This window comes from Catharus ustulatus, chromosome 1 (assembly GCF_009819885.2).
Source record: "Catharus ustulatus isolate bCatUst1 chromosome 1, bCatUst1.pri.v2, whole genome shotgun sequence".
Lineage (NCBI taxonomy): Eukaryota > Metazoa > Chordata > Aves > Passeriformes > Turdidae > Catharus > Catharus ustulatus.
The window spans coordinates 151,281,478-151,332,241 of NC_046221.1; the positions used below are offsets into that span (position 1 = coordinate 151,281,478).

Below are 50,764 nucleotides of genomic sequence, written 5' to 3' on the forward strand. Positions count from 1 at the left end.
ACACCTGGATTTTAACTGGGGCCTTCTCTAAACACTACACTTTGAAATTACTCCTGTCCCTATTGTTCTGTGATAAACAGCCAAATTTGAAAGTGTTGGCCTTTGAGACAGTAAGTTTTTCATATATCTTTAGGGAATTATTTTAGTGTTCAGAATGTTCCAACACAAATTTGCTAAACTAACTAAAATTAGTTTTTCCAGGACATCCTGGGCATCGTTTTCTCAAAATGAAAGTGCTGCCCTGTTTAAGCCACAAGGAGCTTTGAAGCACTCAGGACTTATTCATGTACAGCAATGAAGCAATGCTACCAGCTGCATAAAAGTTTCCCCCACAAAGTAGATTTTGATTTTAAATCTTTACTTGCAGTTGTATTAATGCCATATAAAATGAAAATCGACAAACATAAAACCAGGAAATTATTGCATTCTTGACAATCCAAATTAAGTAACTACTTACATGTGAACTGCCCATTTTTGCTTAGCCTGAATGTGGAAGGTGCAACTCTTCTACTCTTCAATAAAACAAGGATGCAGTTGGAATCGCTAAATACTACCTAACCCTGGGTTAATCAATAACTTCTGACATTATTTAAATTCTAGTCATTGCAAGGTGGGGTGTATCCATTATTACATGGTGGCTTTATTATCCCTACTATCTAATATCACATCCTGTTGTGTCATGGAGCTGACTGGTTTCTCCACGGAAAATCAAGATTTCGCAATGTAAGCCCCAATATTATACATACCAATTTATCTAATTGTTATTACAATGGTGAAAAACATAAAAATGTTGCAGCACCTAACACAAACTTTCCAAACATATTAGAAAGAAAGATGCCTCCTTTGAAGGGTTTCTATCAAACCTTGTGGAATTTAATAGAATTTAATGTGCCACTGAGGACCCTCAGCTCTACAAAACATTTGAACAGAATCTCAGAGCTTTAATTTGGTTTATGTGATCAGGTTTAGATAGTCAGGGGATTTCAGGGGTGCCCTTTCTGAAAAGAGACCAGGGGGTGCCCTCATGCTGGGGCCAGGGCCAGCTGACTCTAAAATCAACACTACCCAGACCAATGTTGAGCCCCATCAATGATGCTGGTGGTGCCTCTGTGATAATATATTTAACAAATGGCAAAAATTACTGGCCAGCAGCTGTGAGAGAGGAATGCGAAAAGTGTGAAGGAAACAGCCCTACAGACACCTAGGTCAGTGGAGAAGGAGAGACAGGAGGTGCTTCAGGTGCTGTAGCAGAAATTCCCCTGCAGCCCATGGTGCAGCCCATGGTGAGGCAGCTGCCCCTGAGACCATGGAGGTCCACGGGGGAGCAGAGATGCTCCTGCAGCCCATGGAGGTCCATGGGGGAGCAGAGATGATCCTGCAGCCCATGGAGGTCCAAGGGGGAGCAGAGATGCTCCTGCAGCCTGTGGGGGATCCCACATGGGAGCAGGTGGATGTGCCCTGAGGGAAACTGCAGTCATGGAGAGCTGATGCTGGAGCAGGCTCCTGGCAGGAATGATAACCTGTGGAGTGGAGCCCATGCAGACACAAGTTTTCTGCAGGACCTGAGATCCTGAGGAGAAAGGAGTAACAGAGACAAAGTATTATGGACTGACTGAAACCACCACTGGCCATTCCCTGCACCACTCAGGGAAAGGAGTTGACCAGTTGGGAATGAAGGAGTGAGGTTGAGCCTAAGAAGAAGGGTGGGGTAGAGAAAATGTTTTTAATTTTCTCTTTGCTTCTTGCTATCCTACTCTATTTTCAATTGGCAATAAAGTAAACTGATTTCCCAAAGTCAAGCCTGTTTTGCCCATGAACAGGAATTGGTGAATATCGTCACTGTCTTTATCTCAGCCTATGAGCTTCCTTGCCTTATTCTTTCTCCTTGTTCTTTAGAGGATGGGGAGTGGGAGGGTAGCTTGGTAGACCCCTGACAGCTAGCCAAGGTTCTCCTTTAGACCTTAGGCAAGATACTCAGATAAAAATAAGAAACCAAAACAAATACATTTTAATTTATAGTAGCTCAGGGGATATAAAATCTAAGTGACTATGTAAAAAGCAGTAATGAGTACTGAAAATGCAGTAATGAGTCTCAATTTTAAGTAGATTGATAGGTGCAAAGACCTTACTGCCTTTCAAACACACTGAAAAAACAAATCAGCATTGCTCATCGTGTTCAAACACAAGTAATGCAAAAATATAAACGTGAGCATGGAGAAATTGATCCAGAATTGTGGTAACATAGTATCTCAAATGCATCATCAAGGCCTTTAATGATCTGGGTACTATCCACTTCTTTCAGAATATTTTTGGAATAAAGACATTCCAACTAATATTAAAGAAAATACTATAGTTAGAGGGAAAGCAACTCTGGGGTTTGTCTGGAAACTGAGCCTGAGGTCAGGGAACACTCATAAGCTCACAGACTGGCATTCCTACTGCTTTCACCGACTGTGAGTAAAATACAGAAGTCCAGAAGGTGCAACTAGTGAAAGATTTAGAACAAGCAGCTGATTGAGCCCTACTGTACCATGCTGTGCATGCAAATGGTCTATCTAAACATGCAAATAGGCTATCAGTAGCAAAACTATGTGTTACTCTCACTGATCAATTTGGTTGACTTAGCTTATGTTCTCAAACTCATTAATAAACAGAGAAAAAATTGTTGTATGGTATTCTTTCTTGTACTAAATTAAAATCCTGTTAAAAGTCAAGTACTTTCACTGTTCACTTCTAATCACAGATCTGCTAAGTTACACTGCCTTTTTGAAGATCTATTCTGTGTTAATAGTTTCTTTGTAATTGTCTTGCTTTTTCTTATCTTTTGCCAGTCTTATAACTGAAAAGTCTGAGGCAGGTGATAGCAATATTATTATATAATATTAATTATATTACTAGAAGAGGAATACTTCCTAAATTAGTGTTACTCTGAGCATCTGAATCTTTAGCTTGTGGATTCTCACATCTATGTCTTACTGAAAATACTATTCAGATGCTGGTATCTCTAACAAGAACATTTACCTGAGAACCATCCACAAAAAAAAAAAAAAATTGTCCTGCCCTATTTAGAGGTGTAGCTTAACTGCTGGTATCAAAAGCAAACAGACAGTACCTGCCAACGACCTGTACCATCTGGTTTATGTGGCAAGGGGCAAGGTAAACCACGTTTTTTATTAATGTCTTTTCACAGCTCATTTATAAACCATTGTGGGGTGTGGCAGAGAAGGGTTCTTAAGAAACCCAACAAATGGTGTTAAAAAGAATTGAGGGATGAAGGGAGATTTGCAGGCTATGACTGTTCCTGGACTGAATCCCACCGGTGATAAGAACAGGGAGGCTGTACAGACTCTGGAGGTTGTGCGAGCTGCTCCTCACTGCAGGGAACTCTGTGTTGGCACTGTGGGGCACGTCCCACAAAACAGTGGGCTTTGTGTTTCTGCAGTTACATGTCAGTGGGATCCTGAAGATGCCAGTGATGCTGATGAAGAACTGGGTCCGTAGTTCTCTAGGGATTTACTCAAACATAACAGAGCACTGAGTTTCCTTCTGCTGCTACTGGTGCCCTTCCAGCTGTCACCACTGCTCCAAGGTTATTACTGAGAATGCAGCAAAGAGCCTTGAAAAATGGCACTAGGGATCAGAGCCTCACATGCTTGTTTGGTTTTTTTTTTTTTTTTTAACATAAAATTATTCACTAAAATGTTGCATAGTGTTAAAAACAGAGAGCCCTCCCCACATCAGTAATTCCCCACCAGTAAGAAAATGCTTGGCACTGACTTGGACACAGGTAAAATTTTAAACAACTCAGAAGCAGCTAGATCCTAAGATCAGGAGGGGCTGAAACACCTGCTGTGTTTTATTTGAAGCAGTGTCTCTGGATGGGATGATGCTCCCGGCACTCAGGGCTGCGAGCTCTGAGTCCTCGCCGTGCAGAGCGGGGCATGCTCAGCTGCGGCAGCCCCCATTCCATTCCCATTCCATTCCATTCCATTCCATTCCATTCCATTCCCACTCCACTCCACTCCCATTCCATTCCATTCCATTCCATTCCCTTCCATTTCATTCCCACTCCACTTCCATTCCATTCCATTCCATTCCATTCCATTCCATTCCATTCCATTCCATTCCATTCCCACTCCACTTCATTCCATTCCATTCCATTCCATTCCATTCCATTCCATTCCATTCCATTCCCACTCCACTTCATTCCATTCCATTCCATTCCATTCCATTCCATTCCATTCCATTCCATTCCATTCCCACTCCACTTCATTCCATTCCATTCCATTCCATTCCATTCCATTCCATTCCATTCCATTCCATTCCACTTCCATTCCATTCCATTCCCACTCCACTTCCATTCCATTCCATTCCCACTCCACTTCCATTCCATTCCATTCCATTCCATTCCATTCCATTCCACTTCCATTCCATTCCATTCCATTCCCACTCCACTTCCATTCCATTCCATTCCCACTCCACTTCCATTCCATTCCATTCCCATTCCATTCCATTCCCACTCCACTTCCATTCCATTCCATTCCATTCCATTCCATTCCATTCCATTCCATTCCATTCCATTCCCACTCCACTTCCATTCCATTCCATTCAATTCCCACTCCATTCCATTCCATTCCATTCCATTCCATTCCATTCCATTCCCACTCCACTTCCATTCCATTCCATTCCATTCCATTCCATTCCATTCCATTCCATTCCATTCCCACTCCACTCCACTCCATTCCCATTCCATTCCATTCCATTCCCATTCCATTCCATTCCATTCCATTCCCACTCCACTCCACTCCATTCCCATTCCATTCCATTCCATTCCATTCCATTCCATTCCATTCCCACTCCACTCCATTCCCATTCCATTCCATTCCATTCCATTCCATTCCATTCCATTCCCACTCCACTTCCATTCCATTCCATTCCCACTCCACTTCCATTCCATTCCATTCCATTCCATTCCATTCCATTCCATTCCATTCCATTCCATTCCATTCCACTTCCATTCCATTCCCACTCCACTTCCATTCCATTCCATTCCCACTCCACTTCCATTCCATTCCATTCCCATTCCATTCCATTCCATTCCCACTCCACTTCCATTCCATTCCATTCCATTCCATTCCATTCCATTCCATTCCCACTCCACTTCCATTCCATTCCATTCAATTCCCACTCCATTCCATTCCATTCCATTCCATTCCATTCCATTCCATTCCATTCCATTCCATTCCATTCCCACTCCACTTCCATTCCATTCCATTCCATTCCATTCCATTCCATTCCATTCCATTCCCACTCCACTTCCATTCCATTCCATTCCCACTCCACTTCCATTCCATTCCATTCCCACTCCACTTCCATTCCATTCCATTCCATTCCATTCCATTCCATTCCATTCCATTCCATTCCATTCCATTCCCACTCCACTCCACTCCATTCCCATTCCATTCCATTCCATTCCATTCCATTCCCACTCCACTCCATTCCCATTCCATTCCATTCCCATTCCATTCCATTCCATTCCATTCCATTCCCACTCCACTCCACTCCATTCCCATTCCATTCCATTCCATTCCATTCCATTCCATTCCATTCCATTCCATTCCCACTCCACTCCATTCCCATTCCCATTCCATTCCATTCCATTCCATTCCATTCCATTCCATTCCATTCCATTCCATTCCATTCCACTTCCATTCCATTCAATTCCATTCCACTTCCATTCCATTCCACTCTGGGACAGTCTGCCCAGGGAGGTGGTTTAGTCACCGTCCCTGGAGGTGTTTAAATTAAAACTGGATGTGGCACTCATTGCCATGACCTATTTGACATCGTGGCGTTCGGCCACAGGTTGTACTTGACGATATTGGCGTTTTTTTCCCAACCTAATTAATTCTGTGATTCCCTGCCGTGGAATTTTCGTTTGCGCCCCTTGCTCTGAGCAGCACTCGCGGCTGCCCGGGGGTGTCCCGAGCGGCACTAGGAGGACACTGTTGTTAAACCGAACTAGGCAGCAGCACAGGCATTTCAGGCTCGGCTCTGCTCCCGGTCAGTGTCAGCCCGCGGTCGGGGGTCGCAGAAAGGCGAGCGATCGCCGCCCCGAGAGACCCGTGCCGTGTCCCAAAGCTCCCGGCCCGGCCCGGCCCGGCGCGCCCGCCCCGCCCGCGGAACTGCGTGCGCGGCGCTTCCGGGGCGGTTCGGGGCGGTCCGGGGCAGCGGCGCCGGCGGGAGGCGGCGGCCAGGGCAGGGCAGGGCAGCGCAGGGCGGCCCCGGGCCGCAGCGCCTCCTCCCCGGGGCTGCAGCGGCTCCTTCCCGGGCCGGAGCGCCTCCCGGCGGCGGGGCCCGCGGCCCGGCCTGCTCGCCATGAACATCGACGTGGAGTTCCACATTCGCCACAACTACCCCTGGGCCCGGCTGCCCGCCAGCGTCAGGCAGGTGCGGGTTGCCGGCCCGGGGAGCGGCAGGGGGACACGGGGCACTCGGCCCTGCCTGCCCCCGGGCAAGGCGGGCGGGCCCGCGGGGGCTGTGGGGCTCTGTGGGACAGGGGGATATGGGGTGTGCACGGCCCCTGTGAGGGGAAAGGGGGCTCTGTGTGTGTGCCTGCTGTCTCTGGGGAGAAGCGGATAAGAAAACGCTGCGTGCTGTGTATGTGAGAAGAGGGGAGTGTACATGTGTGTGTGGCCTCAGTGAGGAGAGGGGTGGCTCGGGGTGCCTTGGGGCCCCAGTGGCCGCAGGGACGGGTGGGATCCCCACCTTGTGCAGGTGTGAAACAGCTCAGCCGGGTGTCCCTTACCAGTCCGAGTGGTGGGAGCCGGAGCGGGACAGGTGCCTTCGGAGGCTTGTGCAGCCCCGTGTTTCAGTAGGCAGAGAATTGTTTGCTGCAAGTGGCTCATGGAAAAGAAAACCTCATGAAATTTTGATTGCCTGGACTTAATAGGCCTCTGATAGCAAAGGGGAGGGTATTGAGTTAAGTTGAGAGGAGGTTGTTGTTCCAAAGTCTTACACTGCTTTAAGGCAGGTGGTGTTAAACAATTCCTGCTCTTGCACAGAGGAAGGGTGGAGAGGATGAGTAGTTGCTGCAGGCCATGAGTAGTGCAATTTCTTGAGTTTTTGATTCCAGGAGCTGTAGGAGGAGAATAAATGATGATTTTTCTTTATCTGTCCATCTGAGTGATTCAGGATAGAAAATATGCCAGTGTTTATTGTGTTATTTACTTTAATGTAATTTCTGGAATGCTGTTTTGTCTACTTTATACTGTTAGTATTATCCTCAATATTTTTGTCCTTTAGCAAACACTTAGCTTCCTCTTTGGATATTTAATAAATTCCAGACCCTGTCTCTGACATCAGGTGTTGCTTTTCTAACACCTGATTCTGCAGTTTGTGTGCAACTTTATTGTTTATCCCATATGTGCAGTAAAGTATCTTTTTGTCAAAGTATCTCTTTTAGTATAAGCATCAATGAGAGAACGAGGAGTGGGAAGAGAAAAAAACCAAACAGCCCAGAACACTTGTTGCAGATGAAGAGTAGAAGAGTAATATGGGGACTATTGAGGGGAGTTCTTGAAATAAGGCATCTGGAGTATGAACCAAAGTTCTCTTTTTATCTTCTTTCATGGTAGTCAACCAATGTGCTGTCCTTGTTCCTTAATCTTGTGACCTGGGATCACTTGATAGTTTTACTTCCGTCAAGCTGCAACTTGGGCTGTTTCCTGGTTTGTTTTTTGTTTTTTTTTTTTTTCTCTTGGTTGGTTTTTCGTTTTTTTTGGTGTTAAAAGTTTCCTAGCTGCATCAAATAAAGCTTCACATCATTCACCATGGCTTGTTTGTGCTACAGTGATTCTGGGTAATTCCTCAAGGCTGAATGGCACTGAATGTTTGGTAAATGTTTGATGCATCATGTCTTTCATTTGAAAATCAGATGCTCCCTTTTTATCAGAGTGGTATTATAAAATAATCTAAAAATTATTGCTTAAATATGAATCTAAGTAGAGGCCTATTTAAAGGCATTTTTGGACTCAGAGAGAGACTAAAGATACTGTCACGTTGAACTGGGGGACTTCCTGAGCAATGACAGCTGCCTGCATATGTTTGTTTATAAGACACTTGGCAGTGGTTTAACTCTAAGGTGAGGGGTTGTGCAAGTCAGTTAAAAAGCCTTTATGTTTTCAAGGGTCTTGGAAACTCCCAGAGGGAATATGAAAGGCAAGTTGTACTCTACAGCATCCGCAATCAGTTGCGGTACCGGAATAACTTAGGTGAGTAAAGAAGCAAAGTAACTTCTGCTTCCTGCCCCGTTCTTCTGTGTGGAGGCTTGTCTTTACTGTAAAACTGCAAGAACATGTCCAGTTCAAAGGTCCTTCCTTCCTTGAAAATAAATGCTTCTAAATAAGAAAAGCATGAAAAATCCTGACTTTTGAGTCCATTTGACAACTTTTCTAGCAAAGCACTCCTGAAGGTTACTGAGTTGGCAGGTGGAACTGAATTCCTACTGTAGTTCTGCTGCCATTTTCCAAGAAATTTAAGAGCTGTTAAGAGATGGTTTGGCTAGTTAGGCCTGTCACTAGGTGAGATGCAGACAGGTACCCTGACTCACAGGAGCTTTTGGCTATGACTTGTTTGTAGACTTTCAATTTAGTTTACATTGACTGAATCCATTTGTCTTCACAAAGCAGATAATAATTTCACTAAGTAAAAGATAATTTTCTACTGCATGAGTTCTGTCTCAATGGGCCACTTCCTGGTAACCTTTTAGATAAATCTGTTCCTTAAAGTCTCTGAGGCTACTTGTATCATGTGTAGAAATCCTTGGATGCTGAATTCCTTGCTCCACTACTTTATTTTGCTTGTAGTTTTCTATCATTTGCCATTATGCTATTTTTAATCCTTTGTTGTAACATTTTTTTAAAAAGTTGAACATCATAGAACATTGTAACTTTTTCCCCCCTTGTAGTTAAGCATGTCAAGAAAGATGAGCGTAAATACTATGAAGATCTGTTAAAATACAGTCGAGATCATCTCATGTTGTACCCGTATCATTTGTCTGACATCATGGTAAAAGGTCTGAGGGTAACACCATTTTCCTATTACACAGGCATAATGGAGGTGAGTGCAGAACTGTGGTGGGAGGGTGTTGTTCTCTCTCTGCAGGTGGTGGTAATGGCCCAGTAATGCATACAAAGCAGTGTCAGGTAGTTTTTTTGATTTTGTGTAGGCCTGCCAAGAAGTAAAGAAACAGTAAGGAAAGTTAGTAATGAACTGCTTTTACCTGCAGTGTTTTCCCTTCTGCCCCATTAGCCTTTCAAGAGCTGGACTTTTGTCGTATGGAGGTGGGGTGGGTCTTGTTCTGAGACCAGACTTTCTCCTTTGATGTTTGAGGTTTGTGAGTCTTCACTTAAAAAAAAAATCTGTAAAAGAGTTACCTCATTTTAACCATAAAACTTTATAAGAAGCCTGAAGCAGATATTTTTTTTTGGGAACAAGGATGGTTCTGTTTTCTGTCAGCAATCTGGCAGCCTTCTTCTATTTTTCTTGGATATTTGAAGTGCTTCTCTTTTATTTTTGTATATAGTGATTGCAGACATAATGGATTAGTTGTTTGTTTATTCTGTTATTAGTTAACAATTCTGTGTACTGGTTTATTTTTGTGAAGAGAAATACAGGACTTTATGCATTAATCTTTCAGCCGTTTTTCTTCGCAAAGCTTACATTAAACAGAAGTCTCACATTTTATGTAATTATCTTACTGTGTAATGATTAATCCAATAATTGTCAAGTTTGATAAGGTAACTGACTTTAATAAATTTATTTAAATTTCATTTCACTCTTAAAGCAAAAAGAACAGGCAGAATTTTGGACCTTTGTCTCTGAAACGATTACTGTCTTCTTGCAACTTTAAAGTGTTATTTTCTTTTTAAGGATATAATGAACAGTGAAAAAAGCTATGATTCTTTACCCAACTTCACTGCTGCTGACTGTAAGTATTACCTAGATGAATTACTGCTTTCAGTGAGTTAGAAATGAAGAGCTTCTGAAAATGGATTTGCAGGCATCTGCTAGCTTGAATATGAGCATGTGAATGAAGGTGTAAAAACTTTTAAATAGTGATATTAAGGCTTGTGTGCTCTTCATACAGAGTTCTGTCTGTACAGGCAGGACTGGAATTGGGCTGATTTGAGGCATGGTACAAAACCTTACCTGTGTCCTTGCTTGTTGTGCATTCCTGTTTGCCTGCACTTCCCGTTGATGCACATCAGCAAACTGAGCTCCTGGTCCTTTCCTAGTGTGCTTTTTGTGGCATGTGTTGGGCAGAAGACTTTAGCAGGACACTGAGAGGCTGCTGACACTCCTGTGATCTGGCATCAATGTGGATTGAGGGATGATGTACCAGAAAAGAGAGACAAGAGGATCTGGTATTTTATGACACTCTGGATGTTCCAGATGTTTTATCTATTACACCTGGTTATGGGATGGGAAGCTTAGGAAAGCAAAAACCTTGAACCTGGTGGAGGAGAACAGAGTAAGATCTATAGCCTACTGAGACCTCTTATAGAGCAAAATGTAAACTGATAGCACAGGGAGGTAATTAACCTGCCACTGAAACGTTGTCTGTAATTAACACACAATTCCTTGCCTTTGGTATGCATTCATAAAGTTCTTTTTAAGGATAGTATGTAATCAGGTGAGGAGTAGCCTGCAGCTATTGAAGACAGTTGGTTTTGGTTTTAGAAGGATATTCTTAGTTAACTACTGGATAGCCTCTGTGTAATGTTTACAGCAGGGAAACAGATGAGGAGGAACTTTCCTCAGCACCATTTTGCTTGTTGGAAATGTAGTGTTAGTGAGGAGTTTGAAGAAAGAAAAGGCTTTCCTGTTTTTATTTGATTTCTGTTGCCCTCAACAATTCTGTTGTCTTAGCACAGCTGCAGATTAGTGACTACAGTGTAATTGACTTAAATTTCCCTAATTACATTTTAACAGAAATACTAGTGTTGAGCTAGAAATTGGAGCTAAAGCTGAGACAGAATATGGCTTAAAACTAATGAATAGTTTTCTAGTTTCTGTTTGTGGTTCCTTAATGGTTGAAAGTTAGAGACTATGGAATTAAATATTGATTCAGTTTAACTCAACTATATCTTAATCATATTCCTTAGAAGATTGTGGCCTTTTGTGTCTAATTCTGAGAGTTCTAATCCAATGCATGGCATGGGCTATGTTAAGGGAAAGAAACACTGTCAGTATTAATTGATGGGAGTATAGGAGGAGAGGAGTTGGATTACTACCTGTTACCCTGTGACATGTGTGATAGGGGATTTCTTTTTTTTTTTTTTTTTTCCTTAGCCATTGCACAGTGGAAGAGTGGGACTATGGAATGAATTTAGCTCCTATAACTGTCCTTTTATTTTGGATAAGAGTAAATAAAAAGGTTATTTAAGAAGAAGGTCTGATTCTTTGAAGAATGTTTAATATATCTTAATACCTTAATGTTTAATATTAATCTTAAACCCTTCTTAAGACAGATAAAACCTTACTTATTTTTCAGGTCTAAGACTTCTTGGCATAGGAAGAAACCAGTATATTGATCTAATGAATCAATGTAGGTCTTCAAAAGTAAGTTGGTCTTTAATTTTCCCTCCCTTGACTTTACCTTTCTGTCCCTCTCCCCCATATTATTTCATAGGAAATGACAAATGGAATAATTTTCTGAACCTGGTCAGTTTAATAGTGTGGCTAATTGAGTGTGATGTAGTGTTAATATTGTTAATTATATTATGTTTATTATGTATATATTATTAATTATGTTTCCTCAAGTTAATAAAGAGCTTTTTGGTTTAAAATTAAAGTATAATAAAGGAAAATATATTAATTATTATTTTTTCAATTTTTGTTAATCTTATGCTTTTGGAGCTGTGCTTTGATACCAGATAATTAATGTCTCCTGGTCACTATAAGCAGGGAACAATGATACTGGTTCTGAAAGAATTATTCCATGTTTCTGTGTGTGCCATTGAGATCCCAGTTTATTCAGTGATCCATCTAGGTGTAAATTCTTGCAGTGTTTAAGTTTTTCTGTAAGACAATGCTAATGAGTGCATAGACATCCTTGGATATGGAAAGCACTGTGATGGTTGACAGAAGTAGAGCCTTTAGTTTGCAACAGTTCTTTCTTCAGGCAACTCAGAAGTGCTCTTGCAGTACCTTCATAGTCCTTTAACTGAAAGGTTAAAGTCCTGTAACTGAAAGGTTGAACTTGCCAAAATATGCAGCTGATAGTGAACCAAAAAGTAATGATTGTGCAATGAAAGAGAAGCTGTTTAGTTCTATAAATAGACAGTGTCCTCCAGTTTTTCTTTCATGAATTGACATTCACTGTACTTTTTTTAACACTGTGCTTATTGAGAATGTCGTACTTTGTTCCCTAAAGTAAATAAAATATGTTTCTAAAATGTGTTTTTTGAAATCACTGAATTTCTTTAAAATACCATACTTCTATACTGCTCAAATTAGAAAATGTCACAAATAGTTAAAATTTGGGCTAGATCCTAATATGATGGAATAGTGTGGATTTTAATTAGCAACATAATATGGATGAGCTTATGGGAAGATTTAACAATATCAGATGGAAATTTTTTTCCCCTTTCTATTTCTGTGATCTGAGAGAGGAGAGAAACTTTTGCTAAATTGCAACACTCATAGCATGTGTGTCTCCAGTCTGTAAATATATTGTACTTAAAAATGGATGTTTATACAGATCAGTTTCTATAAAGGTAAATGAATGTCTGTGCATGTGAAGTGCTCTTTATTACTATCTCAAATGGACTGTACCACTGCAGAAATTTTTCAGAAGGAAAAGTGCCCATGATCTGTTACCTGTGAAGCCTGTGGAGATCGCTATAGAAGCGTGGTGGGTCGTGCAGGCTGGTTACATCACTGAGGATGACATCAAGGTACTGTAGTATGGATTGCATCTCTGAATCTGGATAATACTGATAGTCCCTGAAGGCAGGGGCTTTCTTTCATGTGAAATACACAAAGATTGTGTTCCAAATTTGCAGCAACTTTCTTATGAGTATCTTAGAGATTGGAACTAATGCAAATGGTGATGTTTTCTTTGACATGTTCTGCCCTCTCCCTTTTGTACTTTCTGCATTAGGTACAGTGTAGAGGTTGTTTTTCATCAGCCAGTCTGTGGTAACTTATGTGCATGATCCTATGATTTGTAGGGAACAAGCAACAAAGTATGTTTTCTTAAATTTCATATTTAAGCCCTGAGAGGTTGATTTTGACTGAAACTTCAACTTCACTGTAATTAGTATCAGAATGGCAGTGGATTTGATTTATATTTTCTTTACTTCTATTCTTTGTGTCTGCTTACAGTAAATTCACGAATACAAGCCGCACTGAATATAAGCTGCATCACTGGGTGTTGGCAAACATTTTGGTTTTTGTCCATAGATAAGCCGCACCCGAATATAAGCCGCTTTGTTGTTCGCAGCAAGGACCCGCGTGCAATTAGTAACAGAACCGCGGGAGGGCGGGGTTTACTGGCTGAGCTAAGGCTGTGCAGGCTTGGCCCGCTAGGGGCCGCTGACGGGGCCAGGTGGCCCAGCCCGGTGCTGCCGCTCGGGGCCGGCCGCCGCTGCCCCTGGGCTCGGTCACCCCGGGTCGGCGCTGCCCCGCGGTGGCAGGCAGGGACGGAGCTTCCCCCGCTCCTACGGCAGCGGCGGCGGGCGGGGACGGAGCTTTCCCGCGCCCGTGGCGCCGGCGGCGGGCAGGGACGGAGTTTCCCCGCTCCTGCCGCGGCGGCGGCGGGCGGGGACAAAGCACCCCGTCGGCTCCCCGAGCCGCAGCAATGGCGGCGCGCGCTTCCCCCCCCCTCCCCGGGCCGCAGCAATGGCGGCGCGCGCTTCCCCCCCCCTCCCCGGGCCGCGGTAGGGGCGGCCCGGGTCCCCCCTCTCCTCCCCGGGCCGCAGCAATGGCGGCGCCGGGCCCCCCCCCCCCCGTCTCTCCCCTGGGCTGTGGCAGAGGAGGAAAGAGAGCTCTCCCGCCTCTCTCCCCGCCCCCCGTGCTGCCTACAGGGAGCCAGGCTCCACCTGCGGTGCAACAGAGTAGCGATTTGTAACAATCGCAAAATGCCGACTTTGCAGCTGCTCGGCTCAGCACTCTGGCTGGCACTTCTGAGGTTGTATTAGCCGCTCCTGATTATTAGCCGCATTTCCGGTTTAGGAGCAAAATCTTAGTCAAATTGGTGCGGCTTGTATTCGTGAAATTACTGTAGTTTTTGATTGTTTGCATATAAAAAGCTTGTGAGATGACTTACTATTTCATCCTCATTCTGCTTTCATTTATCACAGATTTTTTTAACTATCATTTGATCTGGATTTATTGTTTTCTCTAGAAGTTTTTTGTTTAGATTAGAACATATTTAAAGCAGTGATGGAATCTCTTTTTTGAAATATCTTAGACTAGTCACATTCGGACATCCAGCAACCCAGGGTAGTTGATTTGAAACCAGTTACTTTGATATTGTAATAGGCCTCTTTCTAAAATTATTCCAATTGTGTGGCTGAACACTCAGTTTGGAGCTTTTAAAGAGCAAATCTGTTATACTGTGGACTTCACCTGCCAAATTCTTGTGCAATTAATTTCCTTTTGGAGCATGCATAATTTTGTATGGGGACGAGCTAAAAAATTTAGAGACTTTTATCAGGAATTGCAGTAAATACTTCAGTGCAAATATTTTGGTTAGGAATGTGGGTTACTCCCTATACTCTTATATTACTTATGGCTGATTTGAGGCTTTAGTGTTTGGGAGTTTTTTGAGTGGTATTAAGTTGCATAGGCTCATTTCTACAAGGAACTAATAAGATTTTTTTTTAACCTAGATTTGTACTACATCAGAGAAGTCTGCTATTGATAAGATAATTGATTCAGGTCCTCAACTTGCTGGTTCATTAGACTTCAATGTAGTTCACAGTAAGTTTTAATGAATATTTCTGTTTAGACTTTGCTTAGTGAATTCTAGTAGTGTCTGGAAACTAGGAATAAAGGTGATGTAAACAGCTGAGGTATAAAGGGAGAATTGGAGGGAAATATTCAAAAACTTGTACAGACTGCAGTCTAGATCTTGTAAATGGTTTAATGGTGAACAGTTAGAAGCTCTGTGATTGTTTGAGTCAACAAATTCTTTCATTAGAAGCTGTCAGTATAAGGTTGTGGGGGAAGAGAATGTAGATGAGAACAAGAGAAACTAAAATTAAAAATGTCAGAATTGATAATCCAGAGTAATTAAGCTGCACTCCTTGCTTTTCAGTGGCGAGTTTTTTTGATTTTTCTACTGTTTTAATATCATAAAATGAGGCTGTCTTGTTTCACGGTAATCTGCAGCTGTTACTGGCCTCCCATTTCAGAGTAACAAGTAATAGGTATAGACAAATCATATTAGGGAGTAAAAATTCGCTGATAAAATCCTCCTTGAAAAGTCTTGTCTGCAGGGGCTTGGCTTACTACAAGCACTCAAACCTGCACACTACAGTTTTTAATGAGAAATTGAGGCAGAATTTCATTGCATGTTTCTGAACGGAGCAAAACAGTTACAAAAGTCAAGTAGGTGAAATTCATACTCTTGAGGGGATCTGAAACAATGTAAAGCTTAATAAAACTTGAATTCCAAAACCGCTTCATAATCTTTTTTTATAAGTGGTTTGGTGTTTTTCAGAGTGTTACAGCTCAGATTTAGTAGGTTTAGAAGGATCTAATGTATGGAAAAAGAATGTACATACAATTAATGTAATGGGACTGTGAGAAGAATCATGTTTTCTTGGCAAAGAGGACTGCTGAGTCCAAACTACGATGCCACCGATACATTTCTGGTTTATAAATAGAGATATATCAATCATAAGAGCTGAATCTAGAGGAGAGACAGTGTAAAACACTGAGCATGCTGATGACTTGTAATTTCATCCTGACCCATTAAAGCGTTTTGTAAAGCTGAGTATGTTACTGCAAGAGCTGAACAGTGAATCAGCGTGAATCCAAGTGAGTTGATGGGTCAATGCAGGCATTTTATTTAAGATCTGATTGAGGATGGTAATTTATCTAGATAGACTATAGTTGTACAGGCCCACACTGTAGTTGAGCTCTCTGTGTGTATGGAATATCCTGATAGTTTCACTTCAGGTGTTCAGTAGCACTTCACCTGAGGGCTCTTGGTAACTTCACTGCCACTGTAATGAATACTGTGTAGATGCACTGATCTTGGATAACACCAAAGAACCCACAGACAATAAATTTGGCTTATATTTGCTATGCAAATGCTTTATGCCTTGCCATTAAAGTATAGTTAATGTTCAAGAATGTTTCAGGCATATAGTGTGATTCTTGGGGTGTACTGTGCAGGGCCAGGTGCTGGACTCCATGATCATGATGAGTCCTTTCCAGTTCAGCACATTCTGTAATTCTGTGATAGCTGTTACAAAACTTAGACTCTAAAGATAATCATACCGTAATTTTTTCCCTTTCTTAAGAACTTCTTTCTGGCTTCTCTGCAGAAGTCTGTTGAGATGCTTAGTGCTCAAATCAGTTTCAAGCTGGGAAAATGCAATTTAAATGTTTACCATATTGTTGTCCTTGCATGCAGTGTCTGTCTATATCTGCTGCAGCTTTGCTGATTCTTTGTGCTGAAAATGCACCAGATTTTCCTTTTGCAGTTGTGTAAACAACAATTGTGTGGCAAGGACTAGTAAGGACCACCAGAACTGATGTATTTTAGTTTGTATCCTTGCTACCAGATGTGACTTCTGGTCTGAGTAGCCAAATGTAGCCAGCATCCTCATCTGACAAAGCCAATTGAAGATAAAAACCCAGCTTCTTGACAGTACAGTGATGATGCTGAACATGAAGTTAACATTTAGGTAGAGATTTGCTCATGCTTTTTTAATGGAGCTGTTTTAATCTGTTTTTTTTGCTGTGCTGTCATGGAAGTACTTGCAGAGTTCCAAGTGTGCTGCATCAGGCTACAAGTGAGGAACTCTAGGGTGGCACCTGATAGATATTAGGTGTGGTTTATTGATCTGTGCATTATGAAGAAATATTTTAATGGGGAGGCTATTAGGAAAAATTACTCAAAATCTGAATATGCTGATGTGGGAAGTCTGCTTTATATTTTCAGTATTTTGAAAAATACTTTTTTTCTAAAATGTTTTCCTTTTTTTTTAAAAAGGTTTGTATAACAAAGGATTTATTTACCTTGATGTACCAATATCTGATGATAGCTGTATTGCAGGTAAGTAAATATTTCATGTTCCTATACCTGTGTTTTCTCAGTTTCCTTTCAATTGCCCTGTAATTCTCTGTCTTGGAAACTGCTTGTCTGCATATATGTGTGTGCCCAAACAAAACATTTGAGATATGGAACTCTTTACTGACTAAATGTTTTCAATCCTATTAAAACATCTTTTTTATTGTATATAGGATTTATTACAGCTTGAATTCTTAGATTATATTGAATATTTTGGGTAAGATGAGATTCTTTTTTGGGAGTCATGTCATGAATTAGTAAGTATCTTCCTATAAGTTTGTAATGATAAAGAAGAATAGCGTAGAGAATTGTAGTTACTTACCAAACATACATAGGTTTTTGACTTCTTTCCAGACAGATGTAAGGTTGTAATAGGTACCAGTTCTATTTTCTATTCTTCATGGGTATTGTCACCTCAGTTAGTCACAGACTGTGCCTGGAGACTGTGTAGGAGCATAAACTAGCACAGCATGTGGGCTGGCCTTTGTGCAGCTTGTTATGCTGTGAGAGGTCTCAGCGGTTTCTGAATTCACTATAGTCTGCAAGGGCGTAAGTTGTTTGGAACTTGGTCATGCAAAAGTACCTGGCTTTGCTTATAGAGATCATTTAAGTGAAGTCCTCTAAATACAAGAGACTTACTGTTACATAATTGCTCTGGAAGTCTCAGTTCTGGAGTATGTGGGTGTTGTGGGTTTTTTCATGTCTTACTCCAATCACAGTCGTGATTTAATCTCCATCCACATTACAAAATCATTTTATGGGCTGGACACTGGAAATTATGTGTAGTTGATGAGCTGGGAAGTGCAAGGCTGTGATGAAATGTAGCATGGCTTTAGTTTCTGTAAGAAAACATGTTGACAAGCATTACTTAAGGAGTGGGGGAGTTTTAAATACCTCATATGCTATCTTCAGGTTTTTATTCTTTGTGCCTGGGAAATCCTCAAAGTTGCAGGTACAATGAAAACTAAAGTGTAAACTAATTTTTCTGTTTTAGTACAGTTTCAGTTCAATAAACTAAGTTACCAGATTGTAACTTTGAAAGTAATTCTTATTTCAGTGCCACCACTCGAAGGTTTTGTGATGAACAGAGTGCAAGGTGATTACTTTGAAACACTACTGTACAAGATATTTGTTTCAATAGATGAACATACTAATGTGGCAGAGGTAAGTAAAACTTAACCTGTGTCAGGGAGATAGGAGTACTTGAAAGTGGCCTAAAGCACACTGGTAAAAATACTTAGAGATGCTGATTGATATTCAGTGATTTTGTTTAGACCTACTGCCAGGCTTAAGATTCAGCCTGTAGCTTTTATAGTGCTTCTGTCTTGAAGGAGTACCTTCAGTTCAGTGAAACAATTACTTTATCTGTGATGAATTTATACAGAGTTGACTGAAGTAGGCTTTTATATAAGTTAGAACTAGAACAAAGTCTGTTTTGCTAATGTGAAAAAAGTTCAAGTAATTTTTTCTTTGGCAGTGAAAGTACACAGGGTGTTGGCTTAAAATTGGAATGTAGCTTTTGCATAAGCATAGTTTGAGTATGAGAAATATGTTTTCATAAGATCTTCTCAAAACTTGCTGAATAAATACCTGAGAAGTACCCATTAAATATATCCATGATTTGTTTTCCTCTTTGTGCGTCTTCTGACAAACATGACTAACTTAAAATGATACATGCATGGTTAGCCTAGAAATTACAAAGTGGAAGATAGCCTCATATTTCTTCTGCATGCTTTCAAGTGGGACAATTACGAGGTTTCATGCTCTTGTTTCATCATCTTTGATGCAGACAAAATTACTTCTACCGGTACAGGCAGTACTGGGTTTAGAAATAAGACCAATAAAAAGATGCCAAATCTCACAAATAGTGATTGCTTGCCCTGTTAATACTGTATTGCTGACTCGTCTTCTTGTCTTTTTTTATTTTTAAGCTGGCGAATGTGTTAGAGATTGACTTATCTTTAGTAAAGGTATGTGTGTACAATACATTTGTTTAACTGGATACAGAAAGTTCACTGTCTTGCAACCTTGGTTTCATGCAGCAGTTCCTTACTCTGTGTGTGTGTGTGTTCTGCAGAATGCTGTGTCCATGTACTGTCGGTTAGGCTTCGCTCATAAAAAAGGCCAAGTAATAAACCTGGATAATCTCCATCCATCATGGAAGAATGTTCCTTCAGTAAACAGACTGAAGTAAGTGTCTTTACTCTTTCTTAGGCTTATTTTGCTCATTGAAGGGAAAACTTAGAATATCTGATTTTAAAGCTATTTGTTGCCTTTTTTGATTTCTGCTATAACAAATCTCACTTGGCTTTCTAATGTGTATAATGACAAGACTACGTGATCCTCATGTTAATCTGAGCATGAGGAATGGTAATTCAGCCTGTAGGTTCTGAGTACTCCATTTGGTGCTCTTATTTAATACTGACTTTTTGATCTCTAGGTACCTAGTTGCTCACTTTTCCAGCAGATGAACGTGCATTTGTTTTAGACTCCTGGGCCAGAAATAACAGTGTCAGTGTGCTGTTACAGAGGCTGAGGCTCTTGGCACTGCTGGCAGTGAATACAGAGTTTGCTGTCAGGACCAATTGCAGTTCTATCAGTGACACTCTCATGCAAGTGTGCTTCTATATCACTTCCCAGGAAAGTGCTGTTAGTACCAGTCAACAGAGTTCTGCTAGTTGAAAGCCAAGTTGCATTAGTTAGGAATTGTTAGGTGCTTTCAGGTCAGTGTCTGCTAAGCCATTTTAAATTACTGCTATGCCTATTTTCTTTAATGCTTTTTCAAACTGTGATAACAAAGTGGATTAGATTTTTTCCATTGGATTCTTCAATGATGAGGGTTTGATTTTTTTTTTTAAGATCTTTTCACAATCTAGTGTTTTCAGCCCACCCAGTAAGCCTTTCTGCTGAAGCTAAAGCAGGACCCTGAGGGATATTAAACTTGACTGACTCAAAGGCTTGTGTTGGGTCTGCCTGTGCATGGAATACTAGCACTGGAAGGCAGAGATGCTTCTCTGGTGCTACAGTGACTGATGTGGATTTTAATTCACATTAATAGGAGTACTTTGGATCCTCAAAAGATGCTGCTTTCATGGGACAGTGGGGAAAACAGAAGTCCTATACAGGAAGCTGGGTCATCAGCAACAGATACTGATACCAACAGTCAAGATGATCCAGGTTAGCACTAACAGTAAATTTTAATTCATTAGGATTGATTATTTATATATTTATAGAGTGGTGTAGCCTGTAAAGAGATCTAGAAACAAGTGAAACACAGATTATGTAGATCCCTTTGTCATATGGACAAAAGTGGGGGAGGTGGTGTCTACTTCTTGGTTTAAGAGTCTTCAGCTAAATAACTTCTTTCTGAAGATGAGACTGATCTGTATTGTGGATATAAACTTAACACAAAGATAGCAACTTCTGAATTAAGTTAATCATTAGTTTAGCAGTAATAAGGGAATTTTGTTTTACTTGGTAAGGCAATAACTAACTTTTTCCTTTTGTTTTTTCTTTGTTATTAGATTTGATTAAGCTTGATAATAATATTTTTAAATAGAGCAAATGTGATCATCTACTTCCTTTTTGTTTTCTATTAGCTGAAACAGCCAGTGTGAGCAGCCTGAACCTGTCCAGTGGACACACGAAGCGCATTGCCTTCCTGTTTGATTCTACTCTCACTGCCTTTTTAATGATGGGAAATCTCTCACCAGTATGTCCAAATTGTTTGATGTATTATGCCAAGAATAAATATGTAGAGCTTTAAATTACTTTGACATCAATATAATACAGCTTTATTTGAAAAATAAATACTGAAAGAGTCTTCTGTATTATTTGTTAAGTAGTAGTTTTGCTTAATACAACTTCTACTTGCCCATTCTGTTCTCAAACGTTCTCAATTCTGTTTTGTTGTTCCAGAACTTGAAAAGTCATGCGGTCACTATGTTTGAAGTTGGGAAACTATCAGATGAGAGTCTTGACAGCTTCTTGGTGGAGCTAGAAAAGGTAAATTGTTACATGCTTGACAAAATGCTTTTCAGCACTTGAAGTGTTTAAGGGATGAACTTCACCTTCTAAAGATAATTCTAGAAGCACAACTGTAGAATAATGTAGGAGAAGTGCTGTTAATTGCTATATCATTTCATACCAGTCAGGATGACTGGACACTTCTATCCTTTTACCTAAAGAATGAGTCATGGTTCTGATTGATAAATATTGTCTTTGTGTACTTTTTGACCATTCCACTAGCATGGCCAGGACCTGCTTTTCATTTAATAGTTGCTGTAGATCACCTTTGCGTATATGGTGCAGGGTTATGACTCAGTTACAAAGCTTTAGAATGCTAATTTGTTCATCTTTCCTGTTTTATAATTGATTTGTTTTGTTTCTTGTTTAGGTTCAAAGCACAGGGGAAGGGGAAGCACAGCGATACTTCGATCATGCCCTTACGCTGAGGAACACGATACTGTTTTTGCGGCACAATAAAGACCTGGGGGCGCAGGCTGTGCAACCTGATCAACCAAATAATGGTACTGTGAGCACGTCTGGAAATCCTTCTAACTTGCTTTGCTTGTCTGCCATGGACTCAGCTTTCTGCCCTTGCTGCTCTTGTAGCAACCAGTATCCTACTTGTTTAAAAATATTTTGAAATATTTTTCATGATTCTTTGAGCCTGTGTTGAATTTGTTTGCTTGCTGAATGGCAGGTTTGGTTGCCGAAGCTTGCACTCAAGATCCAGAGCAACAGATTAAAGTGTAATAAAGGCAAGAAAAGCTGAACTTGAGAAAGAGATTGTTTCAAATCACATGCTTCTGAAAGCCACATAGAAGAGTCAGCTGTCAGCTGCTCTTTCAAAGAAACTTTTTTCAAACCATGAAAAGGAATGTATTCTTCTAATGGGGATAATTTTTTAGGTTTTGCTTTTATAACTTAGTTAACGTTCTCAGCATCTCTGTGCTTATTTCCTGTGTTCATTTAGTTGGTGAGGAAGCAGTTTGGTGTCAGACAGACATGTATGCCTAGAATTGCTAAAATTTTGTACAGATTTATTTAAATTCACCCTAATTGTTTAAAACTTCATCATGGAAAATACTGTATTCATGACTTAGCTGAGAATGGAAAATCTGAAATCATAGTTTGTGTTTGTATGTTCCATTTTAAGTGATTAATTTAAGAATCTTCTATTTTGAACATAGGCTTCCCCTTGGACCTGTTACGATGTGAGAGTTTGCTTGGTTTGGATCCAGCTACCTGCAGCAGAGTTCTCAACAAAAATTACACCCTGCTGGTTTCCATGGCACCACTCACCAATGAAATTCGACCTATTAGCAGCTGTACACCCCAGGTGAAAATATCTGTCAGATGTCCCTTTTAAAGTGACAAAACTATTAGCATGTAGAATATCACTGTAATTAATTTAATAAAAATGTTAAGTTGAGGAAAAATGTGAATATTTAGTACATTAAATTTGTTTAACTTATTAATAGTTTTTCTGTTCAAGTTAGAGTCAATGACAGATATTTTGTTCTTGAATTTAGAGTCATAGAAAATGTATTACTGTCATCTTTCTGTGAAGACTTTTGTGTCACTGGACTAAGTACCTAAAATATAATTAGTGGAGGGTAATACATTTGTACTTCAGTGCTCAAAAACTGGACTTACATTTCTTTAAAACTGTTGCTTCTTAAATTAAATCTGTATGAATGATGGTTGCAATCTGAAGTGATTTGTAATTTCTTGAATAATCTCTCTTCAGCATATTGGGCCTGCAATACCAGAAGTCAGTTCAGTTTGGTTCAAACTGTACATATACCATATAACTGGACAAGGGCCACCCTCCCTGTTGCTCTCTAAAGGAACACGTCTTCGAAAACTCCCAGACGTTTTTCAGGTAGTCTGTGTATGGATTCCTTCTCCCTTCCTTCTCCAAGTGTTTCAAAGATATAGCTGTATGCTATTTAGAGATAAAAGTTGAAGTCAGAGGTACAATTCATTGTAAATGATGTTCCTTTTGCTAGAAACAAGTTTTATGTAGCACCTTAATTTGTTTTCTTTCAAAGTTCTGAAAAAGGAATGCTACTTATATCTCTCCCTTTGTCAGAATGTGACTCCAGTATATGTAATGCCAGCCCTTTCAAGTTTAGTGTAAAACGTGGTGCTGTATTCTTAAAACTGGTTTCTTAACCCATCCACAGAGAGCGCTAGAAAAACGTAGAAGAGGTGTGTGAAAAGATGGAGACCTAGTGTATTGTGCTTTTTTAGCACTGTGCAAGAGACATCACTTCTACATATAATTCTACCTGGTTTAGAATATGGCTAACATGACCTCTTCCAGTTTGTCCCAATCTATGCTGGAGACTTTGGAGTTACTGGCTGCAATCCTCCCAAAAATTTAAATGACAGAATAATTTAATAAAGGTTGCATTAGGTTGGAAAAAAGGTGTTTGTATCCCTGTAGCCTGACTTGTAGCAGTGTCTGGAAGCAGGAAGAAGCAGCACATTATGTAATACTTCTTTGTGAGACCTTTCCACTCCCCTGCATGTTCTGGGCTGGAACTCCTGGCTGCATGTGATTCTCTATACACAGAGAGTGTGACTTGAATCTTGGCTCTGCACTGATGACTTGATTTCCTCAATTCCTTCCAGCCTGGAATCCACCTAAGTTTTTAGCATCCATACAGTGCTTTGGCAAGGAGTCCCACAACTTCTGCCTGAAAGATTTCAGATGCTGCCTTCTCCCTTTCTGTCCCTGAGATACTAATAAAGAAAAATGTACCACAAAGGAGCACTGCTGGGTATTCTGTATATTAGACAAATGTAGGTGGAAGTGGCCATGACAACTTCTAAACTTGCCTGAACCAAAAAAAATCTTTGTATCTGTTGACTTAGATTTGAAATGCTGTGAGCATTTAGCATTGTTTGGGTCTTGCTGCTCACAATGGAATTTGTAAAATACTATTGTTCAATTTTATAGTTGCCGAGAGGCATCTAAAGTTTTTGTCTCATTTTTTTCATTCTGTAGATACATGAGGAACTAAATATATTAGAAAGGTTTGGAGACATTCAGAGAGGGAGTGCATTCTTTGGTGTACCTGTGTCAACAGTCCTCTCTAGCACTAGAATTTGTTGATTCCATTCCTCAAACCTTGCATGTGTTCCTTCCCTTTATGATTTCAAAAATTTTGTAGATACCCGTGTTTCTAAGATTCGCTGTAAGATAACAAAGGATTAAGTGAATCAAGTCTTCTAAAACAGAAGGCATTTTGTAAGGCCATTGGTAATGACCTTGATTCAAACCCTAGTTTGTCATTATTTAAGCCACCTATTCATGTACAGATTGTGCACTTTTGTTAGTAAAGAAGCATTCAGTGTGGTAGCCTTGGAAAACTTTAGAATATTGCATGAATTTCAGCTTGCTGACAGGAAAGATTTTATTGAACTAAATAATCTACCAGTCTGGATTTTTTTTTCCTTTATGGGAATATGAGTGCTTCTCTCCTGCTGCTGTTCTGTAATGTTATTTTCTTAGGGAACTGTCAAGATATTTCTAGAAATCCTATAGAGATGCAGTGGAATTCAATCTTGAAAACTGAGAATGTAGGAAGTTATTTAGTGGTTTTGTCTTCCTGTTCCCTATACTGGCCTTGGTAGATTTTTTGGGGATTGATTTATCTTTGTTCTTTGCTGATAGTATTAGTTAATCCAACTTATATTTTTCTTTTAAATTTATGTGGGAGTATATTGATCTCTTATTTGCTAGAAGGCTGCTACCAGATACCTTTATAGGATTTGGTGACAGATACTTCCTGTCCGAAACAGCGTCTTAACTTTGAGGTTGGCAAATTTTTGTCTTTACCAAGAATACAAACATGAGTGATCCTTGGTTCCAAGTATAGCACTGTAGAGCTGTATTTACCTATGATAACTTCCTAGTTGTAATTATATGTGAATTCCTAACTGTAATATTTCAATTTATGTGCTTAGATAATTCATTACTACTGCATACACTCTTAATTTCTCTCTTCCAGGGTTATGATCGATTGCTAATAACGTCTTGGGGTCACGACCCAGGAGTAGTTCCGACTTCAAATGTGCTCACAATGTTGAATGATGCTTTAACTCATTCTGCTGTTCTAATTCAGGTACAGAGTGCTCTGTATAAATGATGAAAACCTGCATAATTTTTTGAGTTAAGCTATTCTGTGGTAGAGGATATTAACAATGTAGAAGAGCTAGACTTTTGCCAAGAGCTGAAAAATAACTTCTGTAGGCAGTGCTGCTGTGCTTCAGGTTAAGATACAGGCTTTGAACTGAATTCACATTATGTATGTGTTATTGTATTATGGGCAAGCATAATGAGTTTGGTAGCTAAAGCAGGGGAGATAGTAAACTGGGTTGAAAGCAAAGGGTCCACAAGACCCTTTTTTAGACAGCAGTGACACAAGGTAACTGGTATTATGAGCTGTTACCTAAGAAATATAACTTTTCAAACTGTTTGGTATTTAGTTCTTACAGTAAAGTTATGAACATGACATGCTGTTTATCACAAATGGCAGAATAGCTTGGGTTTTTCTATTTGGAAGTATTAAAATTGTTTCCTCATCAGTTTCTTTGGTTCAGCTCAAGATCTCTTCAATCTCAGAATTATTTAAATAAATAGATGTTTAATGTTGTAACAAACATAAAATTACACATTCTCAAAGGCCAGCTTGTAAGTAGATTGTGACTGCTGAAAAATGTTCTGTATGCAGGAGTGGGAAGTCCCTTTTGCTCCAGAATTGCTCAGCCTTTAGAAAATGCTTTTCTGGCCGGTAATTGGAGAGAAAAATTGCTCCTCTTCAGTGAAACATAACCTCACTGTGTTTACCATATGCATTTTAAGGGTGGGGTACTTTCATTATTTCAGCTAAGCAAGATGTGTAATGCATAAATACAGTAGTTTCACGAATACAAGCCGCACGGATTATAAGCCGCACCCCCGGTGCCTCGACAATGTTGCTGTCTTTGTCAATAGATAAGCCGCACCCCGAATATTAGCCGCACTTTCGTTCGTCGCGAGAATCCGTGCGCAGCTTTCACAAATTGGCCAATTAGTAACAGGATCGCGGCATAGCAGGCTTTACTGGCTCGGGGCGGGGCCAGGCAGGCTCAGCCCGCTCATGGTTGCTGACGGGGCCGGCCGGGTGGTGCTGCAGCCGCCGCCGGGCTCACTGGCCCCCCTCTCCCGTCAGCACCGCCCCGCCGCTGCGTTTACGTACTCGCCCTGCCGGCGGGCCAGGCACTGCCGCCGCTGGCAGGCATGCCGGCCGCGTCGCCGCTGCGTTAACGTAGTCGCCCTGCCGGCGGGCCAGGCACTGCCGCCGCTGGCAGGCATGCCGGCCGCGTCGCCGCTGCGTTAACGTACTCGCCCTGCCGGCGGGCCAGCCGCTGCCGCCGCTGCCAGGCTCGCCGGCCGCCCCCTCCCGTCTGCACCGCCGCCGCGTTTCCTCGCCCTGGCCGGCACTGCAGGCCCCCGCACCGCCGGGCTCCCCCACGCTGCTGGCCCCGATTCTGCTGGGCTTCCCCCGCTGCCAGGCAGCCCCACCCGCCGGCCTTCCTGCTTCTGCCATGCTCCCCTGCACTGCTAGCCCCAGTTCTCCCGGGCTCCCCCGCCCTGCTGGCCCGGGCTCTGCCGCCCCCCCTGCCCCGCCCTGCTGGCTCAGGCTCTGCCACCCGCCCCCCCACACTGCTGGCCCCGCCTCTGCCAGGCTTTCCCACCTCAGCCGGGGCCGCCCGGGCTCCAGCTTGGCTTGGGGCTGCCGCGGGCTCTCACTTCCGTGTTGGCAGCTTTTAGAATTTTGTTAATAGATTAGCCGCCCCGGAATATTAGCCGCACTTCCGGGTTTCCACCAAAATTTTGGTCAAATTGGTGCGGCTTGTATTCGTGAAATTACTGTACCTCAATTTGTTTGTTTAATCAGCTTGGCTCCCTTAAAAGGGAGCACAAGCAGGACTGAGCTAAGCTGATGAGTATTTTTTCTGTTCCTAATTTAATTTCTTGATGTTCAGGGTCATGGCATGCATGGAATGGGAGAAACAATGCACATACCTTTCCCTTTTGATGAAGCTGAGCAACAGGGAGGTAATGGATCATCGTCAATGTAATTGCTACATTACATTACACATCTGCTGCACATCACCTTGTGCAATAAGGTTGCAGTAATGCTTTTAAAACAAATTTTGTTGATTTAATGAGTCATATGAGAAAATGGAAAGTTTTAAATGGTTGACAAGTCTGTTCTGAGCTTAGTGATATCACCTTCCCCTTTCTATCTTCTCTCCTCTCTTATTTCCTAACACAGATGTAAAGAAGTAACTTCCACAAATACCTCTGAATTTTCCTTTGTGCATTCTTGCTTATTAACTAGCATATTTATTAACTGTGTAAATAATGATTCCATATATTACATTGAGCATTTCTTAACTGTAAGACAGATGAGACCAAAACTGAACAAATTTATTTTGATCATTATAAATAGAAACCTCCTATGGAGATTTTTTTTGTCAGGAAAAGCTTTGCTAGCAAAATCTATTCCTTCAAAGTCTGCCTAGTTCAACTCATTTTGAAATGCAGGAATTTACAAGTTCTCAATAGTTCTTGATGAATAGGACAGAAGCTTTGCATAGTTGAGGCTATAACCTCACCAAGTGAGACCTGTCAAGTAAGGCTACCTCTTAGAAAAGTCTGGACCAAGTGGAAATAAAACTAGCTTCCTAATTTAGTTTTTACTAGGTTCAAAATTTGTTACTATTACATTTACTCTCCCTGACAATGTCTGGTTTTTCATCTAGTATCAAGATAGAAGAAACCCGAAGTTAGAATCTCTTAAGTTCTGACACGATCAACTTGGTGTTGAAATTTCTTTTTAAGCTCTAATGCTGTATTCTAATTGTTCAGCATTTCAGATATTTGAAGCATGTATCTTGCATTGAAACTGCTCTAAAAGACTCTGGCACTGAAAGGGCTGAACACTGATTCCTAGCTGAACCTTGCCATTTCTACTGTCTGAATGTGTCTGTGTAGGAGAGAGAGATTGTTTGTGTTTTTCTTTCTCCTTGACTCTATTACTGTACTATAAAATACCACTTTATGCTTGGTGTTACCCATATCTAACAATGTGATTACTAAGATGGAGCATTAGAAGTAGGAAAAATCCAAATTAAAAACTTACCCTAGCCTAGAGAGGACCACATGATTATGTGGATTAGGCCTCTTTTAAAGTACACTGGAATATGTTTTGTTTCCTCCTTAGACTTCTCTCGTGTGAACATGGGCATTCATACAGCTTTAAAAATACTGAGAAACAAAGTAGACTTGCAGCATTTTTGTGGCTATGTCACAATGTTGAATCCTTCAAGTCAACGTACTAACAGAAAGCTGAGTGATGCTTCTGATGGAAGAGGTTGGTTACCAATAATTGTCTTTTTTATCTCTGTCACCTTAATTTCACATATAATCACTTAAGCAAAGATGACCAAAGGATTAAATTATTTGATTTGTAACTCTACAAAATACAGTAAATTCACGAATACAAGCCACACTGAGTATAAGCCGCATCGCCAGGTGTTGGCAAATATTTCGGTTTTTGTCCATAAATAAGCCGCACCCGAGTATAAGCCGCTCTGTCGTTCGCAGCGAGGACCCGCGTGCAACAAAGTTGCCAATTAGTAACAGAATCGCGGCAGGGCGGGGTTTACTGGCTCGGCTCGGGCCATGAGGGCTCAGGGCTGCCGACAGGGCTTGGTCACCCCGGCCCGGCGCTGCCCCGCGGCGGCAGGAAGGGCACAGAGCCCGCCGGCACCTGCGGCGGCCATGGGAGCCAGGGATGTAGCCTGCCTGCTCCTGCAGCGGCGGCACGCGGGGATGGGAGCCCCCCGAGCCACGGGGCCAAGCAGAGAGAGCTGCCCGCCTTCCCCCAAGCCACGGAGACAAGCGGAGAGAGCTGCCCCTGCCTCCCCCCGAGCCGTGGGGCCAAGCAGAGAGAGCTGCCCACCTTCCCCCGAGCCGCGGGGCCAGCAGGAGAGAGCTGCCCACCTTCCCCTGAGCCGTGGGGCCAGCAGGAGAGAGCTGCCCGCCTTCCCCTGGGCCGCGGGGCCAGCAGGAGAGAGCTGCCCGCCTTCCCCACCCCCTGTGCTGCCTGCACAGAGCAGCTCCACCCGCCGCACAACAGAGTATCAATTTGTAACAACCGCGTAAATGCAGGGTTTTACTGGCAGGAGCTCGACTTTGCAGTTTGCACTGACTTGGTTTGCACTCCCAGGGTTGAAAATGTCAGAAAATTATTCACATATTGGCCGCACCTGAATATTAGCCGCTTTCACGGTATGAGAGCAAAATTTTGGTCCAAACAGTGCGGCTTGTATTCGTGAAATTACTGTACTATTCAACACAGATAAGAACCCATTTTGAGTGTAAATCTATTATCAGTAGGCTTACTTCCTAACTGTTCTTTGAGACTGGCTCAGAAATATGAAATGCAGATTGATAAATGATGAAACTAGAAAAATCAATAAAGAAAAAATACTCTTTCAAATATTAAAAATAAATAGTATCATTTTTATATGCCAGAACTTAAATCTGTCATAGGTGTTGAGGATCCCTAAATAACTCTTCAGACCCAAAATGAGTCTGACCCTTTGTTTCTTCCTATCCCTTCTTCCAGTTTTAGCTTACAGTCCTTGGGCAAAGCTAACTAAACTTCTATTCATATGCATGTTTATGTAAGAATTGATTTGCCTTTAGGAGAGACTGAGCTAGCATCAGGATCTGATGTAAATGGGAGCACAGAATCATTCGAGATGGTAATAGAAGAACCCTCAATGGATTCTGCAGTCAAGCAAAGCCTTGAAGGTAAAAACATGACAAATGGCTTGTATTAAACATTACCTTGTTTTTAAGGATCTGAATTCATTGTTTGATTATTCTCTGGGACAAGTCCAATGTGAAATTCCTCCTCAGATTCCCTTAAATATTTGAGCAGTTCAGTAAATGAGCTGTCTTTAAAAAGCATGAACTGTCTAGTGGATCCAAATCTGAGATTTTTGAGCCCAGAATGAGCTTTCTTGCTTTCTTTTTCTTACACTTTGGTTATCTCTTGTATTTCGCTCTGTAGGACCCACAACTGAACTGGAATGGGTTCCCCTGGAATTATGCTTTGGCATTCCACTTTTCAGTTCTGAGTTGAATCAGAAAGTCTGCAGAAAAATTGCCACTCATGGATTATGTAGAAAAGAAAGGTGAGCTGTAATTTATTTGTTGCAGATTTAACAGATGGTGTGTCTGGAGCTACTGCAAAAAGAGGTAGCTACAACTCAATGACTATAAACCAGAATGGAGCTCTGTTTATAGAGTGGCTAATTCTGATGTGTAAGGGAGTTGGTTTTTTGGCTCATAAATGCCTACAACTAGTCCTCAGTTGTGATAACATTAAGATTAGGCTTTTTTTTATGGTTTCTGTAAAGCAAAAATTAATTCTTTGTTGTAAACTGTCTATAAGCGGACCAGGTAAAAAGTAAATTTGGGTGCCTTCCTACTCATTTTCCTTTCCCAGCCTAGCACAGACTTTTTTCCTTCCTCTGAACTGTTCTGGAGTGGGGGAGGAAGGCTTGCTGGTGATTTTTTGATGTAAAATGCATTTAGTTCTTACATAAATTTTCTTTACTGTTGGAATCATACCTGATAAGTTTAGTCGTGGCTTATGATCCAGCTATCTTAATTCTTTTTGCTGCAGCTTTGCTTTATGAAAAATTATTCTTTCAGCAGTGGCATTTTGGGGTTTGTTTCTTTTGTTTTGTGGGGGGATTGGTGGGGCTTTTTGTGGATTATTTTTTTGGGCTTTTTTTTCCCCTAAGGCACAGTTCTGGAAATCAAAAGACTGATTGAAAATAAGGCTTAAGGCTCTTATTGTAGTAGTTGACCTGCTTTTAACAGTGTGTCACTAATAAACTTCTTAAGAATCATGTTATCAGACTGTCCTAGATAAGAATGAGTCTAATATATTACTTATTTTATGTAAAATAATATGCTTCCATTGCAGTAGTTTCATTTTATTCAGTGTAAATTGTGTGGTAAATAGCTTTTACCTGACTAGACTCAAGAACAGATGAGTCAAGCACCTCTTCAGTGGTGACAGTATTATCAAGCTTTATGTGTGAAAGCTTTTGTCACATGATGTTAGATACTGCTGGAGTTATTTGTGAGCAAGTTATTATGGGGGTGCTTTACTGGTAAAAAATTGTGTACCTTGACCATAGCTTCTTTTGTTTTTTACAGCCTTCAAAAACTCCTACATTCCAGTAGAAAGCTGTCTCTTCAGGTCCTTAACTTTGTTCACTCATTCCAGGTAAGGAGCAGTAATCCAGATGTTAATTGTTCTGCATGGTCTGTGATCCCTTTCTCCCATGCCCTCTTACTTGCCTTTCTTGGATGTATGAAAACATACATGGTTTGTTTATTTGTCTTTTCTTTAAATGGTAACTGTGTTAAGCACTCAAGTGCTGCTTGAAGGACAAAGCAAGTACTTTCCTATGCCTTTCCCAGCCTCATTTAATACTTGTCTCAGCTCTGTGGTTGCTTCTGGTGCATAATTATTTTGTTTTTTATAGCACTTGCTCAGCAAAGCTGTCCTTCACTCCTCCTGTTGTATCACAGCCTACTCTTCTGGTTATGTGATGGCTGCTTGGATATGGTGGAGAGACTCACTGCAAGCCAGGGAGATGCTAAATTTATGTGTCTCTCAAGTCAATGTTTCCTTAGGGAAAAAAATATTAACATGGATTTCATGCCAGTTCCTTTTGTATTTGTCCTAAGATCCTCTAGACCTTAGTGTTCAATGAGTATAAATATGTAAAACTTCATACTCAGTGAGAATTTCTAGGAGGGTAGGTAAAAAATAGGGAGCTTGTGCAGTAAGCAAAGAGGAATGGCAGGTCTGCAGCCTGCTCTGACTATGCATGGAAGCAAGCCATGTCCATGTGTAACATGGAGTGTTGCTTAGCTGCTCTGTCCTATGACACTTTTCTCTAAACTCTGTTTTCAGTAAGATAATGAATTTGCAGGTTACTTAACCTGGTTGTGTTATGGATAGTGTCATCCTGAAATGGTCTCCTGATCAGAATGTTGGAGATTCCCAGTAGGTTTGAAGCCCTGAAACCAACTGTCAGTCTCAAGTGACTCCTGTCCTAATGTATTAGATGTTATCTCTGAAATATACTTTCTTATATGATGTCCATGGAAAGGAAAAAAAAAGGAGTTGATGTGAGTTTTAGAATGAGAAAACCAAATTTCTGGGAAATAATACCCCTCAGGATATGGTCAGGTAATTGCCTCCAAATACATGTTTCCATCTTGGCATGGTACAGGATAAATAGCAGTCTGATAGATGTCCTGAAGATTTTAGAGATTTCCCTTCATTTTTTTCTAGGTCTTCAGTTTTCAGTCTCAAGCTTCCCTGAAGGTTTTTGGGAACCAAATCATATATGCAAAGATGGAGCTGAGGCATCTGTATGCTTATTTCATTTTGCTTATTCTGTTTTTATTTCCATAATTATTTGATATTCTTTGGATTATAGTAACACACTTCAGAAACTAAAAGTGTATTTGCAGATTAGATTAACCTGTCATATTCTTTGTTTTCAAGACATATTTTTTTCATTTTGCTTCTAGGAAGGTATTTCAACACTGGATCAGCTCCATGATGCTGGTTCTTCAACTTCACTTCTGCAGCCAATTTCTGCAGACTTGGGTGTCCCTCTTCCTGCCAAGAATCTCATGTTCAAGGAAGGTGTATTGTCTGAATGGAATGGATGGGCCCCTTCCTCAGTTTTTATCAACCACACCTAGGGAACAGGTCAAATAGAGGTTCTTGTGCATTGATCACTAAATGCCTTTCTTCTATTACGGTTAATTCCTAGTGCCAACCACTAAGAAGTGTACTGCTGCTGCAGCATAACCCGTGTAAGAGTAGTGTTACAAAAATGTGTTGTGTTGCAGTATTGGGGAAGTACTTAAACTGTCTAGAACTTGTTACTCATTACTGCGTATCTTGCTGCAACAGAGAGCTTTTTAGCTGTCAGCACTATTTTTATCTTGAGACAATCTTTCTTTTATAACTAAACATGCCCTTTCTAGGCTTTCTGATGATTGTTAAATTTCTATGCTGTCACCACAAAATTGCAATAGTAGTTTTCTATGTTCCTTACTCAGACATAAATTCTGTTTAGTTTTGTACTGTATTACTTTCTGTATAAAGGTAAGAGATTTGGCTCTTCCTCTGAAAGCTCAGTGATACCAACTGATTAAATAAAAGTATCATGATGATATGGGGCATTAAAGATTGTTGAATTCTGTAGTTCAGCTTAACGGTGGGGCCTTGACAAATCAGTACAATAGAAGAAGAAGGCTGAGTTAGTGCAGACTCTAATGTCCTGCTGATAACCTAAGGCCACTTTAAAGATGAGTGGTGCACTTCCATCTCTGTCAGTATTTGGTGGAGGTATGGAATTGTGGAAGATCTGAGGTGGTTATGTCTGTTTGCAGAGTTGTTAATGATAATGGATTCATCCTCCTCTTGGTATGAAACCAGGAGTGTCTTTGATCCTGCCGAGAGTCTCTTGCTGTAATTTGAAGCTGGCAATGATTTCTGTGGGCAAACTCCTGTTGTCATAAATTGAGTTGAAGGTAGATAACTAGTTCTGTCCAGTTGATTAATGTTTGAAAGAGCAGAGCTCTTAATTTTTCACATCAGTTGTTAGCAAAGGAATATAACAGCAGAGGATGTGAAGACAAAATTCAGTGAATCTGTGTTCCTTGAACTATTAGCTGTTGATCATGAAAAAAATTGACAGTAAGCTTTTTCATCTAAAATTGTGTTCTGGCTCTATTTGTAGGGGATAACTTTATGTAGCATGACTTTACTTTGCTTATATTAGGTATTAACAACTTTTTGCCAGCTTAAAGAAGTCTGTTCCGTTTAGCGCACAAGGAGGACGAGCAGTGTAGTTTAAGGGTGCTCTGCTAGCTCCCTTCTTTACTAGAACTACCTTGTTTTAAATAGTCATAACTTAAAATGAGACTTAACCACCCTGTCATTACTATCCTGCAATACACAGTGGGTCAAGGATCTGTAGCACAGATGGTGCTGAACAGCAGCAAGGGGAAAAATGGCAACATTTAGGTTTGTATCCCGTTCTGCATTAGAAAAACATCAAAAGCTTGAAGAGGTCAAATGTACAAATGTATAGGATAATGCAGTGACTTAATTTACAACTGTGAAGATCCCATTCTTTTTCACTGGCTTTATGTACATTTCTAAAGTGTAAGCATAGGACTTGTGCTCTAAGAACTGGAAGTCTGTTTGCTCAGTGCTGCTTTCTTACATCAATTTTGTTCTGGAATTTTACCAGATATATATCACAGTTACATTGCCCATATAAAGTTGATCATTTACACTACTGTGACTTTTTGTACTGGACATACTCTCCTGAGTGGTTTTTAGGTTGCCTTATTTCCTTCAAAGTAAATTGAAGAGGAATTGGATGTCAGTCTGCTAGAAATGGCTGAGAAAACCTTTACTGTGAGAACTGTTACATGGAGATGAAACCAATACCTGGCACTGTAGAGGAATTAAGCAGTAGTGATGGCTTACACTTTCAAGGCTGTAGATGTTACTTTAAGTGCACCTGTGAGCTGCAGTAGGTGAGCTAGTTTGCTGTATTGCATTAAATTTTGCCATGCACTATCTGTACTAGTATGTAAAGTAATGATAGTGCAAGTTGTATGAAAGTTTGAAAATAGATGAAAACTTACTGTTCTCACTGCATATTCTTCAGTGTTGCTAAGTGAAGGATATTATCCTTTGTTATTAAGTTGTCTAAAGTAAAGTTTCTCAAAGTAGCCTGCTCCTCAGAGTTGGTTAATACCCATAAAACTTACAGTTAATGGTAAAAATTCCAGATGTGTTGCAGTTTTTTAGAACTCAAACCACTCTAATTTTGGGGCTTCAGCACTAGTTTAGGAGCTTAAATACTCAAATCTGCATATCTGAAGTTTACTGAATAAATTGCAACCAAAGAAGTCTATTGAAATTCCTCAAACTCTGCTACAGCACCAGTACTTGGGATGGTCAAGAGGCTTCAAACTATGTGACTTTTATTTTAAATATGGTGTAAAAACCCAGCAGGTCTCAAAGATCTTCATACCAAAAGAATCTATTTTATATTGTATTGCAAATAAAGACAAATTAAATCAATTTCTTTTCTTCAGGTAGTTTTATTGACCGTGGGGAAAATCACATGCATCACACATTGTAAAGCTGTTTTAAGTTGCTGTTTCACCACAATTTTTAGCTTGCAGAAGGCAGCTTGGCTTTGTGCTCTGGCACAAGTAGTATTGAAGCTAGATGGATATACCTGAAGATGTTCAGGAGCCAGCTAAGAAGTGTGTTGTTTGTTTTCAGGTCTTTTTCATCATGATTTATTGCACTTTTTTCCTTCATTGTTCTCAAATTTTCCCTTGTTCAGTGTTTCAAATGGTTTGTATTTTGGAAGTTTTAAGGACAACTGTAACTGAATACAGTTGTGCTCTTCTAGTGTGACATTGTTTATATTATACATTGAATTGTACAAAGTCTGTGTTCAATTAAATTATTGACACATGTAACAAATGTTTACAAATAAACTGTGGTGTAGGTCAAACCATGTGCAGAATCCTTCTCATGCAGTAGTTTTATTCTTGGGCACAGAATAATGTCCCTCTCTCACTGTAGTGCTCAAGCCCACCAAATGTCATTAAGTGTCTTTCCCCAGTACACATGGAGTTCTGCAGAAAAGCAGCTTCTCCAGTGCATATCCTCTGTTCTGGTGTAGTCTTCCCCATGGCATGAACTTAACTTCTGAGGAGAAGGGGAAGGACAAGAGCATTGTGTATGCTGCATCTCCTCCAGCCACACCTAAACCTGTAGTTTTGGATGCTGGTTATTTGAAGACACTTGTCCATGTGGTGTCTTACCTATGTGCTTTGGCTAAAGATGTTTTTGACTAGGAACTTGAAAGAAATGAGATGAAAATTGTTTATGTAAGGTAATGCAGACCGGGGATTAATTTTAGCTGTATCACTGCAATGAATCTGATGTCAATATGAACAATACAGATCTGGATGGTGAAAGAAACCAAAAAACCTCCTTCTGTGTTTAAACTTTCCTTTATTCTACCCTGGATTTTCACCATTTGTTCCACTTGAACACTCCCAATGCTTGTCTCTAGCTTTGTATTTGTGATAGACCTCAAGGTTCCTTTTGGATCACAAAGAAATTTATTTGGTTTTATTGTGCAGCACTTGAAGCTGATGTTAATCCTTCCCCCAATCCCCTGGAACAAAGCCAAGCTTCTTAATGCTTTTTGGAAATGGCTTTGGGTGACTTTGATAATCAAGATTGCTTTCTTAGGAGCTACTTGGTACAAAAGATGCCTTTTGGAAATGGTCCTCCTGGTGAGGGCAGGTTGGGGCTGGGCAGGGTGTAGGAATGGAGCTGGGCCTGGAAACAAAATCCTTGTGGATCTGCAGTGAGGAGCTGAGCTCAGGGGTGGCACAATGGCCTCGGGTGGTGCCAAGCTGAGTCTCTGTCCTCAGCTACACAAGCTTTAGGGCTTCAGGGCTGCACACTCCTTTGTCCTTGGTTCTGCTGAGCTGCGCAGAAGTGAATCAAAAGTATCACACTAAACAGGGTGATAGAGGTATTAGTTTGCGTCAGCTTTAATATATTACTGTATTCAACTGGGAAAAATGGAAATGATAAGAAACTAATGATGATGAGGGAGAAAGAAAAATAGTCTAGGAAAAGTGTTGGGGGAAGTGGGGGAAGAAACTTTCTGACTTATGTCCTAGAGCTTGCTCTTAACAGAATAAATGGAAATACATCTCTTAATTATCAGTGGTCAGGGACCCTTCCCTGCCAAAATGAGAAGGGAAAGAAGCTAGATGCAGAAATGAGAAGTGCCAAGGTTGTGAGCAGAGTGGGAAGTAGGGAGCAGAAATGGAATTGGAAAGTACTCTGATAGCTTATTTTTTCACCTTTCTGTGCTTCAAACAATCAGCATTAATTGGCCTGGATTGTATGTTCATGAGATGTATTTAAAAAAAAAAAAAAGTTGAAGAAGTGTACTAAGTATTACTCCAGTCATTTGTAAATTAATTCTGATCAAGTAACTGTTGTACTCTGAAACCATCTGCATATTTACCTGTACCACAGTGTGTGCGATGTAGGAGTTATCAGAACAGGTTTTTAGAGACACAAATGTCCTGTAGGTGTCAGCACTTCTCTTGCTATTTTACTGACATGCAGCAACGGGAGTAGCAGGAAAAAACAGTGGATTTTTTTTTTTTTTTTTTTTTTGTTGGTTGGTTGTTTTTAAATTAAAAGTATTCAAGTGGATATTCTTTGCTAGTGAACACTATTGAAGCAAAGTTTTATATAATTAACAGGCAGATCTTTCCTTACTGGATAAAGAGGCTTCAGAAAACTGACTTGGTTAAAATGCTACTTGCAGAATATCCTATAGCTGTTTATAAAACTGCCTTTGGCAAATATTGAAACAAATGACACTCAGCAGTTGTAATGAGCTCTACCATATCCGACACCATCTCTGAAGTTAAGCATTAGCTCCAGGCAGAGTTCTGACTTTTGAAGCAGTCGTGAACATTGAATGAGACATAGGGCTTACATACAACTGGTTCACATTCATGTTTGTCCATCTGCTGTAAATCCAACAAGGGCAGGCTTACTCCAGCCAAGCCTTCCTGGAGCACTGGAGTGCAGCATATGAAGAAAATAGGCATGAAGTACCCTCTCTCTTGGACTTAGTACTCTCAGCAGTCTGACAAGTCTGATGATATTAGAATAGCCATTTGATTCAGAAAGAGATTTGAGATTTGTGTTTAGAAGACTGATGAAGTTCAGTTTTGTACATTAAGTGTTTTTCTTGCTCTACATTGAGCCTGGTTAGCAATTTGTCTAGGTTGTCTCTGTATTTCTGACCTCATGAATTACTAAAGAGCTCTTTTCCCTGACACTTTTTTCCAAGGCAGCTCAAGAAAGTATTAATAGCTGCATTTCCATACAGCTATTTCTAAAGTATTGGTTTATTTGGCTAAGGAGTGTGATTTTGTTGGCTCATGTTCTTCATTAGACCAACACTTCTTGGTCTCTTGCTAGAGAGCTGATGTCACAACTATGCAGAATATGTTCTGAGGGGACTGAATGGATGTCAGTGACAAAACTGAAGGTTTATCCATGGTAGCACATGTGATAATATTTCAGAAGGGGGAATTATCCTGCATTTTCATCTCTAATCTTCACACAGATGCATCTGAGATCCATTATTGAACAGATTGCAGGATCTCTAATTCAAGCATTCTGTACACTTGTCTTCAGGATGCCTGTACCAGGAGCTGAAGGTGCCATGAGGTGTGAGTGAAGCAAGATAAAGTAGAGCCACTTCCTCTGGACAAGATGGTCTGGAGATTATCTTTTTACTTGAGCTTATGCATTAAAATAATTCATTTATCTATGTCATGCCTGCAGATTGAGTTGGTGAAGCCAGCAGCTCCTGAGGAGGGTACTAAATATGTTTTCAGTCAAGTGAGCTGGGCAAAGGCAACCAGCCCTGTGCAAAGCCAGCAGCAGTGAAGAGCCTGGTCTTGGCTACAAAATAGACCCACGAGGCTGCATGAATACATGAAGTGCCCAAACCAACTTTTACAAGCACAGAAAGATTTGCTAAGAGGGAAGAACCATGTGGCCCTGAGAGGCCTGGATGTGTGCAATGGAGCCTCTTGATTGATGATCATCCATTGATGATCAGACTTAGTCACTGCTTTGAATCAGGTGTGCCATTACTCTGAAGTAATATAATCTTCTTTGCTGTAACTATTATAATTCATATAAATAGCTGCATATTATGGAGTAAAACTCTGATGCCAGCAATTAGAAAAAAAAATAAGCATGCCATGTAGGAGAATTATTTGTAGTCCTGGCTCTGAGTTGGGAAGAACAGCTGCTTTGTTTATCAAGGGGAAAATCTAGCTACTGCTTTCTTAGGATGCAGAACAAGCTGTCACTTTTTTTCATAAACTGATTTTTAACTCCCAGCCACTGGGACCAGTTTGCTGCTGATACTGGAAGAGCACCAATTGCTGCCTGATAGGGCCTTAAAAGGTTGCAAACAATAAGGAGGACTTCTCCAGTCCTACAGAGAGCAGTCTTGCATTAAAAAAATTAGTCTAAATCTATTAGAGAAGTGCTGTTGTGTCTGATTTTCGTAGGGTAAAAGTCAAGAGCATCTACCCAGGAGCTCTTGATTCTTAAAAAAAGACTTTTTTCTAAACCTGGCATCTGCCTTCCTACCTCTCTTTATTCATGACTGAATCTCTATCTGCAGAGACTGGATGTGCTTGGTGTGGAAGTTTAAACTTCTGACTGCAGCTCCTGGCTTAGCTATTCTTTGTCTTGCTTTTCCTTCATCTTTACAAGTGGGGCTGCCATGGCCATGTGCTGGTGTTTGCCTGCAGCCGTGGTCCCTCACTGCCCACCCAGGACCACGGTGGGTGCTGGTGTGCTGTGGCAGCCTGAGCTCTGTCCCCACCTGGCCAAATGCCTTCTCTCAGGAGTGACCAGTCCATGTGTTCAGAGTCCAGCTGCCAACAGCTGTGTGTGCTTGCAGTTGGTGTTTGTACTCCCATGGGGTGAAAACCATCGCTCCCTTTGTGCTTAAAAGGGACCCCTGGGCTCTTTTGAGGTCAGCAGTGTCCAACCCCTTTGGATGATCCCAAAACAGTATTTGTTCACAGGGCTGGATTCCCTGCTGCCCATTGCAGTGGGGTGGGGGTTGGCTGGCTGGTTGCAAACGCAACCTGGGGCCATAGCCTGATGGATTACCTCAAGTTATTTGTAGACAGGTGTCCCCTGGTTATACTTTGCTTTTTTGTGGGCTAACTGTCAGGTAGTATTTTGTGGCAGTAAGGAAGGAGAGAGATGGGAAGAAATTATTCTTAGTGCAAGGATCGTATTAGGAAAAAACCCAAGAATTTTTAATGCTCCTAATAGATTTCCATGTGCTTGAGTAGAGAACAGCTTAGGTGGATTTCTTAAAATATTTAGATGATAAGTGTAGTTTGATTAAACACTATGTGGTCTGCTGAAGCTTTACCATGATGGAAAAATCTCCCCTTCTTAGATCAAGTAGTCTGTACTGAGATCAATTAGCAGCACTGGTGAGATGATTCAAGAAAAGGAGCGTGACACTGGGGTACCTCTGGGCTCTTAGCAGGGTTGCAGGAAAGGAAGAGTAGAAACAGGTGGTACAATACAACTGAGGAGACACACAGGCTTTTTATTGCTGCTGCTGCTGCTGCTGCTGCTGCTGCTGCTGCTGCTGCTGCTGCTGCTGCTGCTGCATTCTGTGCCAGGACTCCTGCACCAGCTTTGCTTTTGCAGATCTTTCCACTCCATTTCCTCTGTCCCTGATGGCAAGCCCATGGCTTGCTCTGTGTTGGTATTCCAGCACATAACAGCTCTCTGGGAAGGGTTTTTCCCCATGAGCTGGGCTGTGTCTGTTAGCTGAGGCTCCTGCCTGTGCCTCACTTCTCATCTCCCCTTCCCTCTCACAGGGCCTTTGCCAGGTTTGAGAAAAGAGATGGAGAACAGATGTGTCCCAAACTGCTCCTGAGCATCTTGGGGCCCTGTGGCCTCAGAAAGGTCTGTGCACGAACCCCTGGTTGGAAGGGACAGCTGGTCACTGGGCAGCTGTGGTCACTGGGGTGTTGAGTCACCAGCAGAGAGGACTCAAAGAAGTGTAGTGTCTTTGTAAGAAGAAATGGTGTCTCCTAAAGGTGTGCACTGAGAACAGAGGCTTTCAGAGCTGCAGAGCTTATTACATTTGAAAAGACTGCTCTGTGCACAACAAAAATTAAAAGGTTGATGTTGTCAGAAGCCTCGCAAAGTGTTAGAAAGGAGGGTTATATGCATGGAAAAAATGCAGCAAGCTTATTTTTAATTCTGTGGACCCTTTTTAATTGTTGTATTTGCATTTCTGAAATAAATCTTTCCAATCATAATCACTACAAAGTTTTAATTTTTCTGGAGCAGGGAATTGAGTGGCATCTCAGGAAAAGGGTAATTATTCTTGAAAGAGGAGACATCATTCTGAAACAGGGTTATTTTTAACCTGGGATTAGGTGTCTCCATGGGGTGTTACACTGCCATACCTGAACTGCTGGTCACTCTGAACTGCTGGAGCATTGCTTGCCCCTTACTCTGTCCTCATGTTTTCTTACAGGTTTCAAATGCTTAAATTTTGCTTTGTCATGCATTATGGTCCCTGAGCTTTAAAAGTGGAGCTAAATTAATAGCAAGCTTCAAATTATCAATTCAACTTTACATGCAAATGAAGGAGAAAATGACAGAAAATGTTCAAGTGCTGCAAAGACATCATCAGATGAGCTTACTTGTCAAGGGTGTTTTTAATCTCATTTATGTCTGGTAAAGACTCTAGCTATCCTTCAGGGTCAGACTTGGCTTATTAAAAAAAGAAAAAAATATTTTCAGAACCAGGCTCCTACCTCCAAACTTATTAGGACTTTTGCAGATAAACTTATTGAAATATATTGACATATGGGGTGCAAGCACCTTTTCCTGTCTCCCATCCTGTGTTCCTCAGTAAATGTCTGCCCCAGGGAGCTCTGCAGAGGTTGGACACCCTGCAATTTGCTCACTGTGCAGAGCTGCTCTCTGGAGACCCATCTCTATGCAGAGACTGGCTGAGCTCAGCTGATTTCAACCTGATTTAAGGGATCATTAAGAACGAGGCTTCAGCTTCTGGGCTCACCTGGTTGTGAGTCAAGGCAATGGAGAGCCTGAAATGGAAACTGTCTAGAGTTTGGGGAATTCATGGACAGCCACAGGTGACTTTTGGGGTTGAGATGTGCAAGGGCTGAGATGTAGCATGTTTTGTTCTTGTTCCTTCAGTTTTTATAGTCTTTTATCTTAAAAAATGTTTAAAAGAGGAGGGAGCAAATGGAGTATGACACTAAAGTAGTACTGGATATCATGTCCTACTTGGGAATATTCCCTGGGGGTTTTGGCTTTTTATAGCAGCTCCAGTGAGCCAGTTTGATGTCTTCACTTCTCTGATATCTGACATGTGCATACAGGAGGGAGATTGAAAGGTTTCCTCTTGGGTTTCATTGAACTCCCAGAGGAATTTGTGTATCCCCATTCTGAGCATGGTTTAGAAATACATGTAAAATGTTCACTGTGAGGATACATATCTATCATCTCCTTGCCATGATCCTGTAACCAGATACCTAATGGGCCCCTGGCTTCAAAAGTCAGTCCCAGAAAAGTGCTTTCTTGAATTATCTGGGACTATAAAGCAATTACAGCCTTAGCATGTTTTACCTTAGTCAAAATGGTCAAAAACTGCATTTGGGGAATTTGTGCAATTTTTACCTGCCCTCATATGAATGACTGGCACTGGTGTTTTATACTACAGGTGAATTAGACTCCTTTGCTGACTTATTGCTCTGCAGAAAAATGAAAATTTTGTCCCCAGAGTAGATCTGCATTTTTTTCATGCAGTGTAGGGGGAAGTTGTGGTGCTCTTTGGGAACATATGTGTTGGAGCAAGTAGGGAAAATTATCTGACAATAAATTTCCTTGCAGTGGATAATTTGAAAAGGCCATGGAAATTGATGCCTCTTATTTTTGGAAGGAAAGATGTCACCACCAAAAGTATTTGAATTTCTTAGTCTTGGTCTTTCTAAAAAAACACTGCAAATGTGGAAGGCTGAGTGAGCAGCAGTGACATCTTTCACAGCCCCTCGTTGCTTCCTGCTATGCTCAGAGGTAAAGAACAACAGGTTAAACTGGGCACAGGAGCTCAACTCCTGACATTAGCACTGCTGCCAGCTCCTGCCACCCTTTGCAAGTTGTTTCTCTGCCTCTGTTTTGTCAGAGAGATGTGAATGCAGCATCACTGGCCTTGCTGAAGGCTGTGAGCACTTACTGCCATCACCTCTGCAGAAGCTCTCAGAGAGGAGATGGGTGCTGTGAGAGCACTTCTGGTCCTGCAAGGGCAGCAGAGGGAGCCTGGCTGGACTGGTTCTGTTCTTGCTGTCCTGGGGATGCTTCAGCACGGCTGGTCCACAGCTGTGCTCAGCTCCATTCTGCCAGGGTTAAGCTGCAAGAAAGCCACTAGCTTAATTTGGGCTAGATCTTTGTTGGGGAAATCACAGGTGTTGTTTCTTTCAGTCAGAGGACTTTGGCAAGGCTGGGCTGGAGGCCTTGGCAGCATGCCTGAGCACCCTGACCTATTTAGTAACAATCTAATACACCTAACACAGAACTCATCAAGACTAGCTGGGGTCAGAACTTAATTTGGCAACTTTTGTGAAGGATAATAAAAAGTGTTTTTATGAATATATTAACAGCAAAAGGAAGGGTAAGACCAACCTTTGTTCTCTACTGGATGTGGGAGGGGAAGGCAGAAGTGCTCAATGCCTTCTTTGCCTCAGACACAGTCTTAAGCTGTCCCAAGGGAAATATAGGCTGGATATTAGGAAAAAGCTTCTTTTATGGAAAGAGTGATAGAGTACTGGAATGGCCTGCCTGGGGAGATGGTGGAGTCACCATCCCTGGATGTGTTTTAAAAAGGACTGGATGTGGCACTCGGTCCCATGGTTTACTTGAGTGCTAGGGCATGGTTTGGACTCAGTGATCTCCAAGGTCTCTTCCAACCCAGTGATTCTGTTAGGGACAGCCAGCCCATGACTGCAGTGATCTCTCATCCTGCTGTTCAGCTGCTGTTACCTTGCCTGGCTGATAAACCATCCCAACACTGTGGATGCAACAAGCAAGCATGGCCCTTTGCAGGTGCTTTCTCATTTTGGCACACTGAGCAGCATTGCACTGTCATGTGTCCCTGAACACCCTGGCTATGATTGTGGAAGGGAATGCAGAAGTCTTAGTGCTCGAGCTACCATTCATTGCACTCTTTTTTCTGCATCTCTATCATGGTAATGGTGAGCTACAGTGGTATGAAAGAAAACAATATAATTGGCTTTGGATATTTATAAATTGGAGGAGTTTGTTAATATCTGTCCCTGGGATGTTCCCAGTCTCACATGGAAGCAGGAATCATGCTCTGGAATTTCATAGCACTGCCTGTAGCTGTCTGTGCCCAGCCCTGATCTAGATACCAACATTTCTCTAGGTAACGAGTACAGTCACCGGGATCCCAGCAGGCTTTTTATCTCCTTCTCCAAACACATCTAAATTCCCATGTAATTATGAAGCTATCGTGCTAATTACAGCTGTGGGAAAAGGTTGTCCCTGTCTGCCAACAGTTCATCTGTATTGCTGAGGCACAGGTCAGGCTCAGGAAGAATTAATTTCACTGAGTTTAGTCACGTTAGCAGTTCTAGGCTTTAATATTGCACCAGCACAGACACCTCTGTTAGCTCATTGTGCTGGTGTGTCTGTCACACCTGGGCTTGGGGCTTCAGGGCTCAGTGGCTGTGAAAGGGTGATGTGGGGAGCAGGCTCAGGACAGGGACTGCAGTTTTGAGGATAGGAAAGGATACTTAAACCAAATGAAAATGGATGAAGGTCTTCTGTGGTTTGGGATATCTTATTAATATTTAGAAGTAGAGCTCCTAGGTCCGAAAGTTACAGAACAACCCTGTGCATCAAGAAATTTTGCTGCAGGCTTATCTTTGCTAAGTGGAACAGAAGACAATGGCTGTGACTTCATTTTGCCTTTTTATTTTAAAATAAAAATAGTTAGGCTACCAGTGACTTTGCTATAAGCAATATATACCTTCTTCCTAATAATTTTAAAAAAAGAAAAGCTTCACCCATGAAGGCAGCATTTTTAAGGAGTTATAACAAGGTCAGGGAGATCTTCCAGTTGCCAGTGTGATGTTTGCATGGTACCTGCAGAATAGAGGGTTGCTGTTCTAGAACTGATGGAGACCTTTTCCTCTCCACTTACCTCTTCCCTGAATTGCTGCCAGAGCTCTCGCCAGGGCTTGAGTCAGCAGGAGGTCAGCTGTGGGTGAATGGAGGGAGATGAGTCAGGAGGCGTTCAGGCTTTGCCCTGCCTTTGTGCTGGGCTGTGTCTAAAAAGCACCAAGCCTCAAAGGAATGAATTTTCTGTAGATTTGCAGACTTGACTGAACTTTTATCTTTAATTGCCCAGAAAGCTGCTGGAAAGTTGTTCTGCATCCCCCATGGGAAACACAGCCTTGTCTTTGGTGTGGAGAGCTCCCATGTAATGGTGCCTGCTGCTACTGAAACCCAGGGGTCTAGTGGATATTCTGGAAAGCTGGTGGGGAAGCTGTGTGTGTATCTGTGCAGTGTGTGAATTCAGTGCCACATATGTGGTGCTTTCCTCTATGCCCTCTTTCCTTCTCCCTGTGTCCCCCTGCCATGAGAGAAATGCTCTCAGGTGAGTCTGTGTGTGAAATGCAGAAAAGCCTCCTCCCTTATTCCCCTGGCAGAGACCCTCCCAAGGGATCCCCACTGTCTGTTTCTGTCTGCAAAGAGAGAGATCTCAAGTATATAAATTCACAGCAAAAAATCATCTTTGTCCCACTTGATAAGCTGATTAAAACTCCTACACTGAAATGCTGAAGAGCAAAGAAAAAAGAAGTGTTAATGAATAGATTGCAGCTAATTAAACTCTAAATCTGGCAACACTGTGGAAAAAGCACAACTTTATGTTCTAGGTTCTGCTTCATTTCAAGGCAGATGATTCTCATGAAGTGACTAAAATTGGACAAAGTGGTCATTGTTCCACAGCTATTAGACATGCAGCATTTACATGTCTGGCCAACTTTGAAAAAAGCTGTAAAATATTAAAAAAACCTTAATATTAAGGGATTTTTGTCTTTGACTATAGAATCAGCAGTATATGCTCACATAATGGGCAAAAAGTAGGTTTTCTAAAACACAAAGGATCAAGCATATTACATGGCTCCAGGAAGAAACACCAAAGTCCTTTTTATCTGTGGCATCAATTATCCTGCAAGACAACTTTCTGGAATTTTCAGCAATAAAAAATGGTTAATTGTATTGCAAACAGCAAAGACTATAAAACATCCAGTCACAGCCCAGATCCTTCTTTTCTTAACTTCAAAGAATACTAATTATATTAAGAAAAGGAGAACTGACTTTTGAAGGTAACCTCTTTGTCCCCACATTCCCCAGAATTTTCACAAATTCTTTAAATACTTTGCACAGTCAATCAAAATTATTGTTATAACCATTTATTATGGTTCAGCAGCAAAATACACAAATGGGCATCTTACCAAGTGGGACTGTAATGGCATGAAAATGCAATTATGCTTGGAAGAAACAAGTGAAAATTTGCAAATGTCTATGTGATATTCCTAAATGGCGCGCCAGGGAGACACCCTTTAAACTTTTGAATGGATTTGGTTGAAAGCACTCAGAAAAGCAGCAAGGAGATTACCAAAACTGAGCTGGGGCTGTCCAGGATGAAGAGCTGTGTGAATACTCAAAGCATGAAGCAGATCTGAAACACTCATCTGAGTATGGGACTGAGGCTACATTAATGAAACAGAATTTTGTCATTGTATTTTGAAAGTTTGCCATAGTATCTGCAGACTTCAGCTGAGCTTCATGGCATTTTGCTGTCATATTTAATATTTACTTTTTTCCCATAATTTTTAAACTTCCTAGTGTGATTTTGTGAACTTGATGCCCTGTGCTCAACTTGATATTTTTAGCATCCTGGTGGAAGACTAATGGGAAATAAAACTCAACCCAAATATGTATGAAGTATGGTCATACTATAACAATTTATATCTTTAAAACCTATTAGACTGTTGTAGACAGGGACTCAGTATAGCTTTATGTTTATTTTATGCACAGGAACATTAACTGGTATTAGCTCTTTTAGCAGCTCTGGATGGAGTTGCATCTCTGAGAATGTAATGCAGAAAGGATTGCAGGGTTTAGTATCTGCCTGCTAAAAGAGTTTTATTTAAGTGACTGTCTTCCCTGGCATTTAATCCCTGCCTAACACCTGCTGCCCTGATGCTGTGTAGTTCTCTACGAAGTATTCAAGATTTGCACAGGGTGCTGGGATTTCTGTAAATGGATTTAGTTATCTGTTCTGAAGAGGTTGAAAAGTCACTGAATTAGACTCTGGAAGAGCTGTTCCTAGTTTTACAGATCATTTGAGCGTGACACTCACTTTTTCCAAAAAGGAAGGTACCTGAGATGAAAATTAATAGAATAATGAAGGTTTTGTATTTTGAACAAAGAAAATTTAAAATTTAAAAAAATCCAAATAATATTTTTAAGTTAGACACATTTTTTTCAATTTTTAGAAATGCATTGATTTGTGACTGCAAACTATGCTTTCTTATGTGCTTGGAGCAGTTACTCAGTGCTGAAAACCCAGAAATACGTTTGTGAGCCTGAGTTGCAGTCGATGGTCTGTTTGCAACAGTGACTCTTTTATGTTTGCTGCTACTGAGTGGGGAGGTGAGAAAGGCCATTTTCAGCATGGAGGTTTTCTGCATATATTTAACTATGTGTATGTGGTGTCTTGTTGGAATGAAAATCCACCACCATGGATTTTCATCAGCGTGTGAGCTGAGCTGCGGCAGAGCTGTGCTCTGTCACTGAGAGCTCAGCCCTGGGAAACTGTAATCAAAACATCCCCACCCTGGGCTGTCAGGCTGATGAAGGGTGTTTCATGCCATGGCCAGAGAGGAAAGCATGGCTTTCCAGATTTGAAGTGCCATCAGCAGTGAGGAGTGGGGGATGCAGGGTGTCCGGCAGGGAACACAGGGGGCAGCCAGGAGGCTTTCCCACTGGGATGGGGCTGTTCTTCCTCTTCCCCAGTACAGGCAGGGACTGAGACTGCTCCTCTGTAAGATATAATGTCCTGGTTTGGGTATTCCTCTCAGGGGGATGCCATGTGCTATTTTCTGGCTCTTGCTTTGAGCTCAGTTCAGCCCTCACCCGCCACAAACAGCAGCGAATCTGCAGTGAGCCTGGGCTGCTGCCTGCCTTGGGCAAAGCCAAGGGGAAACAACTTCTCTGGTGGGTTTTGGAGCAAAACACACAACTGTTTTATTGGCCAAGATGTTTGTGGCCTCTTGCTAGCATTGTGTTTGATGCCCTTTGGCTTTTTTAGCGTCCTCAGGTGAGAAAGAGCAGTGGATGGGACAGCATCATGTACATGCATTATCTGGTCTATGTTTTACCTTTGATTCCTCTCTGCAAAACTCTCTACCTTGGGATTTATGGCTGAAAAAAATTTTTAGGAAAAATTCATTAGATAATTTGTGTTTAGGAGTATCAGAGGTTTAATTTTAGTGTGCTGTAAGCCCTGGGACACTTGAAGGTCTTCCTTTTATCCTATTTTATTTATTCTGAAATAGGTAGAATTTCCCTTCTGCAGCCTGTCATCTCAAACTCTGAAGACTGGAATAGATTTTGCAACTTCCTGGCCAAATACTGAGGAAGAGATTCAGAAGCCATGCCCTAAATATCTTCTGCTGTGCTGCATACATCTCACAGGTGTCCTCCACAGGCCTGGCTTTTGGCAGCTCTTCCTTGGGATGAGCACAGACAGTAGGACAAAAAATTAATTGTCTGTGTTCTGCTACTCAAATTTATCTTGAGATTTCACACTCACTTGATTAAAAAATTTGCAAACCAATCTGCAGTTCTGTGAAAGGAACAGGATGGCAGAAAGATTCATGCCTGCACCAAGCTCTAATTTATTTTTATCACTCGCTTCAAAGAGTACAGATGAGTGGTATTTTCTAGAGAAATGGAGTTGATCTTTTCCTGCATCAGGTATAAACAAAAAGTAAACAGAAAATTGATGAAGAATTTTTATCTAAGAAAGGAAAAAAATCCCTTACACTAATATCAAAGGATATTTGCAGAGTGATGTTATGGTTTATGATCATCCCTGAAAGAATCATCAAAGTTTTTAAAACTTCAGGCTGAAGGGTCACCCTATTTCTTTCCTGATGCAAACAAGCCATTTAAAACTGCAGACTGGAGCTGAGACACTCTGTTTAAATGACTGTATTTGACAAATAGTTTGCCTGTTGAAAAAATTCAAATGAAACAGGCTTATTTTGCTGAACTATTTGCAGATTTAATCTAAATGTATGCCATTGTGACATATTTTGCCTATGTTTAAATTTTGGGGGGGAAAAACCCCAAAACCAAAACCATGCTAAATCAGGTGTTTGATTCAATTCCAGGCTGACCAAGGTTATATTCTTCACTTCACCAGCAGAACCAAATTGCTCCTCTCCTTCAGGCTGTTGACACAAAGGTGACAGCTGTGAGGCTGCTGTGAGTGCCCTGCGGATGGCAAAGTGCTGCAGTGAGCCTGTAACTAAGTCAATAGGTTTATCTGTTGGAGAGATGTAAAGGGCAAAGAGGTTTTAACTCTGTTCAATGCCTCAGTTTTCTTGGCTTGCTGAGCAGCAGTGCTGTGGCTGTGTGGCTGATACCTGAAACAATAGCACTGCAGACTAGGGAGTGAAGAGCTGGATAAAAACAGAAGCACAGAAATGAAGTCCTAATTACAGTGGTCCCCACCACCCTCTTAGGACACACTCATCAGCTTCACCATCACATCAGTGTTATGGATGGTATTGTGGTGCTCAAAAGTTCCTTTTGTTCAGAGGAAAGGAGCAGAAATCCGTATCATTAAAATGGAGTGGAAAAACTTGTTTATTTCCTAATTGTGCTGAATGCAGGATTGGTGAAACACTCCAAAGCTAGTATGGTTATCACAGTTCACCAGGAGCAACCCACTTAATCTGTTCAGTGGCAGTAAAAGATGTGAAGTGTCCAAAGTGTTTTGGCTTTCAATGCACCAGATTAGTTCTGAAAATGCCACACAAATTCCTGTGTCAGGTAGTTTCAAATACAGCTAATTTTGTGTACTTTGGAATGGCTTTTGGCAGAGAGTATTTCTAAACAGAGTCACAAAATGCACAATGTCCTGCCTTTCTGGCAAATATTTGGTTAAATTGGATGTGTTTGGGAATGTGCCCTGTACTGCTGCTGTTGACATTAAGGATTTGTCATTTCAAGTTAGCGGACTAAATGATGAGTTTGAAATAATAGGATCACAGTGTGGTTTGGGTTGGAAGAGCCCTTAAAGATCATCTAGTTCCAGACCTCTGCCACAGGCAGGGACACTACCAAGATCCACACAGCTGTCTCTAGTGCTGGTTGAAGTAGTTTTATCCCACTGCCAGCCAAAATGGGAATTTTATTCCTGCCATATACTTGAATAGGGGTAAACCCCCTCCCTCTCCCCCAATACTGTTGAATTTGCTGCTGCAGT

General features: G+C 41.2%; 1 protein-coding gene across 1 annotated transcript; it reads left to right on the top strand.

The window, feature by feature from the left end:
* The first annotated feature begins 6,315 nt into the window (after positions 1–6,315).
* Positions 6,316–36,046, top strand: FAM91A1 (family with sequence similarity 91 member A1). Its single transcript, XM_033063296.2, has 24 exons — positions 6,316–6,450; positions 8,189–8,273; positions 8,969–9,120; positions 9,934–9,991; positions 11,558–11,625; positions 12,849–12,962; positions 14,901–14,991; positions 17,237–17,299; positions 18,372–18,478; positions 19,246–19,284; positions 19,392–19,504; positions 20,373–20,491; positions 20,914–21,026; positions 21,233–21,319; positions 21,711–21,843; positions 22,510–22,658; positions 23,070–23,204; positions 25,342–25,455; positions 27,362–27,434; positions 28,606–28,755; positions 30,096–30,203; positions 30,466–30,589; positions 31,626–31,695; positions 33,018–36,046. Exons 1-24 carry the CDS (start codon positions 6,379–6,381, stop codon positions 33,192–33,194), a joined length of 2,514 nt encoding a protein of 837 aa, XP_032919187.1. The 5' UTR covers positions 6,316–6,378; the 3' UTR covers positions 33,195–36,046.
* Positions 36,047–50,764: the final 14,718 nt, after the last annotated feature.

Excerpts from the sequence above, each read along its gene's own strand:
- FAM91A1 (XM_033063296.2), top strand. The coding sequence starts at position 6,379 with ATGAACATCGACGTGGAGTTCCACATTCGCCACAACTACCCCTGGGCC. Across the intron at positions 12,963-14,900 it reads TCACTGAGGATGACATCAAG|ATTTGTACTACATCAGAGAA; the intron begins GTACTGTAGTAT and ends TTTTTAACCTAG. Across the intron at positions 20,492-20,913 it reads CAACAGTCAAGATGATCCAG|CTGAAACAGCCAGTGTGAGC; the intron begins GTTAGCACTAAC and ends GTTTTCTATTAG.